Source organism: Miscanthus floridulus, chromosome 2, assembly GCF_019320115.1.
Source record: "Miscanthus floridulus cultivar M001 chromosome 2, ASM1932011v1, whole genome shotgun sequence".
Taxonomy (NCBI): Eukaryota; Viridiplantae; Streptophyta; class Magnoliopsida; order Poales; family Poaceae; genus Miscanthus; species Miscanthus floridulus.
Window position 1 is genome coordinate 30,916,807 of NC_089581.1, and position 72,089 is coordinate 30,988,895.

At 45.7% G+C, this 72,089-nt stretch overlaps 2 protein-coding genes and 1 pseudogene across 2 annotated transcripts; 2 read left to right on the forward strand and 1 right to left on the reverse strand.

Annotated features, from left to right (window-relative positions):
- Window positions 1-23,041: 23,041 nt before the first annotated feature.
- LOC136521021 (protein fluG-like) lies at window positions 23,042-33,450 on the forward strand (annotated as a pseudogene).
- Window positions 33,451-35,179: 1,729 nt separating this feature from the next.
- Window positions 35,180-39,762, reverse strand: LOC136538335 (ras-related protein RABC2a-like). Its single transcript, XM_066530315.1, has 6 exons — window positions 39,318-39,762; window positions 37,960-38,028; window positions 37,115-37,180; window positions 36,546-36,667; window positions 36,138-36,266; window positions 35,180-35,563 (listed from the first exon to the last, which is right to left on the reverse strand). The coding sequence occupies exons 1-6, from the start codon at window positions 39,463-39,465 to the stop codon at window positions 35,453-35,455; spliced, it is 645 nt and encodes a 214-aa protein (XP_066386412.1). The 5' UTR covers window positions 39,466-39,762; the 3' UTR covers window positions 35,180-35,452.
- Window positions 39,763-60,804: 21,042 nt separating this feature from the next.
- On the forward strand, window positions 60,805-61,473 carry LOC136536288 (uncharacterized). Its single transcript, XM_066528634.1, has 2 exons — window positions 60,805-61,029; window positions 61,135-61,473. Exons 1-2 carry the CDS (start codon window positions 60,805-60,807, stop codon window positions 61,471-61,473), a joined length of 564 nt encoding a protein of 187 aa, XP_066384731.1.
- Window positions 61,474-72,089: the final 10,616 nt, after the last annotated feature.

The following is a 72,089-nucleotide window of genomic DNA, read 5'->3' on the forward strand; positions in this document are numbered from 1 at the left end:
CTACACGCGTCAACAGGCTCCGGATACATCCGACAAGCCTAACGACACAGGGGAACAGCGCAACGAGGACAACGACGATGAAGACGTAGATCCCTGTCACAAGTACGTCAAGCCAACCGATTGCATGCACACCATCATCGGAGGCAAAGTGTCCATTGAGACCAAACGAGAACGCAAGCTGCTCGCCCGCGCTTGCTTGAACGTGGCCAACACCGACAACCTCCTCACCGATCCGCGGCTCCCTCCGTGGTCTCACCATGAAATCTCCTTCAGTAGAAAGGACTAATGGGCTGCGATACCTGAGCCAGGACATTTTCCCCTGGTCCTCGATCCTTGTATCAACAAGGTTCAGTTCGACAGAGTACTGATCGACGGCGGCAGCTCCATCGATATACTGTTCAAGAATAGTCTACCCACCCTAAAGATAGCCCAGGCGGACCTCAAGCCATACGAGGCATAGTTCTAGGGTGTTCTCCCCAGATAGAGCTCTACACCTCTCGGGCAGATCACGCTACCTGTTCAGTTTGGGACCCCGGACCACTTCCGCACTGACTACGTCAACTTCGTGGTCACTGACTTCGACGGCACCTACCATGCTATTCTTGGTCGACCGTCGCTCACCAAGTTCATGGCCATACCTCAATACAGGTATCTGGTGCTCAAGATGCCTACTGAGAAAGGAGTTCTAACCCTCCGAGGCAACGTGTACGCAGCTTATACCTGCGAAGACGACAGTTTCAAAATAGCAGAGGCTCACGACCTCTCTATTTGCATGGCCGAGACCATGCTCGACGCCAAGAAGACCTCGACCGACCACCTGGAGATCCCGGAGCTCGAGGCTCCATGCAAGAACATCAAGTCCAAGGAGCACAAGGTGATCCAGCTGGTCGACGGTGATCCTAGCAAAACGGCCCTTATCAGGGCCAACCTAGATCCCAAATAGGAAGACGCGCTCGTCAGGTTCTTGAGGAGCAACGTGGATGTGTTCGCATGGAAACCTACTGACATGCTCGGTGTACCTCGGAACTTGATCGAGCACTCCTTGAATGTCAATGGCAAGGCCAAACCTATCAAGCAGAAGCTACGATGGTTCGCTCGCAACAAAAAGGAGGCGATTAGGGTAGAAGTTACACGGCTTTTGGTAGCCGGATTTATCAAAGAAGTGTATCATCCGGAGTGGTTAGCCAACCCGGTTCTTGTATGCAAAAAGAATAATGAATGGAGAATGTGCATTGATTACACTGATCTCAACAAACACTGCCCTAAAGACCCCTTCAGCTTACCTCGCATAGACGAGGTCGTAGATTCAACCGCCAGTTGCGAGCTACTTTCCTTTCTCGATTGCTACTCTGGTTATCACCAGACCGCTCTCAAAAAGGACGACCAGATCAAGACATCTTTTATCACACCTTTTGGCACCTACTGCTACATGACCATGTCGTTTGGGCTCAAGAACGCTGGGGCTACCTACCAACACGCTATACAGGCCTGCCTCAAAGATGAGATAAAAGATGACCTCGTTGAGGCTTATGTTGATGATATAGTTGTCAAAAACAAGGAAGCACATACCCTTGTTGACAACCTGGAACGCACCTTTGCAGCCCTTAACACATTCCAGTGGAAATTAAACCTAAAAAAGTGCATCTTTGGTGTTCCTTCTGGCATACTACTTGGCAACGTCATCAGTCACGACGGCATACGCCCTAACCCGGAGAAAGTCAAAGCTGTCTTGGACATGAAGCCGCCCAAAAAGGTGAAGGATGTTTAGAAGCTTACCGGATGCATGGCCGCCATCAGCCATTTCATATCAAGATTAGGCGAAAAAGGATTACCATTCTTTAAACTGCTCAAAGCATCCGAAAAGTTTGAGTGGTCGGAGGAAGCAGACGCTGCCTTCACACTGCTGAAACAATACCTTACGTCACCTCCGGTCCTCACCGCTCCCAGAGAAGACAAAACACTCCTGCTTTACATTGCGGCTACTAATCGAGTGGTCTCCACGGCCATGGTGGTCGAGTGCGATGAGCTCGGCCACGTCTACAAGGTACAGCGACCAATCTATTTCATCAGTGAGGTACTCAATGAGTCCAAGACCAGGTACCCATAGATTCAGAAGTTGATCTACACCATACTGATAACATCCCGAAAGTTGAAACATTACTTCGACGGATATCGTGTGGTGGTCATGACTGAGTACCCTCTGCGAGACATCATTAGCAACAAGGATGCGAACGGGCGCATCGTCAAATGGGCAATGGAGCTATGCCCCTTCTCCTTGGAATTTGTAAGCCGTACTACAATCAAGTCTCAGGCACTCATCGATTTCATCGTCGAGTGGACAGACTTAAGCACGCCTACCTCTCCGGGATCCGATGAGTATTGGACGATGTACTTCGACGGCTCTCTCAACATTGATGGTGCAGGAGCAGGAGTCCTTTTCATGTCACCATCCAAGGAGCAACTCCGGTACGTCCTTAGGATTTATTTCCCAGCATCTAATAATGCCGCCAAGTACGAAGCATGCCTACATGGTTTGCGCATTGCGGTTGAGCTTGGCGTTAAACGTCTCTATGTCTACTGAGACCCAGCTCTGGTCATCAACCAACTCAACAAGGACTAGGACACAACCAGCGAAAAGATGGATGCATACTGCAAATCGATCAGAAAGCTGGAAGGCAGGTTCTATGGCATCGAGTACATACACGTGGTCCGGGACAAAAATCAAGCAGCGGATGCACTGTCAAAGTTAGGATCATCCCGAGCCAAAGTCCCACATGGCGTATTCGTCCAAGACCTGCTCACGCCTTCCATCGAAGAGGAAGATTCCACGGTCGACAAGCCTCCAGACCAGCAATTGGTGGCTACGGTTCTAGCATCAAGCACCACCGAGCCGCCTCCGACCACTCATGAGCCTGACTAGAGAATACCTTTCATCAAGTACCTAACAGATGGCAGCAGATACACTGATCGGACAGAAAACGAGCGCCTAATGCATCGCAGTAAGCAATACCTGCTCGTCGATGGCAAGCTATGGTGTAAGAATGCAAAGGAAGAAATCTTGATGAAGTGTATAACCTAGGAGGATGGCGAACATCTCCTGGACCAAATCCACTCTGGCTCCTATGGCAACCACACGGCCTCAAGAACGCTGGTTGGTAAGGCTTTCCGAGCAGGGTTCTATTGGCCGTCAGCAGTAGCCGACGCAGAGAAGCTAGTCCGCCACTGTGAGGGTTGTCAGTTCTTCACCAAGAGAATCCATGTACTAGCACATGAGATCCAGACAATACTAGCCTCTTGGCCCTTCGCATGCTGGGGACTGGATATGATCGGGCCCTTCAAAGCGGCTCCTGGGAAATTTACATGCGTCTTTGTGCTGATCGACAAATTTTCTAAGTGGATAGAATACATGCCTCTGGTACAGGCATCCTCAGAAAAGGCTGTCACATTCCTCGACTAGGTCATCCACCATTTCGACATACCCAATAGTATCATTACTGATCTGGGTACTCAGTTCACCGAGAACACTTTTTGGGACTTCTGCGATAAAAGGAGCATAGTAGTAAAATATGTCTTGGTGGCGCACCCTAGAGCTAATGGGCAAGTCGAGCGGGCAAACGGCATGATCTTGGACGCATTAAAGAAGAGGATGTACAGAGAAAATGACAAAGCTCCCGGAAGATGGCTCAAAGAGTTGCCAGCCGTGGTCTGGGGCCTCAGAACTCAGCCCAATCGTAACACCGGTGTCTCACCATACTTTATGGTTTACGGCACTGAGCCAGTCCTCCCAGCAGATATAGCTTTTAGATCAGCACGGGTAGAGAACTTCGACGAGGGCAAGGTCAATGAAGTACGGGAGCTAGAAGTGAATAGTGCAGAAGAGAGGCGGCTCGATTCTTGTGTACGTACAGCCAAATACCTTGCTGTTTTGTGCAGGTACTACAACAAGAATGTTAAAGAGCGGTTCTTCGTGGTCGAGGACCTGGTACTGAAGTGGAAGACAAATCAGGCTAGTGTCCATAAACTTGCAACCCCAAGGGAGGGGCCCTTCATGATCAAGGAAGTCACACGACCAACGTCCTACAGGTTAGCTCACCTGGATGGTACGGACGTACCAAATTCATGGCATATCGACAAGCTTAGACGTTTCTATGCTTAACTACTGAGATATGTACTCCTCTTGTACTTTTGATTTACTTCAATAAAGCTATTATGATTTCTCCGACCACTCTAATGTGTCACTTCGAATTTTATGGTTACTCTAACTTAGCCAGTAAAAGCTGACCACCATTCCTTCTATGATTTTCAGAGCAGGCCCTGTCTCTGGTTCCTCCCAACGCGTGCATGGGATCTGCTCTCTACGCTACGGGTGATCGGCAGGTCCCCCTGGTTTGACTTGTCCGCGTCTACGTGTGCATAGGTCACGCACAGGCCATGCCACACCCGGCTAGCTGGTCAGGATTTTCGGTGGACGCCAACCTAATATATCAGAGATAAGTTCAAAAGACAACAGTATCCAATACAAATTGTAAGCTTACATCAAGGTTACAAATACTTATAGCTTGGAAGCACAGAATGACGTGGCAAAGGAGCGTCTCTTCGACCATGCTTGCTCCACGTGCTCGGCGGGTTCCACCGGGTCTTTTTCCACGACCAGTACCGGCGCCGGGGCTTGGTGCTCGACCCTTTTGCCGCTTGTCCTCTACATTGCAGTGGTCGGTGATGCGATCCCTGCTGGCACGGAGGAGCCACCCTGCTCCATCAACTCTAGTTGTCTCCTCTTTCGAGGGACGAGTCGGAAGATGTCTGCATCCTCTGTTTCATCATCTGATAGTGGGAAGATGGCCTGACGACGTTTGCTAGCCACCGGCCGCTTGCCAGCAGCCCTGGCCGTTGCCTCCTCCCCAACCCCGAGTACGGCCCAGTCGACGTCTTCGGCCCTAGCACTGGTCTAGGCAGTTGGGCCGGCAACTTGTGGCCAATCCACACCAGGGGGTGGAGACACGAACACTGCTGCCCTGTCACGACCATTACTCTGGGAAACATAAAGGCGACAACATAGTCAATTTTTGTTACAACATAACTCTACAGGTACAAGGCAGCATAATTTACCTTTGGGGGAGGTCGGGCCAGCTTGAAGACGTGCTCGATGTCGCTTAACCTGATATAATTCGGATCAGCTAAGTTGAATAGCTCTCCAATCCTGGCTTTGATTTCTATCTTGTCTAGCGCCTCTTTCCTGGTCCTCGTTGGATCTGCGCTACCCTGGTATTCATAGCCAGGATGTACCCTCCTCTGGCAGGGCTAGATCCTTCGGCTGATGAAGTTCCCAACCACGCTTGGACCATCTAGTTTCTCCCATGGGATCATCCCAAGCAGTTCTGTGATCTGCTCCAAGTGCTTGGGCTTCTCCGACCAGCTATTCTTCTTCTCCGGAATGAACCCCACGTTGCACAGGGTGATCGTGTTTGGCTCTTCATGGATGTAGAACCACTTCTTGTACCAGTCATCCAGCGATGTGTTCCAAGGGCAGTGCAAGTACTAGGCCTTCATCCCGTCATGCAGATTGAGGTATACGCCTCCGGCTATCTTTGAGTCGCCGCTTCCTTTCTTGCGCAGATAGAACAGATGGCGAAAGAGGTCGAAATGGGGCTATAAGCCACCATGTGCTTCGCAAAGATGGATGAAGGTGGGGACAAGAAGAATCGAGTTGGGATGCAGATTACAAATCCCAATCTCGTAATACAAACAGAGCCCCTAAAGAAAAGGGTGCACTGGAACCCCAAAACCCCACTTGAAGAAATCCTCGAAAACCACAATCTCACCTGGTTGTAGATCGGGGTAGCTTTCTCCTTCCGGCGCGCGCCATCCCGCGAGTGCCTTGTTGTGGAGCACTCCCATGGTGACGACATCTTCGATGGTCTGCTCATTGCTCCTTGACTTCGACCACTCCTTCGCCATGACTTCGGTTTTCTTCTGGGCGTCTCTCTTCGCCATTAATCGCTCCTTGCTAAAGGGGCGGATATGGTGGAGGGGTGATTGGTGATGATTTCAGAGGTATAGGGTTTGGCAAGAGGAAGAAGAAGGCTGCGGCGGTGAATGATAATGGGGATCAGTAAAAAGTAACTTACCAGTTCTATATTATAAATAACCAAGGGTTCCGTCATTTCGTCCGCCCGAGATTCTTGGGAGACGTGCGCACGCGCCGTAGACGGTTGTTTTCACAACCTTGAGATCTATGCCAATAAACGCGCCCCTTTGTTACCAGTGTACGTGCCTCTTCGTTGCTATTGTGAGAGGGCCCACACTGACGCACCTCTTTACAGGTGCCAAGCGACTGTTTGCTAGAAAGGGCAAGAAGACAGTATGACGTGCTATACATGTTTGCTTTTTTGACCAGACATGTACGATTGGACTTGACACAATACGAAGATAAATAAATACACCAAATAATAGTACAAGCGGCGTTCGTTTTTTCGCTGCATGTCTTGTGCTCAAGGATGGTCCAGACCACTGCCGTGCTCAGGGACTGCTCCGACCACTACCGTGCTCGGTGTAACACCCTGGTGTTACATTGTAATGTTTTACTGAAACATTTTTGTAAGCATCAGAATTATGTGCATTTGTGTAGGATAGGCTTTATAATCAGTGTTTGGCATTGAAACATTTTTACGAAATGGGAAAGCAAAGGTTATGTTTCGTGTCACATAACATAATGATTATCTTAATCGAATTCTTGTTAAAACAAAATGTTATGAAACATTCGCGAACAGCGATAAAAATGCACGGTCGAAGACATGGATGGCTAGCGAGTACGCCTCGGGGGTCGGGTTTGGGATTCGACGCGAAACCATTCAAATCGATGTCCTCCGCGTAAGTATTTGAAGTGGTCAACGAAGCCATCTTTGGCATTAGTTGTAGAACAATTGGCTTAAGGAGTAGCGCAATGTCGCGACTGTGGGTGATGGCTCGGTGTACCCCTTGTCGCATCGAGCAATTAGCTTAGCGTTTGGAACATGGCGTACGCATTTTCTAGCTGCTTTAAATATCGTGCACGCCACCTGGCTGAGCTCTAGGCGCGGTCACCGCCCCGGTTGGCTTGCCAGCGCGCTCTGCCACACGGGCCAGAGCCCACTACCGTGCCTGGTTGCGCTCGCTACACCGTGCATGCGCACGACCTATGTGCCCTGGCCACTGCCACGCTGCTGCCCGCTTGCAGCCACCGCCCCGCTGCTGCTCGCCTCGCCAGCTGACGCGTGCGCCCTGGCCGCCGATCGTGCTCTGCCAGTGCCTTGCTCTGCCCTGCCGTGGCCATTGTCGCCACTGGGTCCTACTTTCGCGTCGCCAGCGGCTACGTTGGTACCAAGCCTTGACTCCCTTGGCTACTTGCACGCTGGACAATGGCCTGCTTCGCCATCACCTCGACATCGCGTCGCGGTGTCCTTTGGCTGGCACTACCCACAGGCGAGCCATGCCGCGTTTCATTGTTTGCTACAGCGGCCGTGCGAACGGCTGTCTGGAGCATGCCCTGAGGTTCCCCATGACTAGGCACATCAGTACCGAGCGTTGACGTCACTGACGAGCCATGCCGTGCTAGGACCTCCCCTGTCTCTGCTGTTCCCTTGCCGCAGTGATGTTTTCTTCCAATTCGCCATGGTGATTGCACCCCATTCCAATTGGCCTTGCCCGTAGCTCCGTTGGGCAGCCGGTCGCCCATCCTGCCCCTCATAGCCACCTGTAGCTCAGTCTTGTGCGCCAATTTTGAAGGGCTGAGCTTTCAGGTCCTTAAGACCAAGAGTGCCTGCGCCGTCGGCTTTCATCGCCACCAAAGCAGCTCGGTCAAATTCCTCGTGCCACTAGCCTCCCCTTCAGTCGGTTGTCACCATGCTCGCCACAACCTAGACCCTACCACCGTAGTGCAGCCCGTGGCGCGGCCATGCCATTGTCGTGCTCCGCTGCACTCATCGCGCGCACATGGCCTGCTCGGCCTGAGCCATCTCCGGTCATTTCTTCGTGTCTTCCAGTTCCGTGGTGAGTCGCTGGTACTCGTCCGCTCCTCGCTTTGTCCCGGCAGTGCTGATGTTCACTAGAACGGCATCGCCGTACTTGCAGGGTGCCCACCGTCGTGGTCCGAGCTCGCTGCGACGTCTCGGCGCGTGTGTCTCCGCCCTGTGATTTGCGTTCGCACGTAGGTGAGTATCGGCTCTTTATTTGAGTAAGGAGAGGGCTGGGGTGGCCGACGTAGATGTCCAGCGCCGCGCCGTCGCGCCGGTGCGCACCCTGGATGGTCAGGGACTTCACCATGGTGAAGACGTAGAAGTCGGAGGGTGCTGTTGTAAAAGCGTTGACTTATTCAAGGGTTCGCTACGATTTCGTTGTAGTTTGGGGGTGCCCATGCATAATCGCCTCCGCGCGCAGGCCATCATCGTCGCGGGCCACTGGCCGACTAGGCCGTGCCTCCACGTGGGCCGCGCGCTCGCTTTCCGTCACGCACGGGTGGGGTGACGCATTGGATCGGGCCGCGCATTGTGGGCCGGCAAAGGAAGTTTCGGTTTTCATTATTTCCTGGAATTTGAAATGCTTATTTATTTCCTATTATGAATCCAACTTTGATAAATCATAGTAAATTTCATGGTTGTCCAAAAATAGCGAAACTAAGTTTGTTAGGTTCGCAAAAATGTCATCTACATATTAGTACAGTTAGTTCACCATTAGCTGTTAGGATGGTAGGCTCATAAGATTGAAGTAGAAAGCTTAGCGGTATATCGATCTTTAATTGCAGGATTTGTTGTGGTAAACCGACAATAGCTTTAGCTTTGAAATCGTTACAGTAGGTTCCTTAGGCATTTATATACTTGCTGTAAAAATGGTAAACATAGAATGAGTCGTTTAATGGCATAGTTATTATCCTTGCTTTCTAGTATGTATCGTAAACTGGCATTAGGAGTATGAATATCCGTAGTCATCGTAAGAATGTAGGACACGTTCATACTTGTTAGTAGTACTGGTATGTAGCTTAGACTTTAGTGGGTAGACCTCACTTAGTAATTTAATGGGGGTACTTTTGCATTGAGAATTGTTGTTGCCATAGTGTTAATCATTGCATCGTCATTTCATGTAGATCACGAACAGGTAGACTTCGTACCCATCGGTGATCCGGAGTACGACGAGGTGATCAAGGAGTACGAGGAGGAGCTTTTTGCACAGGAGGGAGCCTAGGAGCCTGTTGGTACTGACTTTGCTGACCCGACACCTGCCCAAGGCAAGCCCCGGTGCATAACCCCTATTTTTAAATGATCACTGAAAATATTTATATGATATGCATTTATGTTATAGGCATTTTATGGAAGCTACATGCATAAATATATCCACCATGAGTCCTACTAGTATAGGTCGAGTAGCTGCTATGCTCAGGATATCGGTAGCGTGAGTAACCTGTCATTTCTCGCAAATAGGTGATTAAACTATGATATCACAATGAAATAATGGAAAGGAAAATGGTGACCGGACAATGATGTGGATTTGGTACTGGTGGGTGTGAGGGGTTGTGTCCTGTGGCCAACAGGGCATAGCCCGGTTACACTTTTCCCTGTCTGTGTCGATTAAGGACTGGTCGTTGCATATGACTCTAGGCAAGTCACAGATTATTGTCTCGAGCACAAACTTGGGTATGGGCGCAGGGAAGGCTTGCTACTCTCTTGTCGCGGATCCGGCTCTTTCCGGACCGACTGATGGGAAGAGGAGGTGGTGGAGGTCCTTGCACCGCACTGAGTCTGGGATTCAGAGGCGGGGGCTTGGAGTCCAAGTTTGGATGGGGACCTGGACACCCAGGACAGGAGAGTGGTGGGTTAGTCCTGCTTGTGCCTGGGGTACAAGCGGGTCGTGTGTCTTCGGGGCACCTAGCTGGGCACATTGATTCGCGAATCATCGGGTTATCCGGTACGGCTTGTCTACGGTTTAGCATCGTAGTAAGAACTGTAAGTGGAAAAAAGGAGAATGATCAGTATCGATTGCTCAACCCTTGCTTGAAAGTAGAACATGTGCTTATATAGATTGACTAGATGAAGACTTAATATGGCTAATGAGAATAATGTATCAATAAGGACTCACTATTAGTATTGCTTTTTGCTAAAAGAGAAACAGCAAACCATAAAGCCTAGCATATCCCTTGGAGTCGGGAAAGTATTCCCACTGGTCGGATAAGTCTTGTGAGTATATTGTGTACTCAGGGTTTGTTTACCCCTGTTGCAGGTGATGCTTGAGGAGTACCTTGAGTGGAGGATTCTTCTGGTGGGCTCAGATGAAATCCTCGTTATCATATCGCTAGATGTTATCTTTTAATATTCCGCTGTTTATCATTCCGCACTCTGTATTTGGTATTGTAATAATGTACTTTTTAAGAAACTCTAATGTATGAGATGGACTTGTGTTGTAACTCGTTTTCATTATTGGATCCTTGGGAAAAATGTGGATCTTTCGGGTTCTCCCTCGGGGTGTGCCCGACGGATACCGCTCGTGGTAGTTGCTTTCGGGGTGCTTAGTGTCTGGTGGAAGACGAGCGCCTCCATAAGTACGCTATCCCGGGTGGTTCTGCCATAGTTGGTATCAGAGCCAATAATGGTCACGAGTTCCTCACACTTTTACAAAACTAAAAGTTTGACCAACAAAAGTTTTGCGAAAAGTAGGATGCGATTGAGTTAAGTATAAGCCCTAGCTATATGGTATATCTAGGATAGCGGCACTGGTTTTAGCTAATTAGTTTCTGCAGGTACACTGACTTACGTTGCGTAAGAAATCGTGTAGTATACGGAAAGTGAGTGTGCGATGTGCCAAAAATTTTACGAACGCTGCTATATTCCGGCTTGAGTGAACGTATAGGTCGAAGCATGCATCATATTATAGCATCTTACTTGAACTAGGAATCCCCCTTCACGTATAATGAAAGTAGTAAATTGGTAGGACTAACTTAATGAATGCTTTAATAAATGTGCTGCCATCTCTTTAATCCCTGGATTCTGATCGAAAGGTGTCCTAATGGATGGTTCGTCTCTCTTACAGATGAATCTGAGGTCTGGACGTGGGAGCACCAGTTCGGGAGCGGCCAACGAGGGCCATGGTGACAGTGCTCGGGCCTTTGAGCGTGACAACGAGGGAGCTCGGGAGGTTCCACCTTTGGTTCCTCATCCTTTCCCGCCACCGCCACTGCCTCCGCCGCTGTCCGCAGCGGAGGTCATGGTGGAGTTGTTGGCTGCTCGTCGGGAGTCAGCCGCTGCTCGTCAGGAGACTGCTCGTGCCTTGGAGATTATGGCACAAGCCATCGTGGGTCTCTCCCGTGGAGGCCCCGGAGGCAACGGTGGGAATGGGGGTGGTGCTCGCCGTCCTAAGGGACAGTCCTCTTACTAGGACTTCCTCAAGACCCACCCGCCCACGTTCACGCCATCGGACGATCCGTTGGAGGTGGAGCACTGGCTTCGCACGCTAGAGCAGAAGTTTCGGCTGCTCGGAGTGGCTAACGAGCAGAAGGTGCACTTTGCGTCCTAGCAGCTTTTGGGGTCCGTAGGTGCCTGGTGGGAGACTTTCCAGGCTGTGGAGCTGCCGGATCACCCGGCGACGTGGTAGGAGTTCTCCACCGCCTTCCGCGAGTTCTTCATACCTGCTGGCGTTATCCACCAGAAGGTGACCGAGTTCATGGAGTTGCGTTAGGGGAGCAGGACGGTAATGGAGTATGTGAATTAGTTCAACCACTTGGCTCAGTATGTGGGTAGTCAGGTGGACACAGATGACAAGAAGAAGGATCGCTTTTTTTGTGGTCTCACTCCTGCCCTTTAGGAGAAACTATACCTGGGGAACTATCAGACCTTTGGGGCTCTGATGAATGCCGCCATTGCTATTGAGGGTTTTTAGCGGGCATCTCAGGCGGATTGGAAGCGGAAGCGGGTGGCAGCTGGATCCTCCAGCCATCCCCATACTCAGAAGGTGCAGATTGTTAGGCGGGGGCCCTATCAACCATCCGGTGGGCCTCCATTCTGGTCACCCCAGTAGACATCACAGACTTCCGCTACTCAGTACAAGGCACCTCCACAGCAGGTGCAGCCCCAGTAGACTCAGGGACAGTAGGTCCCACCTCGTCAGGGATTCGGGAACAAGCCTGGTGCTTGTTTCAAGTGTGGCAAGGATGGCCACTATGCCAAGGAGTGTCCTCAGCAGCAGGCAACTTAGTCGTCTCAGCCGTCTGCAAATTCTAGGCTCATTAAGAGAACTTTCATCAAGAGGAAGGTGCCCAGCAGATCTGGTCAGGTGCACTTCACGGATGCTCAGCAGGTTGTGCACCAGGAGACAGTTATGGCTGGTATGTTTACCATCGAATCTCATCCAGCTTTGGTGTTGTTTGATTCTGGTGCATCGCATTCCTTTATGAGCATGGGGTTTGTAGAGCGGCACAACTTATCACTAGTGGCTATACCATATGCCTATAAGATCCGTATTGCGGGTTCTCAGATGTTCATCAATACCCGCACGGATACAGTAAGTTTGGTATTAGCCACCCACACTTACCATCTATAGTTCATGATAATGCCTAGGCAAGGCATTGATGTTATTCTTGGAATGAACTGGTTGCGGGTGTATGGGGTAGTATTGGATATGAAGAGAAGAAGTGTAGAGTTACGGCTTCCGTCTTCTGAGGATAGGATGTCCCTCATCATACCCTCAGAACTGGTCTTACCTGTTGCTGCCCATGCTGAAGCCGTTCCTAATCTTACCTCCATTCCAGTAGTATGTGAGTTCCCAGATGTTTTCCCTGAAGATCTTCCTGGATTACCACCGGACCGTGAGGTAGAATTCTCCATTGAGCTTGAGCCTGGTACTGCTCCAATCTCTAGGCGTCCATACCGCATGGCTCCGAGAGAACTGGCAGAAATGAAGAAACAACTGGAGGAGTTGATGGACAAGGGTTTCATCCGCCCAAGTTCTTCACCATGGGGTTGCCCAGTGATTTTCGTGAAGAAGAAGGATGGTACTCTGTGGATGTGTGTGGATTACCGCCCCCTCAATGCGGTAACAGTTAAGAACAAGTATCCCTTGCCCCACATAGATACTTTGTTTGATTAGTTAGCTAGTGCCAAGGTGTTCTCGAAGATAGATCTCCGCTCGGGCTACCATCAGATCAAGATCAGGCCACAAGATATACCAAGGATAGCTTTCTCTACTAGGTATGGGTTGTATGAGTACCTAGTGATGTCTTTCGGTCTCACCAATGCCCCGGCTTTCTTCATGTACCTGATGAACTTAGTCTTCATGCCGGAGTTGGATAAGTTTGTGGTAGTGTTCATTGATGACATTTTGATCTATTCCAAGGATGATGAAGAGCATACCTGTCACCTTTGGATAGTCCTGACTCAACTCAGAGAGCACCAGCTATATGCTAAATTCAGCAAGTGCGAGTTTTGGCTTGATCGAGTGCAGTTTTTGGGACATGTGTTGACACCTGAGGGTGTTTCTGTGGATCCCAGCAAGGTGCAAGATGTATTAGATTGGAAGTCTCCTAGGTCTATGCACCAGATCCATCAGTTCCTTGGACTAGCTAGATACTATTGTCGTTTCATCCTAGAGTTCTCCAAGATAGCTCAGCCCATGACTAAGCTGCTCTAGAAAGAAGCTAAGTTTGTTTGGAGTCTAGCTTGTGAAGAAGCTTTTCAGTCCCTGAAGGCTTTTTTGACCACTGCTCCTGTATTGGCTCAACCTGATATTGAGAGGCCCTTTGATGTTTACTGTGATGCCTCGAAGACGGGATTGGGGTGTGTGCTTATGCAAGAGGGGCGTGTGATAGCTTATGCTTCACGCCAACTGAAGAAGCACGAGGTGAACTACCCTACTCATGATTTAGAGCTAGCTGCTGTAGTTCACTCTCTAAAGATTTGGAGGCATTATTTGTTGGGCAACAAAGTGCATATCTTCACTGACCACAAGAGCCTTAAGTATATTTTCACTTAGTCTGAGTTGAACATGAGGCAAAGGAGATGGTTAGAGTTGATCAAGGATTATAATTTGAAAGTCCACTATCATCCAAGAAAAGCCAATGTGGTAGCTGATGCCTTAAGTCGTAAGTCGCATCAGGTTGAGGAAATACCCTTGTCACTTCACCACACAGAGGTGCTAGCTCAGATTGCTTTGACCTCAGAGCTGTTGGAGCAAATTATTCAGGAACAAAAGGAAGACCCCGAAGAGATTCCTCACATCAAGAAGTTGCTAGCTGAAGGACGTGGACCTCATTTTAGCATTGATGAGCTGGGAGTCGTGAGATACAAGAATAGACTAGTGGTTCCATCTAAAGAAGAGCTAAAAAGTAAGATTTCAAAAGAAGCCCATCATTCCAAGCTGTCTATCCACCCTGGTAGCAACAAGATGTACCATGATCTACGCCAACTGTACTGGTGGTCTTACATGAAGCAAGATATCACCTAGTTCGTTGTAGAGTGTGACACTTGTGGTAGAATCAAGGCAGATCATATGCGTACTCCTGGATATCTGCAACCCTTGCCCATTCCTGTTTGGAAATGGGAGGCTATTTCCTTGGATTTCATTGTGGGTTTACCCCGCACCTCCTCTGGTTTTGATTCTATTTGGGTCATTGTGGACCGTCTCACCAAGTCTGCCCACTTCATTCCGGTGGACACTAGATACAATGCCAAGAAGTATGCGGAGTTATACTTTGATCGGATTGTGACCCTACATGGAGTTCCTCTCACCATCATCTCTGATAGAGGGTCAGTTTTTGTCTCTCGGTTCTGGGAGAAACTCCAGGAGTGTTTGGGAACTCGTCTTCTCAGAAGCTCGGCATACCACCAATAGACTGATGGTCAGACTGAAAGGGTGAACCAGGTGCTCGAGGATATGCTGTGGGCTTGTACAATCTCTTTTCCTGAGAAGTGGGATCAGTGTTTGAAGCTGGCCGAATTTTCTTATAATAACAGCTATCAGGAGAGTATCCGTATGGCACCATTTGAAGCTTTATATGGACAGAAGTGTAGGACGCCACTAAACTGGGTTGAAGTAGGAGACCGTGGGTACTTCAGGCCTGATTTCATAAAGGAGGCTCGAGAGAAAGTAAATATAATTCGTGAACACTTGAAGTTAGCTCAGAGTCGATAGAAGGCTTACGCAGACAAGCGAAGAAGACCTTTAGAATTTGCAGCTGGAGATTATGTGTATCTCAAGGTATCTCCTATGAGAGGGGTACATCGGTTTGGTGTCCATGGCAAGTTAGCCCCTCGGTATGTGGGTCCATACAAGGTGTTGCAGCAGTGTGGTCCCGTTGCTTATCATCTCCAACTCCCTGAAATTCTCTCGATAGTTCACAATGTATTTCACGTCTCGCAACTGAAGAAATGCCTATGAGTCCCTGAAGAATCTGTGGAAATAGAAGGACTTCCGCTCCAACCTGATCTGTCTTATGTGGAGCATCCTATAAAAATTTTGGATGAGAAGGAGAGAGTGACCAGGAACAGGGTGATAAAGTTTTACAAGGTACAATGGCAAAACCATTCAGAGGACGAAGCCACCTGGGAGCAAGAGAGCTACTTAGCAAAGCATTACCCCCATCTCCTCTCTGTATTATATAGTTTTGCGCCGAATGTACTCCCTACCTCTTTCTCACACTAGGCACATGAAATCTTGGGTCAAGATTTTGTTTTAGGGGGGTAGATTTGTAACACCCTGGTGTTACATTGTAATGTTTTGCTGAAACATTTTCGTAAGCATCGGAATTATGTGCATTTGTGTAGGATAGGCTTTATAATCAGAGTTTGGCATTGAAACATTTTTACGAAACGGGAAAGCAAAGGTTATGTTTCGTGTCACATAACATAATTATTATCTTAATCGAATTCTTGTTAAAACAAAATGTTATGAAACGTTCGCGAATAGCGATAAAAATGCGCGGTCGAAGACATGGATGGCTAGCGAGTACGCCCCGGGGGTCAGGTTTGGGATTCGACGTGAAACCATTCAAATCGATGTCATCCGCGTAAGTATTTGAAGTGGTCGACGAAGCCATCTTTGGCATTAATTGTAGAACAATTGGCTTAAGGAGTAGCGCAATGTCGCGACTGTGGGTGATGGCTCGGTGTACCCCTTGTTGCATCAAGCAATTAGCTTAGCGTTTGGAACATGACGTACGCATTTTCTAGCTGCTTTAAATATCATGCATGCCACCTGGCTGAGCTCTGGGCGCGGTCACCACCCCGGTTGGCTTGCCTACGCGCTCTGCGGCGTGGGCCAGAGCCCACTGCCGTGCTCGGTTGCGCTCGCTGCGCCGTGCACACACACGACCTGTGTGCCCTGGCCACTGTCGCGCTGCTGCCCACCTACGGCCACCGCCCTGCTGCTGCTCACCTCGCTCGCTGACGTGTGCGCCCTGCCCGCCGGCCGTGCTCTGCCAGCGCCTTGCTCTGCCCCGCCATGGCCGTTGTCACCACCGGGTCCCGCGTTTGCGTCGCCAGCGGCTACGTTGGTTCCGTGCCTTGACTCCCTTGGCTGCTTGCGTGCTGGACAACGGCCTGCTTCACCATCACCTCGACATCGCGTCGCGGTGTCCATTGGCTGGCACTACCCGTAGGCGAGCCATGCCGCGTTTCATCGTTTGCTACAGCGGCCATGCAAACGGCTGTCTGGAGCATGCCCTGAGGTTCCCCATGACCAGGCACGTCAGTACCGAGCATTGACGTCGCTGACGAGCCATGCCATGCTAGGACCTCCCCTGTCTCTGATGTTCCCTTGCCGCAGTGACGTTTTCTTCCAATTCGCCGTGGTGATTGCACCCCGTTCCAATTGGCCTTGCCCGCAGCTCAGTTGGGCAGCCGGTCACCCATCCTGCCCCTCATAGCTGCCTGCAGCTCAGTCCTGTGCGCCAATTTTGAAGGGCCGAGCTTTCGGGTCCTTAAGACCAGGAGTGCCTGTGCCGTCGGCTTTCATCGCCACTAAAGCAGCTCGGTCAAATTGCTCGCGCCACTAGCCTCCCCTTCAGTCGGTTGTCACCATGCTTGCCACATCCTAGACCCTACCGCCATAGTGCAGCCTGTGGCGTGGCTGTGCCATTGCCGTGCTCCGCTGCACTCATCGCGCGCACGTGGCCGGCTCGGCCTAAGCCATCTCTAGTCGTTTCTTTGTGTCTTCCAGTTCCATGGTGAGTCGCTGGTACTCGTCCGCTCCTCGCTTTGTCCCGATAGTGCTGATGTTCACCGAATGGCATCGCCGTACTTGTAGGGTGCCCATCGTCGTGGTCCGAGCTCGCTGCGATGTCTCAGCGCGTGTGTCTCCGCCTTGTGATTTGCGTTCGCACGTAGGTGAGTATCGGCTCTTTATTTGAGTAAGGAGAGGGCTGGGGTGGCCGACGTAGACGTCCAACGCCACGCCGTCGCGCCGATGCGCGCCCTGGATGGTCAGGGACTTCACCGCGGTGAAGACGTAGAAGTCGGAGGGTGCTGTTGTAAAAGCGCTGACTGATTCAATAGTGGCTTAGGGTTCGCTGCAATTTTGTTGTAGTTCGGGGGTGCCCGTGCATAATCGCCTCTGTGCGTAGGCCGTCACCGTCGCGGTCCGCTGGCCGGCTGGGCCATGCCTCCGCATGGGCCGCGCGCTGGCTTTCTGTCGCGCACGGGCGGGGTGACGCGTTGGATCGGGCCGCACGTTGTGGGTCGGCAAAGGAAGTTTCAGTTTTCATTATTTCCTGGAATTTGAAATGCTTATTTATTTCCTATTATGCATCTAACTTCGATAAATCATAGTAAATTGCATGGTTGTCCAAAAATAGCAAAACTAAGTTTGTTAGGTTCAAAAAAATGTCATCTACCTGTTAGTACAGTTAGTTCACCATTAGCTGTTAGCATGGTAGGCTCATAAGATTGAAGTAGAGAGCTTAGCGGTATATCGATCTTTAATTGCAGGATTTGTTGTGGTAAACCGACAATAGCTTTAGCTTTGAAATCGTTACAGTAGGTTCCTTAGGCATTTATATACTTGCTGTAAAAATGGTAAACATAGAACGAGTCGTTTAATGGCGTAGTTATTATCCTTGCTTTCTAGTATGTATCGTAAACTGGCATTAGGAGTATGAATATCCGTAGTCATCGTAAGAATGTAGGACACGTTCATACTTGTTAGTAGTACTGGTATGTAGCTTAGACTTTAGTGGGTAGACCTCACTTAGTAATTTAATGGGGGTACTTTTGCATTGAGAATTGCTGTTGCCATAGTGTTAATCATTGCATCGTCATTTCATATAGATCACGAACAAGTAGACTTCGTACCCATCGGTGATCCGGAGTACGACGAGGTGATCGAGGAGTACGAGGAGGAGCTTTTCGCACAGGAGGGAGCCCAGGAGCCTGTTGGTACTGACTTTGCTGACCCGGCACCTGACCAAGGCAAGCCCCGGTGCATAACCCCTATTTTTAAATGATCACTGAAAATATTTATATGATATGCATTTACATTACAGGCATTTTATGGAAGCTACATGCATAAATATATCCACAATGAGTCCTACTAGTACAGGTCGAGTAGCTGCTATGCTCAGGATATCGGTAGCGTGAGTAACCTGTCGTTACTCGCAAATAGGTGATTAAACTATGATATCATGATGAAATAATGGAAAGGAAAATGGTGACCGGACAGGGATGTGGATTTGGTACTGGTGGGTGTGAGGGGTTGTGTCCTGCGGCCAACAGGGCATAGCCCGGTTACACTTTTCCCTGTCTGTGTCGATTAAGGACCGGTCGTTGCATATGACTCTAGGCAAGTCATAGATTATTGTCCCGAGCACATACTTGGGTATGGGCGCAGGGAAGGCTTGCTACTCTCTTGTCGCGGATCCGGCTCTTTCCGGACCGACTGATGGAAAGAGGAGGTGGTGGAGGTCCTTGCACCGCACTGAGTCTGGGATTCAGAGGCGGGGGCTTGGAGTCCAAGTTTGGACAGGGACCTGGACACCCAGGACAGGAGAGTGGTGGGTTAGTCCTGCTTGTGCCTGGGGTACAAGCGGGGCGTGTGTCTTCGGGGCACCTAGCTGGGCACATTGATTCGCAAATCACCGGGTTATCCGGTACGACTTGTCTGCGGTTTAGCACCGTAGTAAGAACTGTAAGTGGAAAAAAGGAGAATGATCAGTATCGATTGCTCAACCCTTGCTTGAAAGTAGAACAGGTGCTTATATAGATTGACTAGATGAAGACTTAATATGGCTAATGATAATAATGTATCAATAAGGACTCACTATTAGTATTGCTTTTTGCTAAAAGAGAAATAGCAAACCATAAAGCCTAGCATATCCCTCGGAGTCAGGAAAGTATTCCTACTGGTCGGATAAGTCTTGCGAGTACATTGTGTACTCAGGGTTTATTTACCCCTGTTGCAGGTGATGCTTGAGGAGTACCTTGAGTGGAGGATTCTTCTGGTGGGCTCAGACGAAATCCTCGTTATCATATCGCTAGATGTTATCTTTTAATATTCCGCTGTTTATCATTCCGCACTCTGTATTTGGTATTGTAATAATGTACTTTTTAAGAAACTCTAATGTATGAGATGGACTTGTGTTGTAACTCGTTTTCATTATTGGATCCTTGGGAAAAATGTGGATCTTTCGGGTTCTCCCTCGAGGTGTGCCCGACGGATACCGCTCGTGTAGTTGCTTTCGGGGTGCTTAGTGTCTGGTGGAAGACGAGCGCCTCCGTAAGTACGCTATCCCGGGTGGTTCTGCCACACTCGGGGACTGCCCAGACCACTGCCGTGCTCGGGGACTGCTCCGACCACTACTGTGCTCGGGGACTACCCAGACCACTACCGTGCTCGGGGACTACCCAGACCACTACCATGCTCGGGGACTGCTACGACCACTACCGTGCTCGGGGACAGCCCAGACTACTGCCGTGCTTGGGGACTGCTCCGACCACTACCGTGCTCGGGGACTGCCCAGACCACTACCGTGCTCGGGGACTGCTACGACCACTACCGTGCTCGGGGACTGCTCCGACCACTAATGTGCTCGGGGACTGTCCCGACCACTGCTCGGAGACCGCTCTCCTTGGCTACATGTGATTTGTACTCACATACAGTTGAGAGACATTTATTTAGACCTTGCTACAAGGCTCATACTTCGCCTTCTAGCAAGCCTGGGGACTACATCGGTACGATGCACCTGCCGGTGCATCTCGTATCGCTTGTACGATGATTGGATTCTCAACTTAACTGGGAATTCTTTTTAGACCCTAGCACCACGTGCCTACATCATCTACTACCAGGCTCGGGGACTAAGTGGGCACACTTCACCTTGCGGTGAATGCGTTTATTTAATCGACCCTTATGCTTTGACTGATTAAACGGATTACTATCGTGCTCGGGAACTGTCCCGACCACTGCTCGGAGATCGTTCTCCTCGGCTACATGTGATTTGTACTTACATACAGTTGAGAGACATTTATTTAGACCTTGCTACAAGGCTCATACTTCGCCTTCCAGCAAGCCCGGGGACTACATCGGTACGATGCACCTGCCGGTGCATCTCGTATCGCCTGTACGATGATTGGATTCTCAACTTAACTGGGAATTCTTTTTAGACCCTGGCACCACGTGCCTACGTCACCTACTACCAGGCTCGGGGACTAAGTGGGCACACTTCACCTTGCGGTGAATGTGTTTGTTTTTCGATCTCTACGCCTCTGATGATCAAGGATGTTACGCTTCAAGATTCACTTACATTTCTTTTCAGAAATACAAGTGGACACACTTCACAGGATGGAAATCTTGTTCTTTTTTCTTAAGAGCACCATACATTCTTCGGACAACCTACTTCTCCGGCGACAATGGTGGTCAGAGATGTCAAGAACTCAAGCCTCACTATTCGGAGAAGGTTAAAATGACGTGTCGCAGCATAATACATGGTGCTCGGGGACTAGCTGTGGGGGTATTAACCCCTATACCCTTACGGCTAAGCTTGGGCCGGCCCAGATCAGTGGGTCCGGTCCGCCAAAAGACGACGCGTGGCCCGGCCAACCTGTTTGGAGTCCCGCGCAAGGAGTCAAGACAGATTTGGCAATCAAGCAAGATCCTGGTCGGTTAGAATAGGAATCATTATCCGGCCATCTATGACAATTGTAACTGGCTAGGATTAGTTTCCAGATCTGTAACCCTGCCCCCCGGACTATATAAGGCGGGCAGGGGACCCCTCTAAAAAACATCTCTTATTGACATACAGCAATACAATCAGACGCAAGACGTAGGTATTACGCCTTCTTGGTGGCCGAACCTAGATAAAACCTCGTATCTGTCTTGCGTCACCGTCTTGTTTGTGGCTTGCGCATCTGTCTGCCGACAATCTACTACCTTGGGCATACCCCTAGGTAGACTGCCGACCATATTTCATCGACACACTTGATAAACTAGGTTAGCACTTAGGGTTTCATTAATTCACCAAAACCAAACTAGAGCTTTCAGCTAGCCCTAGGCAAATTTTACCAAAAACCGAACTGAATTTACCGAGAACCGAAACCTCGGTTCCCTGTTCGGTTCCCATTTCCTAAGAACCGAAATTTGTTCGGTTAATTCGGTTCCTCCCCTCGATTAACCGAACTACCCGAGGAACCGAACTCCCACCTCCCGGAGACCCGGCGCCCCCCTGCGACGGCCGACCTCCCGCGGCGCCGCATCCCCGCCTAGAGTCTGGCGCGCCCTCCCAAGTCGCTGATTTTTTGGAAGCTGGAGTTGTTCGGTTAGTTCGGTTCGGAACCGGAACCGAACCGAACTAACCGAAGCCGAACTTCGTCGGTATCGATTTTTTGGAAAAACCGATCGGTACCGACTTTCCAAGGAACCGAAGAACCGAGAAACCGATGATTCGGTTCGGTAGTACCGAATGCCCAGGGCTAATTAGAGCAAGTACAAGTATACAAGTATAGTGGTGTCTAGTCAGCAGGCTAAGAGCTGCTCCACGTCAACAAAATCTGAGCTGGAGGAGAAAGAATAGATGAGAGAGAATGGCGCGGGCGGTAAACATGTCGCCCGGCTGAATCACGGGTTCGAGAAAGAATCGTCAAAGATCGAGCGGCTGTTTGCTGGCCCGGCACCCTCTCTCCTGATCCTGTGTTCCTCGCATGCTAAATGGTCCTCCTCCCTGTGGCTGGCCTTTGCTAGCTTTCCATCAAATCTCTACCATACCTATATTTAGCACCACAAAGAAATTCCGTTAGTTTTTTATTGGCCACAGCCGCTAGAGACGACTTCTTCGGCTATATCGACCTGCTGGCGTACGTGGTGTGTCCTTAGTGATCGTTCGTCAACAACCTCAGCCTTCAGCTAGCGGCTGATTCGATCAAGCGCCTAGAGTCAGTTGTTGGCGCGAGGTTCGTAAAATGAACTGTGCTTACGACACGGTAGCCAAACAATTCATGGAATCGATTCTACGGCCAACTGATGAATTTTGACTTGGTTGCCACAGGTGTCGTCCATCCAAAGGCGTCCTAGTTAAATCGGATCCACGGACTCTAAAGCTGGCATCACTCTTGAGGTCATCATCATCCGGCCCTGCTCATCTCGCTAAAATTTAGTTTATACTAATACTTATGTTGATTTGTTATGAGAGAAAAAAACACGGTTCTTTTACTGAAAAGTACTGCTGATGGTTTTGTTTTTATCCAAGCGGCTAATATTTAGCTCTTAAAATTATTATCTCTAGTGGATTAAACACCCCATCTAATAATCCAATTAATACCTTAAAATGAATTACCACCTAACAAAAAGTTATTATTAGAGGAATCAAACAGAGCCTTGTTAGTCAACTCAGTCAATACAAAGATACTAGTGGCCAGTCAGCACAGGTAGCAATTTTCCGCTGATGCAAACAGGCAAACACGCCCCTAGTGAAAATCTCAACTCTGCAATTCTTTAATTCTGACGGGCGGGACCTGCATGTCAGACACAGCTCCACCACCGCGTCCACCCCGACCCCTTTTTTTTTTGAAACAAAGACCCCTGCAACTCTTGAGCCGAGCAGGAGCAGCAGCAGCGGCAACGGGAGCGGGTGCGTGGGGCGTGCCGCGTGCGCGCGCGGCCCGTGGCGGTGCTCCTCTGCCCCGCTATATAAAAACTCGCACTCCGTGCTGCAGCCGTGCGTCGTTCGCCTCCGCCAATCCGGCTATCCAGCAGTCAGAGCCACCGCTTTGGTCAAACGTGACGGACTCGCTCCGCCTCTCTACGTACTAGATCCTTGAGGCAGCGAGCGGCGGCGGCGACCGCGGAGGGGGGGTCCCGGAGGGAGATGGAGGCGAGGTACGAGGCGCTGCGGCGCGCGACGGAGGAGGTGGCGGCGGTGGACGCGCACGCGCACAACCTCGTGGAGCACGGCTCGGCGTTCCCCTTTCTCCGCTGCTTCTCCGAGGCCGAGGGGGATGCGCTCGCGCTCGCGCCCCACTCCCTCTCCTTCAAGGTACGCCCGCCGCCGGCCACTTCTCTTGGAGCTCGCTACTAACTCCGCACTAGCACAACTCCCACCCCGCCCCGCGGCCCCGCTTCCTCCCCGCTCCTGTGCTCTTGGACCTAGACCTGGTTTAGATTGTAAATTTTTGTAATCTAGACACTGTAGCACGTTTCGTTTGTATCTGACCAATTTTGTTCGATCATGGACTAACTGGGCTTAAAAGATTCGTCTCGTGATTTACAACCAAACTGTGTAATTAGTTATTTTTTTTACCTACATTTAATGTTCTATGCATGCGTCCAAAAATTGATGTGACGGAGAGAGCGAAAAAACTTAATTTTGAGGCAATCTACTACTAATTCCGTACTACTGGTGCTCTGGTAGCAGTATATTCGAAATCGCGGCATTGATGGGAGGTGACCGTGCTAGATCGTGTCGATTGAGGTTTTCGTTGGCATTTTTTAATAGTTTTATTTATTGGCGGTCCCTGATGTGCAAACGCTGCTACACGTCCGATTCAGCTCCGTGTTCCTGAATTCACTAGTACTGTGGATCGACTCAAAAAATTATTTTAGAAGGTGGCAAGTAGTCCTGATTTGATTGCATTAGCAGATTTGCTCCTACGGCTAACTAACAAGTGCTACTAGTTGGTTTTGGAGGGTAGTGCAGCTGTGCAGGGTGGGCACATATAACTGATAGACAGGGATGCAAATTTACTGCAGTTGGCCAGCTTGTTTTAGCAGAATATGCTAAGCTCGTCGTTTTCTACAGTGCGGCATGCAGATGGCAGCAGCATTATGGGCTGCCTTGCCATCGTGCAGTAGAACGTGGTGGCTGTATAGTACTCCGCCTTTGATTGTCTCCTTGCCTCCTGATGAGTCATGAATGCCTGGGGTCCTTGTGAGTGGTGGGGCTGCTTGTTCCGAAACTGGAACCGAGTCTTGCGTATATGCACATGAGGAGCTGGTCTGGAATGCGCAGCCAAGTGTCCATGGCCTCAGGGGTTGTGGGGCAATTTTTCCAGCAGCTTTTATCCATGTTAGTAATTACAGAGTCAGTAGGCCTTCTACTAGCTTTTTGGCCTAAGTATCGTTGTCCTTGCCCTGCGATCAGCCAATTACTGTAGCACTTGCAACATGTTTTTGTTAGATTTCTCTTTCAATAGCGTGTGGGGAAATCTGACGCGAGGCATGTGCCCGTTTATGTAGTAGAATGTTTTTATAAGGCACCTAGCCTACGTAAGGGTGCACTATCATATAACTCATTACATCCGTGGAACCTCATGAAATGCTCAAATGCAGAGAAGCCTGAGGGACATTGCTGCATTGTACAACTGCAAGCCCTTACTTGAGAAGGTGGAGAAGTTCAGAAGTGCTGAAGGATTGAAATCGATTGGCTCCAAATGCTTCCAAGCTGCCAACATATCTGTCATCCTTATAGATGATGGCATAGCATTCGACAAAATGCTAGACTTGGAGTCTCACAAGGCATTTGCTCCTGTAGTTGGCAGAGTTCTGAGAATAGAAAGGCTAGCAGAAACAATCATCAATGATGTGAGTGAATTTCTCTTGTTTTTCTCTCTAGGTATTACATTTTTTTTTCTGTATTCACTTTTTTTTGTTACTAAGTGCAAAGGTTGCTTGGGAAAAATTTATAATTTAGCAAAATAGCATGACCATTCATTATGGAACCAGTAACCTATATTACATTTCTTATACTGAAATATCAGATCAGCTATTTGTAGTTAATAATCCATTTTAACTACTTTTTAAAAAGTAATGTTTAGTCCACTTGCACGATTACCATTTTCAGGAGTCATTCAGTGGATCAAGCTGGACACTGGACTCATTCACTGAAAGCTACATAGCTAAGCTGAATTCATATCCTCCAGATTTTTCAATACCCTTTGCAAGCCAATTGAATTATTTTTCTTTAGTTCATTTTGATTTAGGAATATCCTTAACTTATTGCTCACAGTTTCTAACCAAATTGTTGCATTAAAAAGCATAGCTGCATATAGAAGCGGCTTAGAGATCAATCCCAATGTTAGCAAGACCGATGCAGAGGATGGTCTTCGTAAGGAGCTAACAGGTAGACACTTTTTTTTGTCATGGAGATAGAACGCCTAAAACAATCTTAACAAAATTTGCAATTATGTTCCTCCGTGTTTTTCAGGTCCTAGGCCATTTCGGATTACAAACAAGAACCTGATTGACTATCTATTTACCTGCAGTCTTGGAATTGCTGTTTCACGTAACCTGCCAGTGCAAATTCACACAGGGTGACGACAATTTGGCTCCTAGTATGAAAGCAATGTTATATTTTGGTTGTTTCAATATCTAATACATGTACATATACTCCTATACATTTTTCAGTTTTGGAGATAAGGACCTGGACTTGCGAAAGTGCAACCCACTACATTTGCGTGCTGTTCTTGAGGACGAAAGATTTGCTAAGTGCCAAATTGTTCTTCTACATGCTTCTTATCCATTTTCTAAGGAAGCATCCTATCTTGCATCTGTTTACTCCCAGGTAGATCCTGATTTTCTCCTATTGCATATATTTTGGTATCATGGCTTTTAAGTTTTATCCATCCCTAAAAAACAACAATCAGGTCTACCTTGATTTTGGCTTGGCGATTCCAAAACTTAGTGTTCATGGAATGACATCGTCCCTGAAAGAGCTTCTGGAGCTAGCTCCCATAAAGAAGGTAAAGCGTCCATCTTCTGACTAAAAGTTTCTAGAAAAGTTCAAGTTCTGAAATTAATTCAGTCTACCTTATGATCCTGTGTTGCTTAAAAACAGAACTAAGTTTTATCCTGTCTTCACTGTCGATCATATTGTTCATATTTCACTCTGTACTCTCACTACACTAGCTGGGCTAAGTTTTAATAAACACAGAAAATGCTGCAGTAGCAGGAAATGTTCCAGAATTCAAGTTCTGGTAACAGACAATACTGCAGTTAAATATAGTGGGCATACGCACTGCTAACGTGATGGGTGGGAGCATCAGTTGTGACGCCACCCATGTGATTCGAGCCCCCATTGTGCTGCATTAAAAATTCCCTCACTCGCTCGCTGTTTAGACTATCTTCAGCTGCTGGCGCGGGGAGTGCCACATGGGTGGCCAGCCTCTTAGATCAAAGCCTTTGGGCCTATCTTTCCTCAAGGGTCTGTTTTTTCTTGGTTAAATATGTCGCGCCAGATTATTTTCTCCAGAAGTGGTTGATGCATATTATAGGCAGACCTTCTTAGTCTGGGTTTAACTGCTTATGAACAAGTTATGACCATTCTGTTTGAGTGCCACTCTTGGCTGTAGACTTATGCATTTTTTATTAAAAAAATTATAGAATTCATCCAAGTCTTGTGAGTGAGGCATTTTGTTGACGCCGAATTGGATCTCGGATCACACACCAGCAATGGCTAGAACGCCTGAGGTCGCACACGCCAAAAGCAGCGAGCAACTTCAAGACCAACAAAACCGATCTAGAGATCGATTAGGCCGATTGAAACCCGTCCTTCGCCGATAGATCTCGAGAACACCTCCTGGGGAGACCCGTCGGGGAGATGCATGCCGAGGTTGTCCTAGGATCGGCAAGGCCAACTAGAACGCCATCGAATCTCGCGGAGAGATCCGCCGAACGACAGGAGATTGGAAAAGTAGGGTAAAAAGGATAATAGATGTAAAAAAGATCAATTGGATGTTGGATAACTCAATCGGCCATGATCCTCCAATATATATAGAGGGGGTGGTCTTATCCCAGTAGGAAACCCTTCCGAGACGCAATCTTCAAGTTTTCCACGAGTTTGGAAGAGTTTGGATTCTCCTGGGTTGGAACTTCTGACCTTGCGCAAGTCGGAAGTTCTGACTTGCGCAGGACAGAAAGCCTTCCAGAGGGCATAACTCCTTCATCCGGATTCCAAATTGAACATTCCATATATGTTTTTTGACCATCTCGACGAGAGGAACTCAACGGCGGAGTCCATTATGCATATTGACAAAATGTCAAAAATGACATTTTTAGCTGTCAACACATTTACAGACTCATGGTTCAAACACAGCGAACAAACACGACTCGACCTAGCCCAAACTGACCTAGGTTCCAAGTGCAAGTCCTAGCCCTTGTAGTTTCTTCGCACCAGCCATGCACCAAAGGCTGTGCTCGTCCTTCAGCTCACTCCAAATTGTGTTAACCGATGGAGATGCCCCCTCAAACACACATGCATTCCTATGTTTCCATATAATCCAGGCACCGAGAATAATTAAAGTGGTCACTCCTTTTTAACTTTTCTCATCGTCTTGTGTCACCAATCTGCAAAGTACTGTCAGTTTTGATATAGTCAATCAAAATGAAGTACTCTTCTCATTGTCTTGGCCTTCCTTGTTTGATCGTCAGTTTTGATATCCTGTGACTGGCTGCAGTCGGTGGGAAGTGGTACTGTTCTCCTGTTCAGTTTCTGTTTTGGATTTCAGTTTTAACTCTACACCTGTAGTTCTTAGTCTTTTGTTTCAGCTTAATTTCTTGTTTCCCCCTTTGTGTTGCTGTACTGTTTTGGATGCGTTGTTGCACTTCCCACTTCTCTTGATGAAACACACGTGCAATGCACATTCTCAAAAAAATTGCTAGTGCTAGTACGCTACTTGGTTCCTGCCAGTAGTGATTCTTTCATCATAACAAGTACCTATCCTGGAAGCTGTCCGTAGAAATTCAGTGATGGCTAGTCAGACCTTCCATCTTAGGCATTACAAAGTATCTTGTTCCTACTTTGTGCTACAATACATTCAATTTACTGATGTTAGTGTTTTTCTTTAATATTCAGTATCATGTCACCTTAGTAACATTACTCCATTTTGATTGATTATATATATATCCTGATGAATGTGACTGTCTTGCTGCCACTTAGATATGAGCAACCTATGTATTTCAACTTGTCAAGGTACACTTTGCTTGGTATTTCTAATTTGCAAAAGTTTTCAGGTCATGTTCAGTACAGATGGATATGCTTTTCCAGAGACATATTATCTAGGTACATTCATCATCTTATATAGTTCATAAAATGATCGAGGAGCATTGCATATTGGTACAAATGTTAAATATCTTATCAGAAATCAAGGTGCACGAATGGTAGCTTACATTAGGATAAGCAAAAATACTTTTTTTTACCATGAACAAAGAGATTAGAAAGGAATTTTTTTGGTTCATGGGATTTTGATTTATAGATATGTTTGCTACGGTTTGTATTGTGAACCATGGAAGGGTGTATCTACATATTGAATATGTATTTAATATATGCTGTTTTAATGTTTCATTTCTTGATTCATACATTGTGCTGATTCACAGGTGCAAAAAGGGCACGGGATGTTGTTTATCGTGTCCTATCTGCTGCATGTGAAGATGGAGACCTTAGCATTCAGGAAGCCATCGAAGCTGTTGAGGACATCTTTAGAAGAAATGCATTGCATTTGTACAATTTAAATATTGTCAACGGATCAATAAATCATGAAACTACCATAGTTGGTGACAGTGTGTCATTGTCTTCCTGTTGAAGAAGATGTGCTCTTTGTTCGAATAATCTGGAGCGATGCTTCTGGTCAATATAGATGCCGCGTAAGTACCTTTTTCTGACCACATACTGCAATATGATGCGAAGTATTGATACTTCTCATGATCCATGGATCAATAAAGTTCTCTGTTAGTTTTACCATGGAAAATAAAGTTATCAGTTGATTTTTCTCTTGCACTGTTATCTGCTCCATACAAAGTTATATACGCTTGTATAATGAACTTTGCCCAGCATATTACACCTACAACCAACATAGCACGTTAAGTATGTTCTTATAGTTGCAAGTGTTCTTTCTGAGTCTTGAGAAAATAGTACATCATATTTTATTCACTTCTCAAAGAATTCTTCCAGGTTGTGCCAGCTGGACGATTTTATGAGATTACAAGGAATAAGGGTGTTGGTCTGACTTTTGCAGCAATGGGAATGACTTCATTTTGTGATGGCCCAGCAGATGGGTCTAACCTTACTGGTGTAGGCGAGATCAGACTTGTACCAGATATGCCAACACTTCTTAGGATCCCATGGTATTTCTGATTGTTTTGCACATTCTTTACTACCTTTTTAAATAACTTGATCAATCTAGGAGGAACAATGTGGCATTGTGAATGTAAACATGAAGAAAGAACCACCTAAATTCGTGTTGAAGAGGACTTTAACCTGGTTGGTCGGAGTGCACACCAATTGAACTCAGCCCAGTTCCTTCTTAAGTACACTTCAGTTGACACACCCATTGTGACACTTGTTTTCGTTCTTCTTATTTATTGTCTTCTGCTTACTCCTGTTTCCACATCAATGATATGCTGACTTACATTCTGTTGCTATTCACCTATTCCTCTCTCATATCTATGCATTTGAAGTTCCTATGTTAATTATATGGGTAACTACTACTCCCTCAATTCCAAATTGTAAGTCTGTTTGTTTTTTCAAGGTACATAATTTTTGTTATGCACCTAGATATATGCTATGTCTAGATACATAAACGACTTAAAATTTGGAACGGAGAGAGTACTAGAATAGGGTATATTGAAATAGCATGCCAGTCTCATTCCTTTACTAGTAATCACCTAATATATTCTTGTAAAATAAAAAACTAAATTATGTTATAACTCTAAAAATCAATTGCTACATTATGGTTAAGAGTGTTCTATTTTCTTGGTTTTTTTCTCGAACACCCAGGGGAGCTGCATATCATTTCATTAAGAAGAAAGATGAGTACACAGAGATAAGAAACCCCATAACACAACACACCCACCTTACTTAGGGAAAGCACAAACTTTTAGCCTATGACAAAAGCAAGTGACACAACTACCAGGGCCAGGGCAGGACTCAAAAGTGCCCATCTAGTGATTCTGTTTTCTTGTTTAGTTCATATTAATTCATCAAATGCATTAAGACATCATGTTTTATTCTTTTAATAATATTAATATACCTATTAAAGTTGGCTTGGTTATGCTAGTATAAATTTTATGTTTGTAGAAGCCTCACTTCTAATTATGTTAATGGTAGATTACTCTTGTTACAAGGTCAAGACGCGAGGAAATGGTGATGGCTGACATGCAAATAAGGCCTGGAGAAGGCTGGGAATACTGTCCTAGAAATGCCTTGAGGAAAGTCACAAAAGTTCTGCTAGATGAGTTCAATGTGGTAAGAATAAATCCACACTTTCTCCTATCTAAATTTTCGAAGGCCGTTTCGCCTCATGGATTCTAAATTGCATTTGTTTTGGTATTCATGCTTAGTTATTTATCCTTTCAGACAATGAAGGCAGGTTTTGAGAATGAATTTTTTCTTCGCAGAAAATTAGTAAGGTAGCTCTTCCAGGCTATGTTTCCTATTGAAAGTTTTAAAACCTTTTTTATTCTTTATGGATCTGAATAGAAAATCTCTGCAGTGATGGAGTTGAGCAGTGGGTTCCATATGATAATACCAATTACTGCTCAACTTCAGCATTTGATGGCGCATCATCCATATTACAAGAAGTATATTCTTCCCTCAAAGCTTCAGGCATTATTGTTGAGCAGGTAAGGGCTTTACACTTGTCATGTGCAAAAATTTCATGTCAAAGTACAACATTTGATGTCAAACTTATTAGTTCATTTGCAATGATTTCTTGATTGATTTTTTTCTGTGTACCTCTACCTCCCCCCTCTCCTCTAAAAAATGGCAGTTGCACGCTGAGGCTGGAAAAGGGCAGTTTGAGATAGCCTTGAAGTATATCTTGTGCACTCTTGCGGCTGACAAACTCATATATGCCCGTGAGACTATTAAATCGATTGCTCGAAAGCATGGACTGCTAGCAACATTTCTTCCAAAGTAAGTTATGGATCAACATAGATAGGTCCGCTCATTTAAGTTTCACCACATTATGGTTCGATAATGGAGACTAACTTATCTTGTGACCATAGGTGAAAAACAGTAAAGTGAAATTAAGCTAACAATTTATTAAATTAAACAGAAACAATTTAAGTACTAGCTTCATAGAATGGATTTGTCTGTTTACCTCATTTTGTGCTAGTAGCAAAATGTTTGTGAACAGATTTGGCCATGCAAAAGAGAGTTGAAACTCTTTTGGTGCTGAAGGGAGCTGAAATATGAGCTATACTTGGTCCATACTGGATGATCACCAATCATTTCAAACTTTATGGGCCTATTTGTTTGCCTGCACGAGCGGCCTGGCTGACGGGCTGCAGCTTCTTGTATTTGGTAGACTGGAAAGCCTGGCGGGCCAGGCTTGGCATGCCGCTTAAAGCAGCCAAAAGCCTGCACCTGGGGAAACGGAAATGAGGTTATTTTCTTCTATGATCGACCCGTGCTCACAAGCTATGGCCCACAGCTCATGTAGCCAAACAAACATGGGGAGCAAGGCTCTGGTTAAACACATTAACCAAACAAAGCTGGTTGCACCTCCCCAGCGGCCCAGCCTAGCCTGCTCATATCTGCTCTGGCCCAGTCCATCCTCACGGGCCACCCTCGTGCAGCCTACCAAACAGGCCCTATTTATTTGATATCTGATTCTTTCTTCTGCCTGGACACTTTCCAGGCCTGATTTGAATGATCTTGGATCTGGTTCTCACGTGCATCTGAGCTTGTGGGAGAATGGTCAGAATGTTTTTATGGGGTCAAGTAAAGATAATTTTCATGGAATGTCAAAAACTGGACAACAGTTCCTTGCTGGAGTGTATCATCATCTTCCATCAATATTGGCATTTACTGCTCCTCACCCAAACAGGTAATGTCTTCTATTAACGCTTCTAAGAATGCCCTGTAATTCAATTGAAATCTTGATAACTCAAGACATTCTTTGTTTCTCACATAAGCTGCATGATATTTACAAGATGTCAATTCATTTATCCCTATAATCCAGACAGCATAATTTGCTACTCCTCTGACAAAATGCCAGGAAACTGTACTGATGAAACCATTTCAACAGTATGTTATGTGCTCCCTATTTAATTATCAGGTTCACTTGATATTTTTTTTTTGTGTGTATAGCTATGACCGGATTCAACCAGATACTTGGAGTGGAGCTTATCAATGCTGGGGGAAAGAGAACAGGGAAGCTCCATTAAGAACCGCATGCCCACCTGGTGTGCCTCTTGATTTAGTCAGCAACTTCGAGATCAAATCCTTCGATGGTTGCGCAAATCCGCACTTGGGTCTTGCTGCTATCATTGCTGCCGGCATCGATGGGCTAAGAAGAGACCTTAAGTTGCCCGAACCAATTGGTATGAATTCCTTATGCCTGGCCTTGTCGGTAATATTTGGAAACAATCCTAACAACATTTGATCCGATAAGTGACAAGCGTTTGCCGTTCGGTACTGGATGAAGTACTATATGTCTAGAAGAAAACATCATCACCTCAGTATGCAAATACCTTATGTGATTCGTGCTGTTTGCAGAATCAAACCCTTCTGATCACGCTTCCAAACTGAAGAGGCTACCGCAGAACCTGCAGGAATCTGTAGAAGCGCTTTCTGCAGATAAGGTTTTGCATGAATTAATTGGTGATAAACTTGTCACAGCTGCGATAGCTATACGGAAGGTCAGCATTCTTTAATTTTATTTTCTTTTAGCATGCTTTAATCTCTTTTTATTGTTTTAATTTTAAATATTCTGTACGAAAACATTTTAGACTCCATCACCATTCCGGCATTTTTTCCCCCGCAGGCTGAGATCGATCACTTCGCGAAGAATCCGGGTGCATTTAACGATCTCATCCACCGTTACTAGGGCCAACGAACGGAATGAGAAGCTACGTTTTCTTGGGCGTGGCAAGGGGGTTTCACTGTATGACCAACCGAGAGACTATGTGGAAGAATAAATTCTGTTCCAACGGTTAACTTCGGATTCTCATATCCTGTGACTGAACTTGATACCCGGTGTTTCTCTTATCAAATATATAAAGGTTCTTTAAAATGTGAAACGATAGGCACATGTAAACTCTCGTTATTTTCTTCCTCTGGCGGTGAGTAACCGCTACAGAGCCTTCAACCATCGGCACTAGGCTCTCCGGCCAAATGGGTTGCTGCCCTTCACGCGATGCCCGTCCTGCCGTCCACTTGTCAGTTGTCACCCTATTGCCTCACTGGTTGGCTTACCATTGATCAGCCTATAATCTTGCATCTTTCTTTTGCGAATCAGAACAGATTCACATGAACGTAAGCGCTTTGAAAAACTAAACAAGCATATGTATCTCGAGATTGTCAAACCTAAGGATGGCAATGGGGATGTACTCATTAGGTATCGCCGGAACGTTCTCTTTCCCGCTACGAAGAATTTATTCCGTCCCTATCCTCGTTAACTGTCTCGAGTATAGATTATTGCTCATCCCCATACCCGTCGGGCATCGGTTGGGTAACAGATACCCGACGGGTACTGCATACCCGATAAACAATGACACTTGGGGTCGCAGCTTTGCAATCAGAGACGTTTCTTCTTCAGCCGAGTATAAGTGTCGGAGTCTCGGAGATGCCGAGGAGAAGAAATGAGGTTGCGAGGAGGACGAGCAAAGGTGGCAGAGAGACCGAACTGAGGAAGCGAGGGGCACGAGCGCTCGTGAGGCAGGTGTGCTTGTGCTGCTGGTGGAGATGGTGAGGAAAAATTGAACTAAGGTTCCTAAAACACACAAACTATATATATGATTGTTCAGATTTAGGCCAAAATACCTATGTTGAGCCTCTTTGGGTCTAATACTCGCATGACAGCTCAAATAGTCGGGTTCCCCAACGAGTAACGGGGACGGGTAAACAGGGAACGTTCCCGTACCCGCTATACCCATCGGGGATGGATTCTTGCCCATTTAGATGCCCGCGGGTAAAGATATGATCCCATCATCGTCCTCTAATGGATCAAATACCCGTCGGGTATCGGGTATCGTGACCCGTTGTCATCTTTAGTCAAACCATATGTACCTCGTTGTCGACAGCTATGTGGTCAAACACTAAAAAATAATCTCACCTCTGAGCATCTCTAAAAAGATTAAACTAGCATATCTTGAGATTGGCTAATCACAGGTGTCTGGATGTTGATGAGTATATCGTCTATTCCCGCAAAAATAGCGTCATTAAAATCTAAAATAAATATAGAAAAAATATGAGCACTCATTTTTAGCTGATGTTTTGAACCTAAGTGAAGGACCCAACGAACTAAGCTACCTTCAGTTCGCCTATAATCACCTGGCCTCTCGATCCTAATTTTCTCTTAACCCATAGCAATGGGCCTAACCTATGTTTTTTTAGAGAAAAGGGCCGAATCTAAGGTTGGGACTTGGGAGCCAAGTTCTATTCGGCATTTGCTTTTTACCATTACGATGCAGGTGCAAGAGAATTTTCGTTGTTACTCCCTCCATGCCAGAAAGGATGTAATTCCAAGTCTGGTTCAAGTTAAACTATTTTTTTAGCATCTAAGACACATATTCCTCACAGAGAATGATTGTATCCCTAAGATTTTTTTTTTATACCAAGCCATCCCACTTACTCCCCAATCAAACAACAGTAGAAACTGATATCCCCCGTCCACCCCAAACGCAACGACCACAAACCAAAACTAGCCTGCTTCCTCATGTGCTGCTACCGACCATCGGCGCTACTACTAGGCGTTGTAAGCCCAATCCTAACGCTAATTGCCTCAGCAGGCCAGCTAGTACAATACTGTGGAGAGAGACGAGATGATTCCATATTTCCATTGCTAGGGCGACAACAAAATTGCTACACTAAACTGGAGATGAGGAAAAAACAAATCAATGACACCAAACTGCCATGTCCTTTGTACAAATCAATTATGCCCACTCCCCCACCCCCAAACAAAGCTGATTCTTTAACCCCTTTTTACTCACAAGACCATCTAGATACAACTCATGTACAGCAGAACATCAGGGCAGCGCACACGAAGACAGCCAAACCGTGTCGTGTGGATCAGCACATCTATTAACAGCATCCACTACCGTTCTTTGCATGACTCTCCTGCTTCTGTTTCAGGATGTTCCTCTTGACAACCGAAGAAGACCCTTCCTCCAGGAGACTAGGGACATCAAGAATCTGCATGATAACAGCAAGATCCTGAGTTAGTTCACGCAATACATAAAATAGGTTTCTAGCAGCAAAGAAGAAAACATCTACTTCCGTGTATTAGTCATTTAATGAATTTATGCCATTTAGGAACAGCAACAGCCACGTTTCTTGTAGCACTAACATGCAGGAATATTTTCCATTTGCTTTTTATGGGAATTTTTGCACTTTCTTCAATACACCTCACCAAATGTGCAACTGTGCAAAGCATAAGCAAGCGTAAAGAATTATATGTGGCCATTATCTGTAGAGTAATAGGGTTTTTGTTTGGTTATTTGAATTACTAGTTTAATCAGAACCAACTAATGTCTCAAGCTTCGGTGTGAATGGTGCCATAAGGTATCTGACGATGGGAACATTAGCAGCCCATGCAATTAATTGCACCCACCAAATCATAGAGCCTCTTTAGGGGGGCCCATATCCAGGCAGGGCTCCCGGCCCAATCCCTGGCAAAATAACCACCTCCCCCCACCTTGACCCCTTAAAAGAAAGAAGGATTTTAAGTGGATAACATTATGTGTCTAATATCTTTCTCCAAGCATACCTTCAATGCAAGTTCTTCAAAACATTTCTCAACATTTTCTCGTGTTTTTGCACTGCTCTCAAGAAACAGACATCCAGATTCTTCAGCAAAAGCAAGACCTTCTTCTTTTGTGACCATCCTTTCATCGTCCTGCAAGATGAGACCATCAAAATAAAAAATAGGAAGTAGGAAATGTAGTTATTCTCCCCTAAAGAGCCCATCAGTTTTACTTTTTAGAACTTCAGAATGTTAGGGGTTAAAAAGGAGTAAAAGAGTAAAGACTGTATAGATGCCACTTGCGTAGCAACAACAGGTATTAAGAAATTCTTAGATGAGACACAATGTTTCCAGAAAACATTGAAAAGAGTTTCCTAAAAAAAAAAGTTTCCAGAAAAGAAATAACAATAAAGTTCCTGGCAGAGATGGTACCTTGTCAACTTTGTTTCCAACAAGCATTTTTATGCAGTCTTTGTTTGTTGAGTTTGCTTCTATTTCCTTAGTCCAAACATCAGACAAATTTGAGAAACTTTCTCTCTTTGTGACATCATATACTAGGAGTGAAATACAAAGTCATTAGACCTTAAATAATCCAAGTATGAAAGAACAAGATGAAGGGCCGGATAGAAATTCCATAGGCAAAACTTCCATTACTTTATCATGATGCATTTCGACATCATCAACCTAGGCAGAAGGATTCAGATAAAATGCAATAACTAAAGCATGAAAAATAAGAATATGGACCAAACGTCCAAAAATTCTCTAGACTATTCACCACTAAAATTAATCATAAGAGGTATTTAGATTCCATAAATGTAGCAACTAAATTGTCCATGGGATGCAACCATTTGGAATTATCGTCCAAAGTTAAGTCAGAGATCCAATTCATAAAATGACGAAACATGACAAAGATATGGATATGGTTTCCAAATAAAAAATGACGCTAGTGTGATGTTCCAATATATTTAAGCAGTCAACTTGTAGTAAAAATATTGTCTTACCTAGAATAATTCCCTGAGCACCTCTGTAGTAAGAACTAGTAATTGTCCTAAACCTCTCCTGGCCAGCTGCAAAGCATTGTAAGTATTTATTTATTTTTTTGAAAGAAAGTGGCAGGAGCTCTGCCTTGCATTGAAGTAAGGGAAAAAAGAGCAGAAGGTTTTGCCTCCATGGCACACATGCCTCAATAGGCTACAGTACAACCACAAGCTCTCGAGAAAGAGCCAACCCGCAAAGAAACATAAACAAAAAGCACACGAAGGCCTCCAAGTTTTTTGGAATATTGAAAATATCAGAAAACAACGTAACATAATTTATGCTGTTAATAGATAACTTAGAAACCTTCAAGTTCTCGCAGAAGTAGACAGAGGTAACATGGTGAAGCACTGAGATACCTTTGGGTAAAGGAGTTAGTGGGGCTAAACAACAAAACTTTTAATATTAATGGAACCTAGGGTTGCAATGATTTTAGGGATGTGAGTTCTAACATGGCGAAAGTAGCCAATTATTTTAGGCGCAAAGCAGCAAAGTGTAGCTAAAATCTGTGAATAAGAAACCCCTATAGCCATGATGTAAGGACAGGCATGGAAGAAGAAACCAGATATATTAGCTGAAAAGCAAACCTTGATTCTCAAACCACTAACAGTAATGAGAGCAGAAAAGGGTGGAATTCTAAAATGAGTAGAAACAGAAGCATTTAGCAGCAAAGTTGGAATGCCCAACAAGTTCTGATGCTGATACCAAACTGCATGCAAAACAGCCTTGCTAGTATTGTGTATTCCCATCAAGAATCAGAGATATAATAACAAACAGAAAATGATATTTTTTGCATAATCTAAGTACTTACCAGTATCCCATATTGTCAACTTTAGTTTCTTTCCACCAACTGTAAGGAACTTGATTTTAAAATCCACACCTGACAACAAGTAACAAAATTCAGACAGCATGCCATTTAATTAGATAAAAGTGTCACGCACCAGAAGCATGCAAAACGGAAAAATGCTGAAGTACCAAACTGGAATCGCGGAGGAAAATATAATTGGCATGTCAGAACCATCCTCAGTGGATAGCATATAAACTACAATACTAAGTTGAAATTTTCTGAAACAGCGCCAGGAAATAAAAATAACAAATTTTATTTGAAGATTTGTGTGCGATCAGGTCTTCTTGCATAAAGAGTATATGCTATTTTCAGCATATTATGAGCCCGTTCGCTTGGAGGAATTCTGGAGAAATCTGGAAGAATCTGGAGGAATTTGTGAGAGGAAAACACTCCGGATGAAAAAAGAAGCGGATCAAGCCGGGTTTAAGGGCACGTGAACCACTTCTTTTGAAATATTATTTTAGACATGATTACCTGTATTTTTTTTGTTTGAAAAAGAAAAAAAAAACACCATTGCCCTTTTAAAGTTTAGTGGTACAGCATAGCACGAGGGAAGGGAAAGTGGGATCAGGGAACCAATCTAACCAGCATAATTTGTAAACTAGTTATCCAAGCTAACTTAACCACCTGTGCACAAGAGTGCAAGGTACAGCAGTGACAGCATCTGCGAAATTTTCCCAACTCCCCCCAACTGACAGGAAGAAAGGTGCAAGCATTGCAGTAACTCCCAGTACAAGAGCAGAAGCCAGCTCCGACATTAAAAAATGGTGGAAGTTTTGCTCACTAAACTTGGCCGTCTCGCTCGTGGTCGATCCGACGCTGAGACTAGAATTGGCACAAGTGGTGGATCGCCCGCCCCCTGCGGAGTAATTAATAGAGCTACACATAGTAGACTCGGAGTGGAGAAAAAAATGAAGAGGCAATAATTGAGGCGCGTTTCCAAATTTCTCCCGTGAGTGTGATGGCGATGCCACAGCAGAGCAAGGGCGCCATCTTCTTCCTGGTGTGAGGCAGTGAGGGGCTCACGCACGGACGCCGTCTTGATTTCGGCCTCCACCACAGATGGCTTCGTCCAGCTCGGAATCCTAGTGGTGATGTACCACTGCTACTGCTAGGAGCGTACGCCGAGGCTCTAGGTCTTGCCCTGTTCTGACACGGCAGCAGTGCTGCAGTCGCGTGCGGCTAGCTAGCGCTAGTGGTGCGATCGGAATCGATTACGATCGACGCGGGCCCGGCGTGGTGGTACGGCGGAGGGACAGCAAGCGAGGGAGTGGAGGTGGAGCGCAGCAGAGGCGTGGCGTGGCGACGGATGCCGTGCGTACCGATGGTGGGGGCGATGTCGCTGTCGAGGTGGGAGGCGGCGACGAAGCTGACGAGGAGGCTGCTCTTGCCGACGCCCGAGTCCCCGATGAGGAGGATCTTGAAGGAGCACTCGTGGCCGCCGCTGCTCCCCGCACCCGGCGACCCCATACCCCCTCAGATTCCGCCCGATTCGGTGGCGAGGCGGGCGCGGAATGCGGGGCAGAGCGGTGGCACGAGGGAGGCGGGCCGAGGTATAGAGGGCGCGGGCGTCGCGCGCGGGGCCGGCAGCGGCGCCGTGGAAGGAGGGAGGGAGCGAGGGGGACAGCTACCCAGCAGACTGGCGTGTTGTCGTGTTGGCTTTGACCGAGGGAGAGAGAGATCAAGCGAGGGAGGGAGACGTGGGTGACGGCTGGTTGTGGCAGAGGGCTGCGCGCATTCAGGGAAGCGGCGCGCTCGGGATGGGGCAAGGGCGCGGGGGGGCCAGGCGGTCAGCGCCGCGCGCACTCGAGGCCCAGCCGCCCGGGCCAGTGCCAGGCTTGTTTCGTCTCAGGAGCGCGTGGCGTCTCGCATTTCGGACGTCTCGGCTGCGCTTGCGTCGTGTTTCTGTTGGAGGTCTGGCGCGGGGGATGGTGTGTGCGAGTGTGACGATGGATCGCCACGCTAGTCCACTCCAGCCAGTACTCCCGTTTTTTATGGGCGACCGGGGAACATTTTTTCGCGGTAGGATCCGAGGAGGAGCTGGCATGCGCCGGTTACCTACTGACAGCGACACGATTTCAAAAACCACTACCTCGCAATCATACGGGACACCTGGTCGTGGCCGTGCGCGTGACTGCGACGCTCTGCCTCGACACTGATGGTGTGTAAACAAGCGAATACTGATGGTGTGTGTATATAAAAATATATATGCATTCAAGTATCTTATATCTGTCAGTTGTTATCGGCGCATTGGATACGATTTTGCGATACAGACATACAGTACCTTTCGCGACTGTGTATACGCAACGGCATTGACTCGGTTGGTGTGTTCGTTTAATCTGTCCATCTGTCTGCGTTGCTTCGGCTCTCCTGGAAGGAGAAAAAAATAAGGGAAAAGGAAGGAGCTTGGCTTTTGTTGTGGCGTGTTGGTATACAGGGAGGACGGAGCACTATCGTTATGCATCACAGGAGGGGTGATTTGTAAAGACAAAGGCGTCCGTTTTGTTGATCCATCCTTTTCGGCAAATCAAATCAGGTAGATGATCACACGTTTGCTGACCCGGCACGAGGACTCCATGCATCCACCGCTTTGGTTGCCAGTTTGCTCATGGGAGGGTACCCAAAAAAGGGAGACAAGCCCATTGCCAAGAAACAAAAACTAAAGGCAGTGGCGTCTGCACGCAATCACTTGTGGGAAAGTAAATGAAAAAAATAAATTACTAGATTTTATGTCCGTGTGTTATAAACTTATAATGGGAGAAAAAAAAACTAATGGTAATTCAAATTTGCAGGTGTGCTATACCATGATAAAAGTATAATGTTTTGAGTTTGATTTTCCATAAAACCTAATCTATATCTCTTTATAAAACAAACCCCCCACTAATCCTACTTTTCTACTCCCATGTTGTGCCACGTCATCACCATTGTTTCAGCCATCGGATCTTAAGGAGCCATCGCCATCCTGACCATTAATTGTCCGTGCAATTTACAACCCACTTACTTTCCTTCCTTCTTTGTGGCTATTAGTAGCTTATTGTAGTGCTATAAAAATGTGCATCAGGAGTCTACTCTTTCCATAATTGTCGCCCAGCCATTACAGACCTCACGAATAGGCATAGAGGCACGACAATAGCCCAATCGTTTCCTTCGCAAATCTGAAACTGACGCACCAACCAAGCCACATTCACAAATCTGAAACTGACACTGGACACTCCCCTCTCCGTCCACATTATAAATAGATAGATAGATTAGGACATAGATAGATATTCACTCGGCGAGCACTTCTATTTTACTTCCAGAAAAAAGAAATGGACCTGCTAGCGTTCGGACGGACTGACCATCTCTCGTGCCGTTTCATGCCCCCACGTGGGGCCATGCCGCCCCGAACATCACCAGCATCGAGAAGAGGCGGAGGGGGCAGCGGATGCCCAGCCGGCGCTAGGAGAAGGAGGAGACACTGAGGCGAGGCAGCAAAAGGCGAGGAGAGAGATGTAACACCCGATCTACTTTTGAAACATCCAAATAAAACATTTGCAACATACGTCTGAGGACAGATGAAACACTTGAAACATACATCTGAAACACTTGCAAAAAATCTAAAACACTTGAAAATCCATTGCAAAGCATATTCAACATCCGGATGAAACACTTACAACACATGTGTGAAACATATGCAACATACATATGAAAAAACAGATAAAACATTTAAAACAGACACTCGCAACATATACAACATCCTGATCTACTTATACAACATTCTACATGAAACACTTGCAACATGCAGCTGAAACAACCGAAATACTTGAAACATAGGTTTATAACATATGCTTTCAGTGTAGCATCTTCTTGCTGCTTGGACGAACGGAGACTCATCGACGCGGAGCTCGACGTCGGCACGAAGCTCGATGCCATAGAGGTCGCCAGTGCGGAGCTCATCGATGGCGCAGATCTCAGTGGCGTGGAGCTTGCCGGCGGCAGTGTGCGCAGAGCTCAGTGACAACGCGTGGATGTTGGCGTGCAACACGAAGCTCTCCAGCGGTAGCGCGGAGCTTGTCGGCGGTGCATAGAGGGCATGTGGGTTATGGCTGTGATGACACACGTGGGGTGGGTGGCGGCGCGAGTTCGAGATGGGAGGAGATGCACAAGCTCCACGACATCCTTAATCTCCATGTTGCTTTGAACGGAGAGACGGAGGAGAGAGACGAGGTGGAACCGGAGAAGATAAGTCTAAGTAGACACCTGGCGGAGTATCAAATATTTGTGTGGTGGATATAATGCGTGGACAGGGTGAGGCCATGCAGCATCCGGCGTCCCTAATCATAACATTATCGAAAAAGAAAAGGTTTCATATCAAACAGATTGCCCTTTTTTTCTTGGGCTAAATTCTAAAGTAAACCCATGGAGTCTAAGTAACTAACGAGGCCCATTCTAGAACGTGCGGTTAGGCCCATCCAAGAATGGGCTCTGAGGGACAATAATGCTAGGCCTAGATTTTGCGATTGATCCTCAGACATCTCTGGATTTTTTTTTGCTTTAGAAACTTTGTCAATGCCAACTAAAAAGCTAGGATTCTAGGTAAATAAACTATGGTGAAGCTTTGATTAGCTTTGGCACTGGTTCCTTCGTGCACTGTAGTAAGCAAATATTTTTATTTGTCCTATCAAAATGAATTAGAAGCTGGTAAAATTACTATTTTGGTTCACTAGCTTCGTCTGCTCCAATCCATGCACTATAGCGAGGAGCCAGAGCTATTTAGAGTCATACCAAATGAGGCCTTAATTATAGTTTTAGCATAGTATCGGCATACTAGAAAGTACATGTTGTGTAATAATTTGATGGAATCCTTTTAAGGAAAATTTGATATTGATATGGTTGGACGATTTACATATAAGAGCATCTCCAAGAGTCTTTCTAAAGCTCACTCTCTGAATCATCATTTAGAGAGCTATTTGCATTAAAAAATCGGTTTTTATATCTTTCCACTCTAACAGTTTCTCTATATCTTATTTGCACTATAGAGAGCCATTCTCATTGTCTTTGGCTAGCGAGAAATCCGGAATAAAAGATGAGTATATTTGGATATAACCAATTAAAGAAGTTGTTGAAGGGTATTTTTTTATCAAAATCTCTATTCCTAGCAATTACGAAGGATATAGAGTGTCTCTTGGAGTTGCTCTAAGACACAGTACAATAACTAAGACCTAGTTTTGGTGAATTTTCTTTCCATCAAATTGTGTTCAATGTGCAACCAAAGTGTAGTAAGTGCTCCCTCTGTTTTAAATTATAGTCTATTTTGACTTCTCTTACATAGCTTTTGTTGTACGCCTACATTTAGATACCTGATGACACTAGAATTTGGTTCGTTGCATGAGACCCCATAATTCAGAATGTACCGAAAAGAGCCATGATAAGTTCCAAATCGGCTGATCAAGGCGCTGTTTAGAGTTAACTGGATTTCAATAATATCGTCATCTCGAAGGAGACTCCGACAACGAAAATGGCATTGATCGGGAGCAGGAAAACATGATGATCTCCACAGAAGGAGAAGTTTAGAGTCCAAGTTATCTTAAATTAGGATGTTTCATTTTCTTTTCTAAGTTTTGTGATCGGTCTTATTCGACCAGGACTCTTAGTCAAGTCTTAGGTATAAATACTAAACCCCGACTATTATAACAGACATCTCAGCGATCAATCAAGAACCAGTACCTTTACTTTTCGGCTTACGCCACCCCCTAGGAGTAGTAGAGTAAATTTCGGTGAGTTCTTCAGCAAGTAGAGCTGCCATCGGTTAAGTCCGACCTCAGGTTTGTCTATGAGTATTCGTCGTGACTTATATTTTATTTGTAGGGCTGCATCGGTTGGGTCTGACCTCTTACAAGCTTGGTAGAAGTTAGTTATCGTCAGTTAATTGTAAGGTTGCATCGGTCCGGCTCGTATCTCTTACAATTACTGATACAAGTTACCCTCGATTCTTATCAAAATTTGTACGGTTATATCGGTCCGACACGTATCTCATACAAATTTCGATACGGATTAGTTATCGACTGAATCTATCAAGATCGGTAGGGTTTTCTTGTTGTTTTTAATAGATTTGCTAGTTATCAATCTTGTTATAATTAGTTTCTTACTATTTGTAACAAAATCATCCCCTGCCCGATTAAGATTGAAACAGATATGCTTTAAATCTCTTCAAATCATCGCCTTGTTGCTTTTCTCCATTTGCATCTCGCTTTGACGATGGTCTCAGTTAGCTTAGCCGTTTTGATCTAATCTTGATTGAACATAGCATGTGGTCAGGACGTGTTTAACCCTAAGCGAAGCTTGGTAGCTGATAAATCTGGTCTAGAACTGCTATTATGGCTGCTATCGATCCGGTTGACCCCCACGGAAATCATCAAATAGTAAGTGTCGGGTTCATAAACCCGGGGTCCCTCATGGACCGGCTTCCCAACAAAGGCTTGGCCCAGCAGACGACGTTGCGAATGACACACAACTCCTGGGCTGGCCCAAAAACCTAACGATAGGCCAGAAGGGCGATCCAATCTCCGACCGGAAGGCCTGGCCAAGAAGGAACAGCGCCTGCTTCCGACTCTGGCCCGCCTCTTTGACCGGAAGGCCTCGCTTCCGACTCTAGCCTGCCTCTCCGACCGGAAGGCCTAGCCAACAACGCTTCCAACTCTGACCCACATCTTTGACCAGGGACACACCGAACCTTTGCTTACAGCTCTCCTCCGACTAGCGTAGTCGGAGCCGACTGGGACCAACCGATTGGGGACGCCCGCTCGGTGAGGACCAGGAAAATGGGCGGAGCAAGTAAAGCAGGACGCTCAAGTCAACCATAAAACCAAGGACCATACCCTGTACACCTGTAGGACAGTACCGATAGGACATGTCAGAAGGTGCCCTACAACCTTCCAGGCATATCAAAACCCAAGCAGTGTTGTGGGCGTCGATATTTGCCCTACAGTATTATAGGTGCCATCAACTCCCATACCATGACAAACATGGTAAGGATCCCCCACATGCCTCTGGGCGTCAACAGTGTTGTAGGCACCATCATTTGCCCTACATGGAGAACACGATAAAAACCTCCTGCATGCGTCTGACATCAACAGTGTTATGGGCGCCTACAATCATCTTGTACCCGATGGCGTAGGCAACAAGACTTAGTGACATGCGTACTCTCTCTCTCATAAAGGCTGTCCCCTTCATCTATAAAAGGGGATGCGCTCTCTCCCAATAAGAAGATCGATCAGTTCACAACAACTCGAACAACACACACACACGATCCGGACAACCAAGGATCCCAACGAACAACAAACGTTCGAACACTTAGCGCACGCGTGGAGCTCCTGTCACTCTCGGCCCTTCAGACCAGAGTCCAACCGGACCTCTTGCACCCCCCATCTTTCTCCCTCTCGTTTGTAACCCCACAGCAAACTTCGAGCACCTAGGCTTAGGAATAAAGTCACCGACCAACTCAAACTAGACGTAGGGCATGTTGCCTGAACCAGTATAAACCCTATGTCATTGAGTGCTAGGCCACGTCCGATGACAACGTATGGCAAAACTACAAATATGTACGTGTTGGTCACTTTTTGCACCGACAGTTGGCGCCGTCCATGGGGAAGATGTCGTACTATGGCAGAACCTCCTAAGTTATAGGGCCCACATACACCTATCACTGTCCGACGACCTTTGACATTTATGCATATGTTTTCATTAACTTAAAAAGACTGTCGGGTGTCCTCGGGGAACCCCGAATCATCCACGATTTCCGAGCAGGATCACGTTACAGAGTAATTGCAGTATTACAACATTTATTCAAATATCTATACCAGAGTAAAAACAGCGGAAGTCTTACAATAACATAATTTACAAAACAGTAGTTTCAAACCTCGCAACTAGGTTCGATGTTTATTACAAAACGAAATAGTGGAGTGGCATTATAATATAATACAAAACACACAAGGAGATTGCCCTGCCCAAGGGCCACACATTTACTTCTCATTGTCATCACAAGGTACAACTGTCATGCAGCACGATCCAAAACAGATCTGCTCATGAGGCTCACCTGCAACAAGGGTCAACGAACCCTGAGTACAAAAGTACTCAACAAGACTTAACCGAAATAAAACTGATAGAACTCAGGAATGCAGGTTTAGGGATTCAAGGTATGGTTTTAGCAATAATCGAAGTTATTTCGCGTAAAAGCTCTTTAACAAAGTTCTTTATTTCAACAATTTAAACTTCATAAAATCATATACAAAGATGACACGATCTGTAATGAGATCATGAAACTTCATATCCAACACCTTCATCAACCATTCTCAAGTTCTAGTTATTAATACTACGATGATGAACAGTGAGTTGAGTCTCCATAACCGAGGAGCAACGACGATTCGAACCGATTAAACCCAGCTGGGGATTCCAGACCACACGACATATGCAGGTCCCCGACCTACATATACCAACCTACCCTCGGATCCTCTGAAACAAGAACGGGTCCGCGCCACCCGAGAATACAGTACTCCACCAATCCAGCCCATAGCCACGTGGGTATACGCTATTCCCGCCATCTCTCCACTCCCAGTGCGCGAGTAGCCATTCTCGTAATAGAATCGCCAAGTTCAGGCTTACCGGAGTATGTGGTTAGTACTACAAATTCTCACCTCATGCAATTCAACAACGGACGTGCCTTAATCGACATAGGCGGAAAGAACCCGCTCACAAGACCTCCATGTCTTGTGGCTCACACACACCGAGTCTGCCCGGTCTAGATTTATTACTCCACATTCCCATATCACATGCTAACATAATTAATCGATGTTCCATTTAAAACTTGCAGGTGGCAGGTAATCACCCGACTTTCATCGTTCTACGCATAGCTAAGCAAAACTAGGCATATACGAGTTTAAAACTGGTAATATGGTAAATATGGAATAACAAGGATGGTAATGCACCAATTAGGCTCTTACTTAACTCCTAATCACTTAATGCAGTAACGGAAAGCAAAAGCGAAATTAATTTGTAAAACACAAGGTAGCGTTGTATGCATCCGGGGCTTGCCTTCGTTGACGGAAAAGTCCGGCTCCTGCGTCGTTTCACAAGTATTCGACCCGACCTCAACAGACGGATTAACCTCCTCAACAACTTGATTAACTACCGCGTGTTCACCTTCGTTCACTACACGTAATAACAATGCCATGTTTAACATGATGCGGAATTACAAAACATGATGCTCGATGATGGATACAAAAATTAAGAATTTGAATATAACTTTCCTTCGCGGTATAGTTGCAAGTCAAACAGACTAACTCTTTTTTGTAACACATACATCAATTGCCAAGGATCATTATCAACTAATGAGCCAAGGTCATCACTCAATCCAAAATTACAAACAAAACCTAAATCACTAAAGGTTACTATTTGCTTTTATGAATTAATTATTTAATTAAAATTATGAAATAAATCAACTTATTCTAATTGAGCTCAAAATTTTAGTAAATGTTCATTACATGATAACTAAGTGGCAAAATAAATTTCATAATTTTTGGACAAGTAAATAAGCCTAGAAAAATCATGGAAAGTCATTTATTAATTAATTGAGCAATTTTTATCATACCACAAAAATACTGGAAATCAATATTTCAAAATTTTCTTATATAATATACATCATAGAGAATTCACACAAAAATTTTCATAATTTTTGGAGCTCTAAATAATTCTACACAAAATAACAAATTACAGCACTATTCATTTAATTCTGAAAAATAGAAAATCCACTTAGAACGCTGAGTCACTGACACCCGGGTCCCACATGTCATCTTCAACCTCCGACGTTGACCACGGCAGCGACGGCTCTGACCGGCGATTTCTCGCCGACGGTGAGATCACCGGCGACGACCAACGTACCAAAATGATCACCAAGTCTAGGCGCATCGATTTATGGCACTAACGCGACCAATTACGGACTGAACCGAGCACTACGTCGACCATGGCGGCCACGACGGCGCTGCTGCACTACGCCGGCGATGTGAGACCTGTAAAGCTTAAACGGATGGCTCAGGAAGCACCAGCAGCTCACCCCGAACGCGTTGAAGCAAGGAGCGAGGTCGGAGAAGCAACGGAGAGGCGTGACGACGATCACGGTGATCACGGCGGAGCAAAACGTCGTCGGCGATGGTGTACCGGCGACTGTAGTGGTCAAAATGAACAACCAATTATGGAGTAAGCACCATAGTATCGAGACGAAACAGAATCAGCCAAAACCAGGGACGAAGATGCACCGTGGAGCTCTGGCCGCGGCGAATCGCGCTCGGCGGAGGAGTTGCCGGCCGCGAGGAAGAAGACGATGCAACTCGAGTTCCTGACTTAGACTAGCTGAATTGGTGGGTTGGCTGGATGCGCCAGGATACGGCAGAGCTGGTGCATGCTTTGCCGAAACGGCAACGACGCTAAGTCGACGGCGAGAGATCGACGGAGCTGCGGCGGTGGCGACGGGAAAAACAGAGGAAGAAGAAAAACGACGACGACGGCGCCTCGGTTCAAATAACACGGCTCAGAAGCTCAAGGAAGCTGTGCTGTGGCCTTCACCGCGCCAGCGCAACGCCAACGACGGCCACGACCGCGCCTGGAAGCAAATCGAAGATCGCCGGCCATGTAGCTTCGGCGGTGGACACTGTTCATCCAAATTACAGAATTGCCATTCGCCAAAATTCACAAATTACTCTCAAATTTTCATAACAACTCAAAAATCTCCAAAAACAAAAGTTGTTCAAAACCAAAAGTTCTACAACTTTGCTTTTATAACTATCTTCTAATTCGGTCTAGATTTTGAAACGATCTTTTAAATTCAAATAGGGGATATTTAACGAATTACGCCTTTTTGAATTACTCAAAATTTTTCTAAACAACTTGAAAAACTCCAAAAATAAACTTTGCTTAACTTGCCAAGCTCTACACTTTTTATTTTGGGATCAACCCCAAAATATGCTTAGATTATGAAATGGATTTTCAGAGTAGGATTTAAATGCTGAAAATCGGGGTTTTATTGAAAAATTCAAAATCCAAACAAACTTTGAACTTGAGCCAAACAATACAATTCAACACATACCACATGAATATAAACTTGTTTTAGTGTATGCATCTCAAAGTTTTCACCAAATGCCAAATGCCTTGCAATGCATATGATGATATGACAGTTTTAGTATTTTAAACACCCGGTGTGTTACAATCCTTCCCCCTAAAAGAAATCTCGCCCCGAGATTCAAAGCCATAGAGTAAGTAATGGAAAAGGAAATGTGTCGTGAGAACACATACCAAATCTGTCCATAAAACAGCTGAGGTCCCTATACAAAACACAACTTGTACAACCGAACTCAACTAACATTACTCTATTCTATATTGACGCTAGAAACTCTGGAAACTTTTCTAACAAGTAATCTTCTGATTCCCAAGTAGCTTCCTCTTCTGAATGTTGATTCTATTGTATTTTATAGAACTTGATTGTCCGTCTTCGAGTAACACGGTCTTTCTGATCTAACACTCGGATAGGATATTCGGAATAAGTTAAATCCGGTTCTAGTTCCACTCCTTCAACTTCAACATTCTGTTCAGGCACTCGGAGACACTTCTTCAATTGAGAAACATGGAACACATCATGCACAGCTGTGAGATGTTCAGGTAATTTCAAGCGATATGCCACTTTTCCATACCTCTCCAAAATTTGATATGGTCCAATGTATCGGGGTGCCAACTTTCCTTTAACACCAAAACGGTTAACTCCCTTCATTGGTGATACTTTCAGATATACAAAATCTCCTTTGTTGAATACCAATGGTCTCCGTCGTCTATCCGCATAACTCTTTTGGCGGGACTGAGCTATCTTCAGATTATTCTGTATTTGCCTAACCTTGTCTTCTGTTTCTTTCACAAGGTCAACTCCAAAGAATCTTCTCTCTCCTGGCTCAGACCAACTCAATGATGTTCTGCATCTATGACCATAGAGTGCTTCAAATGGAGCCATTCTAATGCTTTCCTGATAACTATTGTTGTATGAGAACTCGGCCAAAGGTAAGCACTCATCCCACTTATTGGAATAGTTAAGGACACAACATCTTAACATGTCTTCAAGTACTTGATTGACTCTTTCAGTCTGCCCATCAGTCTGCGGATGATAAGCTATACTATATAGAAGTTTGGTACCTAACGAAGCATGTAAGTGTTTCCAAAAGCTGGAGACAAATTGTGTACCCCTATCTGACACTATAGTCTTGGGTACTCCATGGAGACTCATGATTCTTGCCAAATACATCTTAGCATATTGGATCGTAGGATATATGGTCTTGACTGGAAGAAAATGTGCTGACTTAGTGAGTCGATCTACAATAACCCATACTGAGTCAAATCCCTTTGATGTCTTGGGTAGACCAACAATAAAATCCATACTGATGTCCTCCCACTTCCAAGATGGAATAGGTAATGGTTGTAATTCACCAGCAGACCTCAAATGTATAGCTTTCACCTTTTGACAGGTATCACACTTCGCTATATATCTAGCAATCTCTATTTTCATTTTAGTCCACCAGAATCTTTGCTTCAAATCATGGTACATCTTGTTGCTTCCCGGATGGATAGATAACCTAGTAGCATGTGCCTCATCTAGAATTGACTGTCGCAACTCAGGAACTTTTGGTACCACCAGGCGATCCTTGAACCATAACACATCTTCATCATCTATACTAAAACATTCTGCTTTTCCATCCCTGACTCTTTCCTTGATATGGGATATACCCTTGTTTTCCTTTTGAGCAGCAATAACTTGATCTCGAATAGTAGCTTCAACAATTATGTTGGTCAAACTTCCTTGTTGAATTACTTCTACATTCAACTTCTCCATTTCTTGGCATAAATTCAAACCCATTGTTCTCACTGTCAGACAATTGCAATAACTTTTGCGACTAAGGGCATCTGCAACCATATTTGCTTTACCCGGGTGATAATGTACTTCCAAATCATAATCCTTAATCAGTTCTAACCATCTTCTTTGTCGCATGTTTAATTCTGACTGAGTGAAGATATACTTTAAGCTCTTGTGGTCTGTATATATATGGCACGTATTACCAAGCAGGTAATGTCGCCAAATCTTTAGAGCATGAACCATAGCTGCTAACTCCAAGTCATGGGTCGGATAGTGTTCTTCATGTTGTTTAAGTTGCCTAGATGCATAGGCAATGACTCGGCCTTCTTGCATCAACACACATCCAATACCAATACCTGAAGCATCACAATAAACATCAAACGGCTTCTCGATATCAGGTTGAGCTAACACTAGTGCAGTAGTCAACAGCCTTTTTAAAGTCTGGAAAGCCTCTTCACAATCTGATGACCAGACAAACTTGACTTGGTTCTTCAACAATTCAGTTATAGGTTTTGATACTTTAGAGAATTCTAGAATAAACCGACGGTAATACCCCGCCAATCCAAGAAAACTCCGAACTTGATGAACTATGGTTGGCGGTTTCCAATCAAGCACATCCCTCACTTTGCCGGGATCAACTGCAACTCCTTCAGCTGACAAGACATGTCCAAGAAATTGCACTTCCTTAAGCCAAAAATCACACTTGCTGAACTTGGCATATAGTTGATGTTCTCTCAAGCGGGTCAGAACAATTCTGAGATGTTCCGCATGTTCTTCCTTATTCTTGGAATACACTAGAATGTCATCAATAAACACCACTACAAACTTGTCTAGCTCAGGCATGAATACTGAGTTCATCAGATACATGAAATGAGCGGGAGCATTTGTCAAACCAAGAGACATCACCAAGTATTCATATAATCCGTATCTTGTGGTAAATGCCGTTTTGGGAATATCTTCAGGCTTTATCTTAATTTGGTGATACCCTGATCTCAAATCTATCTTGGAGAAAACTTTGGCTCCGGCCAACTGATCAAAAAGCAAATCTATCCGAGGTAATGGATACTTATTTTTGATGGTCACTTCATTCAACGGACGATAGTCAACACATAACCTTAGGGTCTCATCTTTCTTTTTCACAAAAATTGCCGGACATCCCCAAGGTGAAGAACTAGGTTGGATAAACCCTTTCTCAATCAATTCTTGTAACTGAGTCTTCAACTCGGCCAATTCCTTAGGTGGCATCCTATAAGCTCTCCGAGAAATCGGAGTTGTTCCAAGTTGTAACTCTATATTGAACTGTACATCCCTATCAGGTGGTAGACCGGGTAAATCTTCAGGAAACATATCCGGAAATTCACACACTGCCGGAATATCTCTAATCTCTTTGACAGCAGTCGCACAAACCTTGCCCACTGATCTTCTTAGGGTTGGAAGTTGGATGAGAAGTTGAGAATTACTATCAGGCAAACTTACTCTTAAAGTCCTATTCAAAGCATCTATAACAGCCTTATGCTGATACATCCAATTCATTCCCAAGATTACATCTATATCCTGATCCTTAAGGATAATCATGGTAGTGGGAAAAATATGCCCACCCAGGTTTACGGGTACCTGGTATACCATTTCCTTAGTACACAGACGTCCCCCGGGCGACTGTATAAAGAAACTTTCCTTTGTTGCCCCAATTGAAATTTCATACTTCATGACAAATGTTCTATTGATGAATGAATGCGATGCGCCAGAATCAAAAAGTATAACTGCAGGGTGATTGGCGACAGGAAACATACCCATCATCACTGGCTCTCCTTCAGGAATTTCCCCGGCTTGAATATAGAAAACCCTTCCTGTCTTCCTCTCATCTTTGCCCTTCTGAGCATTCTGATTGTGGTTCTTGTTTGGTGCTTGACCCTGTTGTTGATTGGCAGGGGCCTTCTGATAATTTTGATTAGCCTGCCTAGGATATGGACATTCCCTGAAGAAATGACCAGTCCTTCCACAATTGTAACACGGATAGTTGTGACCCTGGGATGTTGGAGCATTGCCACCAGAAGCATTGGTTGACTGTGAGTTCGGATAGGTTATAGCAGGACGGACATTTGACTGTTGCCCGGCTTGGAACTGCGGCGGACGATAAGGAGGACGATAATGGTTTACGGGATGATAAATCACTCTCTGCCTCTTTTGGTTTCCACCAAAAGGTCCAGACGGCACATTCTTTTTCTTCTTGAGCTCCTTATGCTGCCGATACTTTGCCTCTGAAGCAATTGCAATATTTACTGCCTCATGATAAGTGATATTCATACAGGCTGTCATCATTGTCTGTAGTTTGGTATTCAGACCTCTCATGAACCATTTCTTTTTCTTGGCATCCGTATTGACATGTTCAGATGCATACTGCGACAGATGATTAAATCTTCCCACATACTGCATTACGGTTTGATCTCCTTGCTTCAAAGCTAGGAATTCATCCAGCTTCATAGCCATCACTCCTTCCGGGATATAATGGGCTCTGAAAGCAGTGCGAAATTCTGTCCAAGTTAACGGAATGCCTGCGGGTTGCATGGCCATCAGATTTGCATACCAAGCACCAGCTGCACCTCTAAGTTGCTGGGCAGCAAACACCGGTTTCTGAAACTCTGTGCAGTGAATAAGATCAAATTTCTGCTCCATGGTCCTAAGCCAGTCATCAGCCTCCAGTGGTTCATCTGCCTTGGTGAACACCGGGGGTTTTGTATCCGTGAAATCCACATAGGTAGCCTCATGCCTGTTATGATTGCGGCCACGGTTTCCATGCATCTGATTCTGATTACTTTGAGCCATCTCATAAAGCAAACGAGAATTTTCCACAGTCACATTGACTAATGCAGCGATAGCATCAGCTAGATTGGTCGGCATCGGTGGCGGGTTAGGGATATCATCATCATCTTGTGAAGTACCAGGAATATGCGATCCCCGCGTACGACGCATCTGCTCATAACAAACCAAACTTTATTCACAAGCCTTTATTGAATTGCACAAAAGCTTACTCCCGACACATTACATAGGGTTTACTACTATAAACACCAGACCCTATAAGTACCAAAACAAGATACATAACTTAACTATAACTAACTATTATACAACTCTACTCTTTTCCGTGATTACTTCAAACTTCAGGCTCGGTATCCATTCCGGAATTATTACCGCCTTCATCATCACTTTCATTGATCATTACTAATTCTTCAGGATCTTCTTCTTCTTCCTCTTCCGATTCATTATCATCGGCAAGGATGACACCGGGGTCCATGGCATCAGCTTGAGGCTCATGATTCGGGTTTAGTAGATTGCTAAGCCTATGAACTTCCTCATGTAGATAGGTATTATATTCTTCTAAATCTTCTACATAGAATTCTAGCTCATGAGTTCTAGCTCTAGCTACATTTTCCCTATGCCAAGCCTCATTTCGTCCCTCCACCGTACGAACTAACATGCTTTCGCAGTTCCTGTGTGCGGTGGTGAGACGCCTCAATTGATCCTGTAATTCTCCTAACTGTATAGCATCCAAAGCCCTGTCTCTAGTAGCTTGTGCTAATTCTGCAGAAATCCTCTATATCTCTGCTTGGGGATCAGGCCTAGAACTGCTACTGCTAGCACCATCGTTTCTAGAGGCAAGTTGGTGACGAGGAACTCCTTTGGGTTTAGTGGACTTACGGGGCGTCATCTTGGCACGAGCCATACTGTAGGAAACCAATTTAATCCAAGTAAGACCATTTGATCAAAGTCTAAAGAGCAGCTATGATGGATTACATTACTCAAACTAGTCTCACTACTCAACTCCAGACTAAGAGGTGAAGGAAGTAACGAGTGAATTAATAATGATGCATGAATCGTTCTTACGAACAAAAACATCAAAGTTTATAATGCACATAAACAACATTTATTTTTATATAGGGCACAGTAAGATTACTACTCCACCACACAAGACCCTTTTAATCAAATAAGGAATGGTGAGAAAGAAACAAGATAAGTCAGAAGCAATTTGGACCAAATTATCAAGTTAAATTTAGTCATCCAAATCCTTTTGAAGTTTTTGTAAAACAATACAACAAAAACCTTGTAACGATCGCTCTGATACCATTCTGTGGCAGAACCTCCTAAGTTATAGGGCCCACATGCACCTATCACTGTCCGACGACCTTTGACATTTATGCATATGTTTCCATTAACTTAAAAAGACTGTCGGGTGTCCTCGGGGAACCCCGAATCATCCACGATTTCTGAGCAAGATCACGTTACAGAGTCATTGCAGTATTACAACATTTATTCAAATATCTATACCAGAGTAAAAACAACAGAAGTCTTACAATAACATAATTTACAAAACAGTAGTTTCAAACCTCGCAACTAGGTTCGATGTTTATTACAAAACGAAATAGTGGAGTGGCATTATAATATAATACAAAACACACAAGGAGATTGCCCTGCCCAAGGGCCACACATTTACTTCTCATTGTCATCACAAGGTACAACTGTCATGCAGCATGATCCAAAACAGATCTGCTCATGAGGCTCACCTGCAACAAGGGTCAACGAACCCTGAGTACAAAAGTACTCAACAAGACTTAACCGAAATAAAACTGATAGAACTCAGGAATGCAGGTTTAGGGATTCAAGGTATGGTTTTAGCAATAATCGAAGTTATTTCGCGTAAAAGCTCTTTAACAAAGTTCTTTATTTCAACAATTTAAACTTCATAAAATCATATACAAAGATGACACGATCTGTAATGAGATCATGAAACTTCATATCCAACACCTTTATCAACCATTCTCAAGTTCTAGTTATTAATACTACGATGATGAATAGTGAGTTGAGTCTCCATAACCGAGGAGCAACGACGATTCGAACCGATTAAACCCAGCTGGGGATTCCAGACCACACGACATATGCAGGTCCCCGACCTACATATACCAACCTACCCTCGGATCCTCTGAAACAAGAACGGGTCCGCGCCACCCGAGAATACAGTACTCCACCAATCCAGCCCATAGCCACGTGGGTACACGCTATTCCCGCCATCTCTCCACTCCCAGTGCGCGAGTAGCCATTCTCGTAATAGAATCGCCAAGTTCAGGCTTACCGGAGTATGTGGTTAGTACTACAAATTCTCACCTCATGCAATTCAACAACGGACGTGCCTTAATCGACACAGGCGGAAAGAACCCGCTCACAAGACCTCCATGTCTTGTGGCTCACACACACCGAGTCCGCCCGGTCTAGATTTATTACTCCACATTCCCATATCACATGCTAACATAATTAACCGATGTTCCATTTAAAACTTGCAGGTGGCAGGTAATCACCCGACTTTCATCGTTCTACGCATAGCTAAGCAAAACTAGGCATATACGAGTTTAAAACTGGTAATATGGTAAATATGGAATAACAAGGATGGTAATGCACCAATTAGGCTCTTACTTAACTCCTAATCACTTAATGTAGTAACGGAAAGCAAAAGCGAAATTAATTTGTAAAACACAAGGTAGGGTTGTATGCATCCGGGGCTTGCCTTCGTTGACGGAAAAGTCCGGCTCCTGCGTCGTTTCACAAGTATTCGACCCGACCTCAACAGACGGATTAACCTCCTCAACAACTTGATTAACTACCGCGTGTTCACCTTCGTTCACTACACGTAATAACAATGCCATGTTTAACATGATGCAGAATTACGAAACATGATGCTCGATGATGGATACAAAAATTAAGAATTTGAATATAACTTTCCTTCGTGGTATAGTTGCAAGTCAAACAGACTAACTCTTTTTCGTAACACATACATCAATTGCCAAGGATCATTATCAACTAATGAGCCAAGGTCATCACTCAATCCAAAATTACAAACAAAACCTAAATCACTAAAGGTTACTATTTGCTTTTATGAATTAATTATTTAATTAAAATTATGAAATAAATCAACTTATTCTAATTGAGCTCAAAATTTTAGTAAATGTTCATTACATGATAACTAAGTGGCAAAACAAATTTCATAATTTTTGGACAAGTAAATAAGCCTAGAAAAATCATGGAAAGTCATTTATTAATTAATTGAGCAATTTTTATCATACCACAAAAATACTGGAAATCAATATTTCAAAATTTTCTTATATAATATACATCATAGATAATTCACACAAAAATTTTCATAATTTTTGGAGCTCTAAATAATTCTACACAAAATAACAAATTACAGCACTATTCATTTAATTCTGAAAAATAGAAAATCCACTTAGAACGCTGAGTCACTGACACCCGGGTCCCACATGTCATCTTCAACCTCCGACGTTGACCACGGCAGCGACGGCTCTGACCGGCGATTTCTCGCCGACGGTGAGATCACCGGCGACGACCAACGTACCAAAATGATCACCAAGTCTAGGCGCATCGATTTATGGCACTAACGCGACCAATTACGGACTGAACCGAGCACTACGTCGACCATGGCGGCCACGACGGCGCTGCTGCACTACGCCGGCGATGTGAGACCTGTAAAGCTTAAACGGATGGCTCAGGAAGCACCAGCAGCTCACCCCGAACGCGTTGAAGCAAGGAGCGAGGTCGGAGAAGCAACGGAGAGGCGTGACGACGATCATGGTGATCACGGCGGAGCAAAACGTCGTCGGCGATGGTGTACCGGCGACTGCAGTGGTCAAAATGAACAACCAATTATGGAGTAAGCACCACAGTATCGAGACGAAACAGAATCAGCCAAAACCAGGGACGAAGATGCACCGTGGAGCTCTGGCCGCGGCGAATCGCGCTCGGCGGAGGAGTTGCCGGCCGCGAGGAAGAAGACGATGCAACTCGAGTTCCTGACTTAGACTAGCTGAATTGGTGGGTTGGCTGGATGCGCCAGGATACGGCAGAGCTGGTGCATGCTTTGCCGAAACGGCAACGACGCTAAGTCGACGGCGAGAGCTCGACGGAGCTGTGGCGGTGGCGATGGGAAAAACAGAGGAAGAAGAAAAACGACGACGACGGCGCCTCGGTTCAAATAACACGGCTCAGAAGCTCAAGGAAGCTGCGCTGTGGCCTTCACCGCGCCAGCGCGACGCCAAAGACGGCCACGACCGCGCCTGGAAGCAAATCGAAGATCGCCGGCCATGTAGCTTCGGCGGTGGACACTGTTCATCCAAATTACAGAATTGCCATTCGCCAAAATTCACAAATTACTCTCAAATTTTCATAACAACTCAAAAATCTCCAAAAACAAAAGTTGTTCAAAACCAAAAGTTCTACAACTTTCTTTTATAACCATCTTCTAATTCGGTCTAGATTTTGAAACGATCTTTTAAATTCAAATAGGGGATATTTAACGAATTACGCCTTTTTGAATTACTCAAAATTTTTCTAAACAACTTGAAAAACTCCAAAAATAAACTTTGCTTAACTTGCCAAGCTCTACACTTTTTATTTTGGGATCAACCCCAAAATATGCTTAGATTATGAAATGGATTTTCAGGGTAGGATTTAAATGCTGAAAATCGGGGTTTTATTGAAAAATTCAAAATCCAAACAAACTTTGAACTTGAGCCAAACAATACAATTCAACACATACCACATGAATATAAACTTGTTTTAGTGTATGCATCTCAAAGTTTTCACCAAATGCCAAATGCCTTGCAATGCATATGATGATATGACAGTTTTAGTATTTTAAACACCCGGTGTGTTACACGTACGTTCACACTTTTGGTCATCGGATGGCCCATCTTTCTGCCATCTCTTCCATGGCGGGCTCAAGCAACTCGCTTCGACTCATTAGAGTTTCCCGCACTCCCACCTGTTGGGATGTGGGTTCCACCCATCTTTGAGACGTCCTAGGCCTTCCTCTTTGGAAGCCTAGACTTTATCGTCGACCGGCTCGGTGTGCTGCACCTCCATGAGGAGGCAATTGTTCCGGTGACCGTCGGAGGAGGCGTGCCCTCCGTAGGGTCTGGGACTCCTGACAACTTCAACGGTGAGGCGCTTGCGCTTTGTTTTGAGCATACGCTCTGCTCAAACCCTGATGTGAGTAATGTACGCTTTGTTATTTACTCGCTATTTACTATCTTTCGCCGATTCTCCGGAGGGACCCTGTTGTCCCTGCCATGACCGCCATGCGACCGGTTCCCCTACGGCCTTGCATCCCCCATGGACGCATACGCCCGGGGGCTCCGAAGGATGCTGGCGCCGCTCCCTCTCACATCTGAATTTGTGGGGATGGCAAACCACTCTCCCACCTGTTTCCACGATCTCATAGATGACGATGTTGAGAGCGATGGCTCTAGCATCAGTGACATTGAGGCACCTAGCCACCCTCTGTCCTAGGAGTGCGCTATGGTGGATGCCCTAGGATAGCTGCCGGTGGTAGTAGAGTCTCTACAGACCCACACACCTCTAGACCCTCGCATGGATGCCCTCGCATGTGCACAGGCGCACGGCGAGGAGCTATGACAAAGGCGACAGAACCAGCCACCACCTGCGCTAGCGTGCTCGGCGCACCACGATGCGCCCCATGCGCATAACCCGGTGAGCGACACTCAGGGTCACGCCCGCTAGGTCTAGCGCAACATCATCGATGGGGGGAATGATCCCCAAAGTTCACTTGGGCTGGCCAAAACATCGCCGTGGCGGTGATGCTCCTATGCGGCCTTCCCGAACCAGACAACCCCTAGGAACAGGCGATCCACCGGAACCTCCGGGCACTGGTGGAAACCACCGCCGTTCAATAGGCGGAGAGCTCCATGTCGCACCACCGAGTCGTGACCTCTCTCCCCACTAGGGGAGCGGGGACGCACCAGTCGCACCGCTCCATCCGCTCGCCACTACAGCCACCAAGTGTAGAATAGGAGGGCAAAGCTACACCACAACCTGACACAGCACCCGCTCCACACCGACCGCCTATGCGCGAATGCCTTGGGCCGAACCAAGACGCTCATAGCGTCATCAGCAATAGGTGTCAGGCCCGGCATGATGATGACATCCATCGGGCAACAGTGAGAGCAGGCGACATGAGCTCCGGCTAGACCATCGAGGGGACCGGTGAGACGCACCCTAGGCATGGTCACTGACCCAACGATCGGAGTCCTAGCCCAGATGGCCTGGGACCACTAGGCGGACCTTAAGAGGGTCTTCATCAAGAATTTCCAGGGGACGGATGCCTACCTCGAAAACTCCTGGGACCTCAAGAGCTGCTAGTAGGAGCCTAGTGAGTCCCTATGGGATTACATCTGCAGGTTCTCAAAGTCGTGCAACTCCCTTTCTGATGTCGTTGACGCAGACATCATCAGCACATTCCTCTATAGGACAACCTACGAGTCCCTGATCCACAAGCTTGGCTGCCTAAAGCCCCAAACCACCCGCGACCTGCTCGACGTTGCCATGAACCACACCTCCAGTGAGGAGGCAGTCGGAGCGGTCTTCAATGGAGGTCGGGACAAAGGCAAGGCCAAGCACGAGGACCAAGACGAGGGCCCCTCCACATAGAGGGGCAACAAGAACAAAAAGAATCAACATCGATCGGCCAACCCCATGTTGGTCGCTGTAGCTGATCGCACGGGCAAGCAGCCCTAGCAGGGCCCGCCTGACCACTTTGGAAGCTCATGGATAGCCTCTGCACCAACCATGCTTACCCAATCAAACACCTCTACAAGGACTGTAAGCTCCTCAAGCGCTTCCTACAATAGGCCGGTGGGCCAAAAGAAGGAAAGGGCAAGGAGGTAGCAGCCAAGAAAGGAGGTGCGGCGGGCAAGGATGGAGACAGCTTCCCCAACCCTGAGGAATGCATCATGATCTTTGGCGGATCCGATGCCGTCTACTCCAAGCACCAACACAAAGTGCGCTACCGAGAGGCGTGCATCACCGAAATGGCTGTCCCCTCCTTCCTTCGTAGGTCGGAATCTCTGATCACTTTTAATCAGAGAGACCATCCGTCCCACATCGCTAGACCGAGGCGCTACTCGCTCATCATCGACCCCATCGTCCGCAAGAACTGCCTCACCAAGGTGCTGATGGACGTAGGCAGTGGCCTCAACATCCTCTATATCGACACCCTCGACACCAAGCGCATCCCCTGGTTGGAGCTTCGACCAGTGAGCTCTCCCTTCCACGGCGTGATCCCGGGAGCGCAGGCATACCCGCTTGGGTAGATCGACCTGCCCGTCACATTTGGTGACCAAGCCAACTTCCGCTCGAAGGTGCTCACCTTCGAGGTGGTGAACTTCCCAGGGTCTTACCACGCCATCTTGGGGCGGCCATGCTATGCCAACTTCATGGCGGTCCCCAACTACACCTACCTGAAGCTGAAGATGCTGGGACCGAACGGCATCATCACTGTGGGTAGCACCTTCTCGCACGCCTTCACGTGTGATCGCAAGCATTACGAGCTCACCACTGCTGTCATCAACTCTTCTGAGCTCCCATGGCTTGGGGAGTTGTCGACCCCAGTAGTCCTGGACTACAACAAACCAACCTCCTCAATGGCCTTCTGCCCACTCGAGGAAACTAAGGCGGCGGGGATCGACCCTATACGGTGACCGAAGTAATCCGATTGGGCACCTACCGACTGAAGGACGACAATGGCAACATTCTCACCAACACTTGGAACATCGAACAGTTACATCGTTTCTTCCCTTAAAAATTCAGTCTTACCATTTTTTCATTCAATGTTCGCTCCTATAGAGCACCCAGGCCCAAACACTTTTGGCCCGGGTCGCTTAGGGGCTCCATGAAGGTGCAATACCACCTCTCTTCTTGTTTACTATCATATGGTAAATACATTTTTTACCTGAACAAAAGTGTAGTCTATTCCTTTAATTATCTTACGTAACTTTGCTTCAACATTCCAACCGATCGCATCTTGCCCCAACCTATGGTTACGGGTGGCTGAGCCTCGTGGGCCACACCTAGGCTCTTAAGGTTGCAGCCTATGGGAGGAATGAATAGGTATGAAAAAGAAAGAATAAAAACAAAGCTATGCTAAGGTAAAATAAGGAACGAATGGGACAAGCTTCCCCAAATGAAGTAATTCATCACAAACACGAAAAATGATGTATTCGTCAAAGCAACTATAAACATGGGGGCTCACCCACAAACTTAAACTATTACATCTATTGGCTACTTCTACTGTGGCCGCTAGGAGGCATCGGCTGACAACACGACCAGCAAAGATAAAAGGCTGCTCGCCCTTCGATGGGGCAATGCTTGGCTCAGACAGAGCTTCTGACCCGACCTCTACTCTATCCATAGGCTGGGTGACATCTTCTTGATGCACGCCTTCAGTCATGCTCGCAAAGGCCCTGCCTGGTTCTGCTCCCTTGACTCTGGCGAAGCACAACGGGTACCTCAAGGGCGTCGCCCCCATAGATGCTCAATAGAAGAAAATGGAGCTCTAGACTTTCCCATACAGATAGGGCAGCCCTTGGCTAGGGACGCTGCCTGCCAAAGTATGGCCACCATGGCTGGTGGATGTCTCTGACATCTCATCAAACTTTATGAACTGGTTGACCTGAGCAGCTGTAGGGGCGAAACCCCCACCGGCGCGATCCTAGGTGGCTTTCCCTCCGACAAGGCTCACTCGGGGAAGATCTGCCGAAAAAGTCCACGTACGACTCCATCTCGAAGAAGGCCTCACAGACAATGATGAAGCTGACGACACGCAGCACCCCAGTTGGATTGAGGCGCTGTAGCTCTAGGCCTCGCTCATCAAGGAGTTCTCACAGGATCTAGTGCGCCATTTCCTTTGGCGGAAGCAGTCCCTTCTCGATGAAGGCGGCTAGCACCACCTTGAGTGGCCTCTAGCTCAACATTGCGCTCCGGATTCACGAATAGATCTATGAGTTCTCCCGCTCGCTTACCCTCTTTCTCACTTAGGAACCGCCATGGCACACAAACACTCTTGGTGAGAAGGAAGGAGGAGAGGCTGCAGTTGGAGAATAGGCAAAGAATTGTGGTGAGAAGCCCTGTCGCTTCCCCTATTTAAAGAGAAGGCGCAACAGTTGGGAAATGCGAGCGATTGGGGTGAAAAAACCTTTCCCTTCCCCCATTCAATGTGGATGGGATACAAAGGGACGCACCCTAACCGATGGGACACACCCTGCCCGATGAGACAGTGCCTGGTTAGATGGGACATGGCCTAGGTATGGCCCACCACTACCGCACACCGGACGTGAGAAAGAAGACGCAACTGCGTGCAGGTGGCTCTCCACCTTCCTAGGCAGGACTTGAAAAGGCCCAACTATGGGATCTCCACCTAGGAGAGACCATCGGGCTTCCTGAGTCAATCGGATAGCTTAGGCACACTTTGAGAGGCAGGTAAGGAGCAGAGGGATGCCCCATGTGAGCCATGCCAACTCCGTCATGAATGACGAGCGTGGATCCCGATCGGACATATCTGATAGGAGCTCCTCAAACCCCATCACTCGAGTCATCAAGGTAACATTACCAACCCTCACTATTTCTTTATATGAACATTCATTCATCCATGCACGCATTCATTCATTCCATACATCCAAAGCATCGCATATACAGTTAAATGCATCACAACGCTCCATGTTGCGTCATGAAGCGGTAGTTGCCTCATTCAACATGAGCAACGACCGACCAGGGTTCAAAGGCCGACCCACGAAGGGCTCGAGGCCATCCTGCATCAAACAGAGCCAGGGGAGAAAACACAGATGAGCCTCGAGCGGCCCTCACCCAGTCCGCTCTAAAGCAAACAAGGTCATCTCAACCTTCTCATTCGATCCTAACCTCGAACCATTCCCACCAAATCTCCATCGAGGGGAGGCCAGCGGGCCACCCGGGTCAGTCTCTCGAACGATCCAGGCATCTACCGAGTTGTGGGTTAAGGAGCAATGGAATACCACATGAGGGCTATGCTGACCCCATCACAAATGACGAACCTAGATTACACTCAAACGTACCCGTTAGCGAGCTCACCGAGTGCACCACTCGAGCCATTGAGGCAGGGGACGTTAGCTCATCCTCTCCAATTGCAAGAAACCGCGGACAGGGTAATGCATGAAACTCGACTGACCCCTACCAAGCCCAACGAGGCTTAGGTGCTCAGAATGCCCAACGCCTCGGCACGTCCGACGCCTGGATCCATGACTTCAACTTGCTTGATCCCTCGCTACGCACAGCGCCTGGATATGTGGCTCTGACTCGCTTGATCCCTCGTTGCACCCAGCGCCTGGATCCATGACTCTGGCTCGACCGATCCCTCGTTGTGCACAACGCCTACATCCAAACGCCTCGGCATGTCCAAATGCCTCAGCATGACCGACGCCTAGATTCATGACTCTATCTCGGTCAATCCCTCTCATGCCTTGGCTACGCCCGATGCCTGGGTCTACGAGTCCATCTCGCCCGATCCCTTATGAAAGCATCTAGGCCCCTAGTTAGGTTTCGGTGATTAATGACAATACATAATTACTATGACTAACGTGTGTTTTACAGAGGCAATTAAGTTAGGTCATGGTAATGGAGATTGATTAGGCAATCATGATTGTCATGCCCCTACGAAATCGTTTTGGTTTTCAAAGGATAGATGACAAGGTTAAGGATGGACTAGTTCTAAGTGTCGTTTGGAGTTGGAGAGACACTTAGAGTAGTTTAGGACTTTGTTTTTCCTTTGGTCGTACTATTAAGGGGGGTATGGATGGGTAGCTTGACCTAGGTAAGTCTAGTGGGTTAGGTGTGGTGCACACTTGCTAAATCTAGCACTAGGTAGCTCCTAAAAAGTCCTTAGATCAATTGGAGCAAACGTCATTCACATATGATTGCGAGTTAGAAGTGAATAGAGGGTCAAATGCTGACCGGACACTGGTTTCGATGTGATCGGACGCTGGCGCAGAGTCCGGTCAGTTCATTTGATCAAGGTATTATTGTTTGGCGTGACCGGACGTTGAGAGGTGAGTGACCGGATGCTGGGTCCCAGCGTCCGATCGACTCCAGTAAGGTTCCAGAGAGGGAAAATCATGACCAGACGCGTTTGGTCAAGTGCTGACCGGATGCTGTCCAGCATCTAGTCACAACTTAAACACTGGAAGTTAGGGAGAACTGATCGGAGCATCCAGTCAACTTGATCAGAGCGTCCGGTCACCCCGCAGAGGCACATAACGGTTTGTTTTGAACACGGGTGTATAAATACTTCCTCCATTCATATGAAGGGGTACTTTTGCTCACTCCAACAGTTGAGAAACACCCTTGAGAGTGTCAAGAAGAGCAAGGTCCTAGTAAGGTGATTAAGATTTGAGAATCCAAGAGTGAGACCTCATTAGTGAAAGCAAGAGTAGCAAAGTGTGCATCCACCCTTCTCATTAGGATTGTCGTGGTCAAGTGAGAGTTCATGCTTGTTACTCTTGGTGATCTCCATCACCTAGACGGCTTGGTGGTGATTGGGAGCTTGGTGATCATCCAGCGGAGCTTGTGGATGACCCAACTCAAGTTGTAAGCGGTTGTGGGTGATTCACCGCGACGGAGTGTCAAAAAATCAACCCGTAGAGAGCACTTGATCCTTGCGCGGATCAAGGGGGAGCTACACCCTTGTGCGGGTGCTCTAACGAGGACTAGTGGGGAGTGGCGACTCTCCGGTACCTCGGCAAAACATCGCCGCGTTCCTCCTTCTCTCTTTATTTTGAGCATTTACTTTGAGCAATTCAATTCTTGTCTTCACATTCATAGAATTGCCATGCTAGAGTAGGATTGGAACTTAGGTTGCAAGACTTTTTATGGGGTAGAACATCAGAAACACTTTCTAGGCACAAGGGGTGAAGTTGGGCTAACTATAGGGTTTAATTATTACAAAGAAATTTAGAATTAGCCCAATTCACCCCCTCTTGGGCATCTTGATCCTTTCAATTGGTATCAGAGCCTCGTGCTCACGTATTTAGGCTTAACCACCTAGAGAAAGATGTCTCACAGGGATAGACCTCCTCCTATCTTTGAGGGGGATGATTTTCCTTATTGGAAAATTCACATGGAGGCATATTTAGAAGCTCTAGATGTTGGAATACTTAGAGCCACCTCACAAGGCTTCCCAAAACTTCGAGATGCCACACACCTACAAGGTGATAAGGTGAATTATGAGAAATGGAATGCAAAGGCTCGAAACACCATCTTTAGAGGCCTTTGCAAAGATGTGTTCAACCGGGTGAGGAACCACAAAGATGCCCATGCACTATGGTCGGATATTTGTGCGCTCCATGAGGGAACAAAGAGCGAGCATGAGGAACACTATCATCTTGTCATGAAAAAGCTAAATTCATTTGAAATGCTTCCTAAAGAGAGTGCTAATGAAATGTACTCATGCTTGAATATTCTTATAGAGAAAGTCAATGGGCTTGGACTTACTCAAATGCAACCATCCAACGTTGTAAGAAAGATTTTGAGTGTCCTCCCCATTGACAAATATGGGCATATTATGACTGTGCTTCATCAAGGTGATCTTTCCACCACTACACCGACACAAATCTTGGGAAAGATCAATGCTCATGAGATGTACATGCACATCATATCACAAGATGGCTCATCCTCTACTAAGAAGAAATACAAGGACTTAGCATTCAAAGCTAGCCAAGAGAAGGGCAAAGCAAGGCTTGAGTATGAGAGCTCAAGTGATGATGAAATTGATGATGCAAGTCTTGCTCTCATGGTGAGAAGAATCGCCAAGATGCTAAAGAAGCTTAACAAGAGTGGCATCAAGTTTGATGGCAAGAAAAAGAAGTTCTTCGCTTGCTCTAGAAGGAAGCCAATCTCGGAGATGGATTGCTATAATTGTGAAGAACTTGGTCATCTAGCACACCAATGCACAAAGCCCAAGAAAGACAAGCACAAGGACAAGTACAAGGGCAAGAAAGATGACTCAAGTAATGAAGAAGAAGATGAGAAGAAGAAAAACAAGCCATATAAGAAGAAGGATGGCAAGAAGGACTTTGACAAGAAAAAGAAGAATGGCAAGGCATACATCGTCGGTGATTGGCTCACGGACATTGATTCATCAAGTTGCTCATCCGATGATGATAGTGATAATGAGAAGGTGGCCACCATTGTGATTGACTCTTCATCATCTTCACCGACACCACCGCCATCATCCTCTACACACCTATGCCTTATGGCCAAAGGTGAACACAAGGTATCAAATGATGATGATAGTAGTGGTGATGATCATGCTAACAATGATGATAGTGATAGTGATAGTGACGATGATGAATATGAAACACCTTCATATGATGATCTTGTTAAATTGCTAAATCAATATACTAATATCATTAGAAAGACTAGAGCTAAAAATGACAAGCTAGAAGCTAAGAATGATTCTCTTTTAGCTAAATATGATGTAGCCGAAAAGGCTAGTGTTGAGCTTAGAGAAGCAAATGATGCTATGTCATCCAAACTCAAGGAGCTCAAATCTTCTAAGAAAGAGCTTAAAGATAAACATGATAAACTTGAGAGGATACACAATGATCTCATCATTAGCCATAATATGCTAAAAGATGAATATACCAATCCTAAGATTAATCATAATAATCTTGTCATTGCTCAAGAATTTTTATCCAATGAGCCACATGATGCTACTAACGATGTTGTTAAGATTGATATAGCTACATCATGTGATGATTTGATCATTGAGAGCATTGAGCAAAGTTCTAGTAGCAACGGCAAGCAAGTGGTTGAGACCGATAATTATGATGAGTATGTCAAGCTCAAGAATGACAATGAAAAGCTAAAGAAAGATCTTGAAGAGCTCAAAACCACCAACACTATAGTGCTAGAAACTCTTGATCATGATTGTGACTTGATTCTTGAGAATGAGAAGCTCAAAGAAGAGAATAAGAAACTCAAGGAAGAGAAAAACAATGATGCACTCAAGGAAGAGAACAAGAAGCTCAAGTTGGAGAAAGAGCATCTTAAGATTAGATTGGGCAAATTTACAAGAGGCAAGCATCTTCAAAGTGAGCTACTAATGAACACCGTTATGAAGATGGATAGAAGTGGTATTGGGTACTTGGCAAACCAAGAGAAGAAGGCTCAAGCTCAACAACAACACAAGTCAAAGCCAAAGCCAAAGAGATGTTTTGAGTGTGGACAAGAAGGCCACTTTGCCCATGAGTGTCAAACTCCACCACCACAACCCTTGCCTAAGCATGCTAGACCTTTTGCTTTCAATGCTCATTACATGCTTAGAAAGGATTCTAGTGGAAAGATGAAAGTCATGTTCTTAGGACCTCCCAACAAGAATAGGCCTATGAAAATTTAGGTAGCAAAGTCACTTGTTGAGAAGGTGAAGGGCCCTCAACAAGTTTGGGTTCCTAAAGCTTGATCTCTTGTGTGTAGGTGAACTACAAGACTGGTGGAAGTCATTGGATAATTGATAGTGGTTGCACACAATATATGACTAGTGATCCTCATATGTTCACCTCACTAGATGAAGAAGTAGATGGACAAGAAAGAATCACATTTGGAGATAATTCAAAGGGCAAGGTTAAAGGATTGGGCAAAGTGGCAATATCAAATGATCATTCAATCTTAAATGTGTTATATGTTGCTTCATTGAGTTTCAACTTGCTATCCGTTGGATAATTGTGTGATCTTGGCTTTCAATACTTGTTTATCGAGAAGGAAGTTGTTGTATCTAAGAAGGATGATGATCAAGTGATATTCAAAGGATTTAGATACAACAACCTATATCTATTGGACTTCACCTCCGAAGATGCTAACTTGAAGACATGCCTATTCACCAAAACAACACTTGGGTGGCTATGGCATAGAAGAGTTGCTCATGTTGGGATGAGCTCACTCAAGAAGCTAATGAAGAATGATTTGGTGAGAGGGTTGAAGGATGTGAAGTTTGAGAAGGACAAGCTTTGTAGTGCATGTCAAGCCAGCAAGCAAGTTGCAAATGCTCATCCTACAAAAGCTTTCATGTCAACCACAAGAGTGCTAGAGCTCCTTCACATGGACTTATTTGGACCAACAACATACAAGAGTTTGGGAAGAAATCTTTATTGTCATGTGATTGTTGATGACTATTCAAGATACACATGGGTGTTCTTCCTTCATGACAAATCCGAAGTTGAATCATGCTTCAAGAAGTTTGGCAAGAGAGCACAAAATAAATTTGAAGTGAAGCTCAAGAAGATTAAAAGTGACAACGACAAAGAATTTGACAACACTAACATAGAAGCCTATTGTAATGAAATTGGGATCAAACATGAGGTCTCCACAACATATACTCCTCAACAAAATGGTGTAGTTGAGAGAAAAAAAACTGGACATTGATCACCCTTGCAAGAACAATGCTTGATGAGTACAACACTCCCGAAGCTCTATGGGCAGAAGCTATCAATACTGCATGCTATGCATCCAACCACCTATTCCTTCAAAAGATTCTTGGCAAGACACCTTATGAGTTGCTCAATGGAAAGAAGCCAAATGTCTCCTTCTTTAGATTGTTTGGTTGCAAATGCTACATCTACAAGAAGCGGCAACACCTAGGGAAGTTTCAAAGACATTGTGATATTGGTTTTCTTGTTGGTTACTCATCAAAGTCCAAAGCATATAGAGTATTTAATCATGCCACCGGCTTGGTTGAAGAAACATATGATGTGGAATTTAATGAATCTAATAGCTCCCAAGGAGCACATGAGAATCTTGATGATATAGGTGATGAACCATTGAGGGAGGCCATGAAGAATATTCTAATTAGAGACATCAAGCCTAATGATGATGAAGATGATGTACAAGTGATCAATCCACCTTCTTCATCAAGTGTGCCACAAGATGGTGAAAAAGATGGGAGAGTAGAAAATGAAGACACTCATGTCTCCCATGAGCAAATGGTGGTACAAGCACAAGATGTTGATGCTCCACAACCTCCCCCTCAAGTGGTTGATAGAAGAAATTCACCTCTACTACAAGCTCATCCACAAGATTTCATCATAGGGAGTCCATCAAAGGGAGTAATGACTCGCTCTCAAAAGCTTGCTTCATTTATTAAACATCACTCTTTTGTCTCTTGCTTTGAGCCTACTAAGGTAGAAGAAGCTCTTCAAGATCCGGATTAGATAAATGCCATGCATGAAGAGTTGAACAACTTCACCCGCAATGAAGTTTGAACTCTTGAAGAAAGACCACAAGGCGCAAGAGTCATTGGAACAAAGTGGGTGTTCCGCAATAAGCAGGATGATCAAGGTGTTGTTGTGAGGAACAAGGCAAGACTAGTTGCAAAGGGGTTCTCTCAAGTTGAAGGTTTGGATTTTGGAGAGACCTTTGCACCGGTTGCAAGACTAGAAGACATTCATATCCTCCTTGCATATGCATCACATCATGAAATAAAACTATATCAAATGGATGTGAAAAGTGCATTTTTAAATGGCTTTATTAATGAACTAGTCTATATTGATCAACCTCCCAGGTTTGAAGACCCTAGATATCCTAATCATGTTTATAGGTTGTCCAAGGTGTTATATGGGCTTAAACAAGCCCCAAGAACTTGGTATGAGCGTCTTCGAGACTTCCTCATTGAGAAGGGCTTCACCATTGGGAAGGTCAACACCACACTATTCACCAAGAAGCTTGATGGACATATCTTCATTTGTCAAGTGTATGTTGATGATATCATCTTTGGATCATCAAATGAAGACTCTTGCAAAGAGTTTGGTGAATTGATGTCGAAGGAGCTCGAGATGTCAATGATTGGAGAGCTTACATTCTTTCTTGGTTTTCAAGTCAAGCAAATAAGAGAAGGGATTTTCATCTCTCAAGAGAAATATACAAATGATCTTCTCAAGAGATTCAAGATAGATGAATGTAAGCCAATCAAGACACCAATGCCATCAAATGGACATCTCGACCTAGATAAGGGAGGTAACACGGTTGATCAAACTCTCTACCGCTCTATGATTAATAGCTTGTTATATTTAACCGCATCTAGGCCCGACATCATGTTTAGTGTGTGTATGTGTGCTAGATTTCAAGCTAATCCTAAGGAAACTCATTTGATTGCCGTTAAAAGAATCCTTAGATATCTTAAGCACACACCAAGCATTGGCCTTTGGTATCCCAAAGGAGCTATATTTGAATTAGTTGACTATTCCGATTTGAATTATGCCGGTTGTAAAGTTGATAGAAAAAGCACATCCAGAGGGTGTCATTTTCTTGGTAGATCACTTGTGTCTTGGTCCTCCAAGAAATAAAATAGTGTGGCATTGTCCACCACCAAAGCGGAATACATTGCCATGGGTGCTTGTTGTGCACAAATACTTTATATGAAACAAACTTTGCTAGACTATGTAGTTCTAGAAAAAGTACCTCTTTTGAGCGACAATGAAAGTGCAGTAAAACTTACAAATAATCTGATTCAACACTCTCGCACCAAGCACATAGATATCCGCCATCACTTTCTTAGAGATCATGTTGCTAAGAATGATATAGCATTAGAAGGTGTAAGGACCGAGGATCAATTGGTGGATATCTTCACTAAACCGCTAGATGAGGCAACATTTTGTAGATTGCGGAATGAGCTCAATGTTCTTGATTTTAGTAACTTCACTAGAAAATGAGCTTGTGTTGTCCCTTGCATTGCATTGTAATATACAACATGTTTAATTTATGGTAATGCATGTAGGGCTTGTCTAACATGGTTAAGATAACCACCGAAAAACGAGTGAAGAAGCTTAACCTTGGATCAAACTTGACAAGCAACTAGATTTACTTTCAAGTATTGCATTGCATATGCATGAATGTTGTTTTGTCGTTTCTCTTCAATTGCCCTCTTATTGCCTATTTTCTTAAAAAGAATTATAACCGAAGGCAAAATACTTTAAAAATTTTGAGGGTTTGAGAGAGGTCACTCACATCAGTCCCAATTGGTGTTTATTTGATCTTATTAAAGTTGGAACATGATTGGGAACAGGCAGCATGAATGAACTTTGAAGATTTGCTGGAAAAGAGTGATCGAATGCTGCACCGGACTCTAATGTCTAGCGTCCGATCAGTTCATAGGAACCTTGCTACAAAGGAGTGACCGGACTCTACTGTCCATCGTCTGGTCAGAAGGCGTTCCTGTGTCCGGTCGATCGAAGACGATGAAGACAAGTTGGACCGAACTCTGGCTGCGTCCGATCAGTGGTGATCGAAAGCATCCAGT

Coding starts and splice junctions, on each gene's coding strand:
- LOC136538335 (XM_066530315.1), bottom strand. CDS start 39,465: ATGGGGTCGCCGGGTGCGGGGAGCAGCGGCGGCCACGAGTGCTCCTTC. Junction 36,668..37,114: donor TGCTCAGGGAATTATTCTAG/GTAAGACAATAT, acceptor TTTCACTCCTAG/TATATGATGTCACAAAGAGA. Junction 36,267..36,545: donor TTGGAAACAAAGTTGACAAG/GTACCATCTCTG, acceptor CTCATCTTGCAG/GACGATGAAAGGATGGTCAC.
- LOC136536288 (XM_066528634.1), top strand. CDS start 60,805: ATGGCTGTCCCCTCCTTCCTTCGTAGGTCGGAATCTCTGATCACTTTT. Junction 61,030..61,134: donor CCTGGTTGGAGCTTCGACCA/GTGAGCTCTCCC, acceptor TTCCGCTCGAAG/GTGCTCACCTTCGAGGTGGT.